The following is a 72,089-nucleotide window of genomic DNA, read 5'->3' on the forward strand; positions in this document are numbered from 1 at the left end:
ACGAAGTTGCCGAAGACGACAAGGGGGTTCGATGCTATATGGGTCATCGTGGATCAATTGACCAAGAATGCCCATTTCCTAGCCATACGGGAGAGTTCGTCGGTAGAGAAGTTGGCCGACCTATACGTTAGGGAGATTGTATCTTGCCATGGGGTTCCAGTTTCTATCGTTTCCGATCGAGATGTCAGGTTTACTTCCCGTTTTTGGCAGAAGTTCCATGAGGAACTGGGTACACGACTGCATTTTAGTACGGCGTTCCATCCGCAAAATGATGGGCAGAGTGAGCAGACCATTCAGACCCTCGAGGATATGTTGTGGGCATGCGTTATTGATTTTGGTGGGAGTTGGGATTCCCACCTACCGCTTGCAGAGTTCGCCTACAACAACATATATCATTCCAGTATTAGTGCCCCGCCTTTCGAGCTGTTGTATGGGCGGAAGTGTAGGACCCCACTCTGTTGGGGCGAGGTTGGGCACAGAGTGATGGGTCGGACAAAGGTAGTTCTACAAACTACCGAAATGATACAGCAGATTAGACAGTGACTGCAGACCGCTCAGAGCCGGTAGAAAAGTTATGCCGACCGACGGCGATCTGAGCTGGAATTTCAGGTGGGTGTCATGGTTCTTCTGAAGTTCTCACCCTAGAAGGGTGTGATCCGCTTCAGGAAGAGGGGAAAATTGGGTCCCCGTTACATTAGGTCGTTCAGGATTATCACTAGGGTTGGTAGGGTGGCTTATAGGCTAGAGCTTCCGGCGAAAATGCATTATGGACCAGAAGGCAGTGGTATCGTTAGATAACATTCAGGTCGATGAGCGCCTAAACTATGTGGAAAGGCCTATGGCAATTTTGGAAAGGAAGAAGAAGATTCTGCGGAACAAGGAAATACCTGTGGTAAAGGTACAATGGGAACATTGAAAGGGATCCGAGTAGACATAGGAGCCGGAGGCGGAGATGCGTGAGCATTACCCGACATTGTTTATTCCAGCAGACTTCGAGGGTGAAGTCTAGTTCAAGTGGGGGAGAGTTGTAATGCCCCGATTCTCAAGTATTAATTACATAAGAATTATTGGATGAAGCCCTACTCGATGAGTCGGTCGACCTACTCGACGAGTCCACTTTGGGACTCGGCGAGTAGGAGCTGGTAGATGAAACCCTAAATCCCGTGGTTTGTACCCCTATTTAAAGGAGCCTCAGCTCCTTTGGCATCCTTGCAGTCTTTAAGAGCCCTTAAAACCCAAATATGTGTGCATGTGTGTGTGCCATTGTGTGATTGAAGCTTGAAAAGAGGATTTTGGAGAGAGGAGGCTAAGAGGAGAAGGGTATTGGGGAAAGTGGAGTGTGGAAATTAGCCCTTATCTCAGTCATCATCTTTTGGAGGTAACCAAATCGCCTTTCTTCTTGTGAATCTCTTCCATTGTCGCGTTTTAGGGTTTTTGGTGAAGTATTGAGTTGAAAGGATGAGCTATGGGCTAGATCTGAGGTTGTAACTTCAGATCTGGACCCTCCTTGGATGCTAGAATCATAAAGTTGTTGTATTGGTTGTGATTGAGGTCCCTCTTAGACTTTAAGCTTCATTATGAACTTAAAACAGACATTTAGAGCCTTTATAGCCATGCATGCACGTAAATTTTGCAACTTTACGTGATAAGTATGCCTAGAAGCTTGGATCTGTGATTTGGGGCCGCTGCATGGCTCAAATCAAGTCTGTATGGAAAAAGAAATGAATGGACTCGGCATGTCGCAAGGTGACTAGGCGAGTCATATGAAGATGGTCGTGAACTCGACGAGTTGGATGAACAACTCAGCGAGTTCGATGAAGATCACCATAAGACTCGACGAGTTAAAGAACAACTCAGCGAGTCCGATGAGTTTTCCCTAGATTATGTATGCATGTGTATCGGTCGAGTTGCAAGGAGGGAACTCGACGTGTGACCTTAAGTTTGATCGAGGATCAAATGAATTCGACGAGTCACTACGATGACTCGGCGATTTGGAATGTACTTCAGGGAACTCGGCTAGTAGCCAAGGGTACTCGGCGAGTTAAGGTCAACATGGACTGTTGACCTTGATTGAGGACTTTGACTTTGACCAGGGGTTGACTAGTGGTTTATGGAGTACCTTGTAAGGTTAAGGACTTATGAGTATGATGTACTATGATGATAGGTGGTGGAACATGTGTCAAGTGATCCGAGAGTTGGAGTTTACCTTTCGTGTCGACATCTGCGAGGTGAGTTATCCTCACTATATCGATAGGGTCTACGGCACCAAGTCCTGCCCTTTAGTTGTTATTATTATGGTATGTTGCATGTGGTTATGATTTGTTAGTTCGGAATCGAGGTAGACAGTATGTTATGCTTTTATGATCCGTAGCGATTGGTGTGTTAGTGACTTGATAGGTCGGTACTCTAGTTACAGGAGAATTCTATGATTATGACCAGTGAGATAGACATGCTTGATGTTTGTATATGACCGTAAATGATAGCTATGCGCACATGGTTATTTGCTTGTTGGTTGGATTGAGGTGGTCCTGCTTTGTGCGGAAGGCCAACATACCCTGTGAGCGGTCCGGGGAGACTGTAGGCGCACGTGGCGGACCAGTCATGCCGAAGGCTCAGGATAGATTTAGACAGACTGTAGGCCCGTTAGGGCGGTCCAGTCCGGTCGGTGGCCTAGTATGCATGATGATTGATTGATTATTACTGATATGGTATTGTCATCGTGGTATTGGTATTTTGAGGGTAGCTCACTAAGCCCTTGGGTTTACAGTTTTCAGTTTATAGTTTTAGGTACTTCAGGAGTCCATGGAAAGGAGAAGGCGTGACCATACCGCTCCTCATCCTTATGTTATGATTTTGGGACACTCTGATGGAAAATGATTTGAAAACATTTTGTAAACGGTGCTTTACGGTTTTTATTTATGATTGAAAAAGTTTAAATTTGGCATAAAATTTATGGATGTTACAATTTTTAAATTTTAGAAAACTATTTTTTTTTGTAAAAATCCTTCAAACCCACGATTTGAGTCCAGACACCCCCGAAGGTGTGCCTGAATCCCTCAAACGAAGGCTCTGATACCAACTTGTAACATCCCAAAAATCCCAAAAAAACCGAGACCAAAATTTTTGTTTTATTTTATATTACTTGTAAGATTGTTTAAGGAAAAAACAGTACTGATATCACATCAAACCACAAAACCATAGTTACATGTCTCTTAACCAAAATATCAAATAGTATAATGTCAGAGTACAATCCTAGGGTTCTCAAATGCGGAAACATATGTGTGTGATGCGCTGCTACCCTGCCGGCTCCTTCCCCTTAGATGAAGAGGTACCTAAAACCAAAAATGAAAATAGTAAGCACAAAGCTTAGTGATTTCCCCCATCATACCGCATATCATACAACCATACATAGTGTCGGGCAGTTCTAGGGTGCCCGACCTACCTATGTCAAGCCATTCTGGGGTGTTGACCTACCCGTGTCAGGCCATTCTGGGGTGCCTGCCTACCCTCCGGTCTCTCTCACCCGGTCACGAGGACTATTTCACCCCTACAACTATCACATAATAATATATATCATAATCATGCTGTCAGACATATATGGGGTGTCCGACCTACCCTTCGGTCCACACAACCGAATCGGGGAGTATTCCCCTTCCTACTACCACTAGCACATAGAACATATCATACTGGCACATAGAACACATCTAATAATAGCAACCAGACAATTATCACATAGACAATCATCTCTACTGTAAATAACTACTAGTGAGCCGGCCTTGGTGCCTTAGACTCCCTTCTACTGGAAGGTAACTCACCTCAATGTCGTGTAGTGCCTACACTGTCCTTGGTACGGAAATCAACTCTTCTCGACTCCTCGATGTAACATCCGGTTTCGGATTATCCATGATTAAGGTTCATGTACTACTAGAAAACAGCCCTTTAATGACGCGCAAACAATGACACGCGGTGATTTACAATACACAAAAGCGTGTACCCTTAAAATAATGTCATCTCTTCTAAAATTTGAATGATAAACGACACGCTTTTGTGCGCGCCTTAAAATTAATGTCCAACAAAAAAAAATTAAAAACACGGAGCGCACTTACTTAAAAATGGGCGTCGTCTAGAAATGTCGCTTTATATTTTTTGAATGAAAGGCACTTTCTCTTCTTTTGCAGCTGGGGGGAAACGAAAATCCCAAAAGTTTGAAAGGCCACCATTGTTATCCTCTACCTTATTTCCATCGTTCTTTTTTCTCTCTCTCTCTCTCTCTCTCTCTCTCTTAGTCTCTCTCTCTCTCTCTCTCTCTCACTCTAATACACAAAAAAACCCTAATATCATCATCAATCCTCTTTTCTCCCACAACAAAATCGCAATATCACCAAATCTCTGATCCCGTCTTTTGAACACATCAGGAGCTTCAATCGCCAGCTTCTGATGTGGGTTTCAATACTTCCATCTCAACTTTCTCTTCCATCTACAATATTTCTTTCCGGCGATGAAGGTTTCTCATGATTTTTTGTTGTACTTACAAGCCCTAGGTCTTGATGCATGATGTGTGCGTATCTTGCACCTGATGCATCCCCTCTCCCAGTACTGATCAAGCTTTGGAATGATTGTTATCCCTCCACTTTCCCCTGCGAATATGCTCCCACCTCCCATAATGTCAAACTCCTGAAACTGCCTCCACGATTGATTGAAGTTTTTGTCTGTTAGTCTTGAACCGAAATCAGTTCCATGATTGATTGAAGTTTTTGGAGAAATCTCGGCAGTGAATTTCGTTGAATTCTAGTTCTGAAATATGAAGATTTTAGCTTCGAATCTTATTGAAATGAGCTGAATCATTAATTGAAAATTTCCAGCGAAGTATCACTACTAGAAAATCGCAAATACGATACACAAGATAGAGTACGGTTGTGTATTTTGACCGTACTCTAATACAATTTTATATTTTTGTTTTTTGTCCGCCTATTTTTTTAAATGATCGTCAAATATGTTCTATTTTTTACCTCCAGAGCACTCATATTTTCATTTGCACGACTTCACCACTTCTCTTAGCGTTCACTCATCATCTCGTCACCATGACCATGAGACTATCATCATCTTCGAGCCAATGACTCCTCCTATTCCCTTGCTAGTTTTTTCAAGAAGGTATGAATGTTCCTAGATATTTCATCTCCTTTTTAATATGTACCTCTATCGATACTTTTCTAGTGTTTCAATTGGCCTTCTTCTTGTAATTTTAGTCCGTTTTGAAATCTTTATTGTGAATCATTATCTGATATGGCTATATCCTTTCATTCTCTCCTATTTTGTATAATTTTCTTGTGTTTTGCAATTGCACATAATGTGTTCGATGTAATGTCCGATTCAGATTATTCATATTTTTTTTTACCTAGATTCAGAATCTAATACTTACCTTTTCAATAATGATCAACTGAATGGATATAGGAAGTCTTTAAATTTCAAATTAGGCGATGGAGTATATAAATTCTAAAAGAACGATATCTTTTGAGGAGGTAATTTTTCTGATGATTGCTCATGTTCTTATTATTTTCCTCTTGTTTTCTTATTCAATTAGGATGAGGTGACAATTTCAAGTGCAATCAGCAGAGATTGATTCTAGAATGCCGAAATATTGGTTAATTGACAATGACTCACCTATGTTGAAGCTACCTGGTATGAAACATTGTGTTTTGATGATTTTTCAAGGTAATTTTGCAAATATACGACTGTTTAGTAGTTTACTATTCCCAAATCCTTGCATTGTTGTGCAACTTTACATTTAAAGGTGATTCTGTTTTAGCATCCATGTATCTTGAAAATGAATGCTTTATGTTGTTTATCATACGAAAAAAGTAGTATGATACTTACACATCCATAATCTTTTCATTTTGTATATGAATTTAGCCTTTAGCATATATCATTTTGAGATCACTGCTAGCATGCTTATATTTGGTGTTATATCATGTATGACATCTTCAGGGGAAGTTTGTCAACATTAGTTTTGCCTATATATGCAACTATTATGAATATAAAGTATTGTTTTGAGATGTATGTGTTCAATATTCACATTTTATTTATATCCACATGATTATTATTATTATTATTATTATTATTATTATTATTATTATTATTATTATTATTTAATATCGTGGACTCACATGCTTAACGGAATCAAAGTCATAGTTAACACAATATAGGCCATTCCCCAACATCAGCAACAAGTTAGTGTCATTATTCCACCATGTATGACATCTTTTGTTATTGTTGCTTGTTTGTTCCTTACCTAAAACCTTGCACAACAGGCTACTATTACCAGTTATACCCTCCATGTAAATTTGATCTTTGAGCATGACTATTCATATGGTTTTTTCCCACTTCTTTGTATATATGTATAAACTTAGTATCTTACTAAATGTGTTTGGTTTAATGTTACTCTAATAGCCTTTCCTGAAAATTACTATTACTTTTTAGAAGGTTGGAGGTAACCATGCTCAGAGTGTTGGGTTTTCTACTGATGGATTTACCACCACAGCCACTATGAGGAAATTGCATCTCATATGGGTTTTCTGCAAATGCATATTGAAGTATACATATACCCTGCTTGGTAAATCTGTCACCAAACTCTTTTATCAGAACTTTCACCTTATTACTATTATTGTTTTTCTTTTTTAGTTTTATTTATGTTGTATGGCATGATATTTAACAGGAGTAATGTGATTGGCATGATATGAACAAACATGCTAGCAATGTTACCTACATTGATTAGATGGGCTCTTGAGGTTAGTAATTCTGTATCAACTTGAAACAACATTTGCAATTTGTTCATATTTTGGTGAATCTTGATGCATTCTTTTTCTTTTTCTTTTTCTTTCAAAAGAGCATTCCACCGGAAATCATTGACACCCATGAACTGGAATGACATAGCTGATTCACTTTATATTTTTATTTCCTCATTAATGCAATAGATGTGTCATTAACAATGTAATTTTGTTGGTTTGTTTAATGTTGATGGGGTGCGGTTAATATTGTGGAAAAGAGGATTGGAATATAGTACGGTTAATAATGTGTATTATATGTGGAATAAAGTGTGTATTATATGTGGAAGTATTGTAGAGATAGAGTACGGTGTTTAACCGTACTCTATTATGGCCCTAATCTAATACACCCCCATATAATACGGGATGCTATCCTGTACTCTATTTTGGTAAACAACCGTATTCTATTTATGTTTTTCTAGTATGGATCTAAATAAGAAGCGAATCAAAACCTTGAAGGGGAAACCGAGGTTTTCAGATTTCAATTTAGTACCGAATGATTGGGGAGCTGATGTTCATCCATGGTTGAGTGTTCTCGCCAAAGCGTATCCATTCCTGGAGGAGCTGCGACTGAAGAGAATGATAGTTTGGTACTCATTGCAGGTAAAATTTCTACTTTTATTCTCAATGTTAGAGCTAAATATGTTCTCCAAGGTGCATCAATCACTTTATCTGTTCAACAATTCATATGAATTTGTCAAATTAGGTTGATATTTTAGCTAAATATGTTCTTGATTTATCTTTTGGCCAAAATTTCTAAAATCTTGATGAAACTTTTTGTAGATATTTGAGTTGAGTTCAACAGAAGGGCCAGAAGTTGGTCTTTATCTATTCAGAAGAGTACCTCATTCCAGAATTCTTGTATGTGGAGGAGATGGGACAGCAGGGTGGGTATTGGATGCAATTGAGAAGCAAAGTTACGTTTCACCCCCTCCTATAGCCTTTCTACCTGCTGGAACTGGGAATGATGTGGCTAGGGCTTTGAATTGGGGTGGTGGTTTGGGGTCTGTAGAGAAACAAGGAGGACTTTGCATGATGCTGCAACACATGGAGCATGCTTCAGTTACTGTTCTTGATAGGTGGAAGATTTCTATTGCTAATCATAGGGGTCGACCTCTTCGTGCCCCAAAATTCATGAATAATTATCTTGGTACGCATAATTGCTTTCATTTGTACGCTTAATTGCTTTCATTTATTGTCTTGTTGCATTTATTCATCAGGTTATTGTGAAAACTGTTCCTGTAAAACGTGGTCACAAGCTGAGAATTACATGGCCAATGACACCTGGCATTGATCATTACATGGAAGGGCCAAGTAGGTATCTTGGACACTTAATTGGTCATGGAGGAGAAGGATCCCTCTTCTATGTCTTGAAGAAATTGGGTTGGGCAACAAGCTTGTCTGCTCGTGAATCAGACTGGATTGTGGAGTTCTCTTTCTTTAAAGTGGTTATTGAATTAACTGATGTTGGACATGGTCAGTGTTTCCAGTCTTCTGTTTCTCTCTATGTGTGTTCATTTCTTTCATGTTTATTTAGATAATGACATCATTTGTAATATATGTTTCATGAAAACACCAGCAAATTGATTATCAGGACAAGATTCTTCTAATTGATTATGTTGTGAAATTTTCATCAAATATGCAGGTATTTGCACTTTTTATCATATTTTTGCTTTACTTATTTGAATAATCATTTTGATTTTGAACAACATTGCAGTTATACCCTTCAAAAGATTGGCTAGTTGGATCATCTTTACCTTCCACTTTTTTCCCCTGAAGTTATTCAGTCTGCACTAAGTGAGATCACACCAAACAATGTAAGGTAGCGTATCATCTATCAATGCGTTTGTTAGTGTTGGCTAAATTTATATGATTTCTCAGTATGCCCTTCTGGTTCCAGAAACATTTGGGAGTCAACAAACTTTGATGGACATACTGAGCTAACAGAGCCATGGTATGGAACTGCATTTTCTATTGAAAAAATCACTGGCTCCAACATTTAGGTATTACTTTTGACTTTTCTTTACATGTGTTTGACTTTGTAATCAGAATTATTTATAATATCACATGTGTAAATCACTGGCTCCACCATTCTAGTCTATTTCTGTATTTTTGATTCGATTTTTGAAAAATTTCAAATCATTTTTCAGGTATAAAGTTGTGAAAGCAAGAAGTGGGGTAGGCCATACTGTTGTTCTAATTGAAGATGGCCTTTCTTTCTCTGTTGGTTGGAACAAGCATGGGCAACTTGGAATAGAGTCAACCAAAAATGGTGATTTTCTCTGTAGAATTTGAATTATCTCCATGCTTATATTCTGGCTTCTAGAAGATTCTTTCATGCTAACACGTGGTTTTGATTATGTAGAGTGTGAATTATCTCCAGTACGTTGTCTTATAACGGATGAAAAAGATGTTTCATGTGGGGCTACAAAAGGTGTTAGTGTTAGTGATGAAAGCTTGGTTCAGATTCAAAAAGTGTTGTAGAGCTAACAAATGGTTCTTCAGGTATGCAATACTCTAGGCATAATTATAATATAAAACGATAAAAAATTTAATTTTTTGATATATATTTTTTATTTTGTTTTGCAGAGGATACTAAAGAGCAAATCTTGCAAAGGATATTTTTTGTTTTGTTTTGCAAAGGATACCCCTCACATTTTCCCAAATTACCCCTTCCTCTACAATGTTTTTTTGTTTCTGTGTATTTTGTGCATCAGGTAAAGTTGGTGGAAGAAAGGAATATGAATCCACTTGATTCAAATCTTGCAGCATTATCAGCAAGATGCAGTAAAGACTTGGAGTTAAATTTGGCTAAGTCATTCTTGAATGAGATGGGCCAATGTACAACTTTTTATCCATATAACGGCTGTTTGGAGCATTAGTCTTAAAGAATTATGAAAGGCAAGATGCAACTTTACTTAGTTGGAATTTGATGTAGAGAGTGGATTAGATGCAAATTTCGATATTGTAAAAAATAGAATTGTATGACATTAAATTTTATGCAATGGATTGTATTTTTTGTATATGATATTTTATTTCTATTATGAGACATTAAATGCAAATTTAATTTAAAAATTAATAAATATATAAATATTTTTTGAGAACATTTAAAATTATGATACGCAAAAATGTGTGTCATCTTCGTTTATGACATGGCCTTTCTTGACAGGGGCTTCCTTGATACGCATTGCATGTCATAAACATGCGCGTCATAAGGTTACGACACGCAAATGCATGTCGTCTTCCTTTATGACAGGTCCTTCCTTGATACGCATTGCGTGTCATAACCGCGCGTCATAAATGCGCGTCATAAATGTGCGTCGTAAATGCGCGTCGTCTCTCTTTATGATAGGGCCTTCCTTGACACGCATTTGCGCGTCGTCTGAGCATTTTACGACGCGCAATGAGCGTCGTAAAAGGCCTTTTTTCTAGTAGTGATGGGCCGCGAGTCGGGGGCTAGGAGGTCTCAGGTTGAGGCGAGTTGCTAAAAGCGTAGGGCATCTCATTACCTTTCCGTAGGTATGAGGATTTTTGGAATTCGAGTCATTTCATAGATGCTATGGAAGTTTGGGAGAGTTGGCAAGATAAGTCCCTAAGTGAGGATTTTGGCAGCGAAGTACGATGGGCGTACGTATGCGTATGCTTAGTGTATAGATACACGTGTTTCTTAAGCAAGATCCATCTAGTACGCTGGGCGTACCAGGGGAGGTACGCTAGGTGTACTAGGCATATAAGGAAACCTTAATTAAGTGAAGTGCCCCTATATAAAGAAAGAGATAGTCTCATTTCTGGCCACCTTCCTCAGTTATTAAACTCTCTCAAACCCTAATATCCGTTCTTGAGTTTGTGAGTGGCCATGATGAGCTTGTTTGTGATCTTGTGGGCTTTTGGGAGTTAAGAAGAAGCATGGAAGGGAGTGAAGTTGAAGATCAGGCTGTGGATCTGAGCTTTCTTGGGGCTAGAGCACCATTTGAAGGTATAAAGCTCCAAGCTTTCCCTCTCTTTTTGTTTTGTGCATTTTAGGGTCCATTTTAGGGTTTTTGGTCCCAAGCTTGAGGCTTTATGAGTTGATGCAATCCAGAGCTTAATAACCTGTCCTTTTAAGTGTTTCTAGTGGTGGAGAACAATAAAAATAAGGCCTTGGTCGTGTGAATCTACCCATTCATGAGTTATGAGCATTTTGGGTTAAGAAAGTAAGAGTTTTTATGTGTTGTGACCTTATAAGCCATGCAAAGGCTTAAAGTTGTTAACTTTATGGAGTAAGAGATGTTAGGAAGTCCAGATCCAAGAGTTGAGATAAGGTCTTAACGGGTTAAGGCCTACAAAATGGATTAAGCAAGTCTAAAGGTACGCGCCGCGTAATTCCAGTATGCCCCGCGTACTGGGTTGAGTCCCCGATCAATTTCTTGAGTGTTTGGGTACGCTAAGCATACCAGGGGGTACGCCCCGCGTAACTCCTTCTGGGGGTTTTTGGTCTAAGCATTGTGTTGGGCCTTGAGTGCTGGGCCGGGAGTTGGACCTCATGTAATAGAGTCTTGGACTAGAGAAATGTATGTGTGTGCTTTGGGCCTTTGGTTTGGACTTGCCTTTGTTGTTGGGAATTGGGCCGTGGGAGAGCCCATTTATTATTAGGTGTTGGTGGGCCCAATGGGCTTAGGGCATTAATGGGCTGTTAGGCGGTCTGTCTTTAGACCCAATAAGTGAGAGGTTGGACTTAGCTCCTAATTGAGATTATTGTGGGTTTGGCACAGAGTTAGAGTCTGGTGCGTAGCAGCAGTGATTATAGGAGCTGTTCTTCTTCCGGGGTGAGGCTTCTCACTATACTTTACCTAGAGTGGTAATTAGAGTTATGTGACAGAGTATTTTGTATGCTATTTATATGATGTGATACACTGTATTATTTCTATGTGATTTATGCTATGTATGTTTCAGAGTTTACAGAGTTAGGACCGGAAGGTCCACAAAGTTAGGATCAGAGGGTCCACAAAGTTATGGGACTGGAGGGTTCCACTGAGACACATTGACCAGAGGTTCAAACAGAGTTATAGCCTTGAGTGGCTAATATGTGTTGTATGTGGTATTTTGGGGAACTCACTAAGCTTCGTGCTTACCGTGTTATGTGTTATGTGTTTCAGGTTTTCTTATCTGGATCGCGGGACGACACCGGTTTGATTGTACACACCAAAGAAAGAGTTAAGAGGATCTTGGATTAATAATGGAGTTGTGCTTTGTAACTAAATAAAAGAGATTTTTATAAGATATGTTAAGAAGAGTATGCATTTTAAAAATGAAAAATTGTTTTAGATTTTCACGTCGTTACAACTTGGTATCAGAGCCTAGGTTTGAGGGATTCGGATGTACCTTCGGGTATATCTGGACTCAAACTGAGGAAATGAGGAAATATTTCAAAATAAATGATTTTTCTAAAACGAGTAAGAGTTTCTAAGAGAAAGCGGAAGGAGCAGTGTGTACAATCAGCCAGAGCCCGAACGGTGATTTCCCAAAATACCATTACTTTTGTGTTATGAAATATGTTATGAGATATTATGCATGCTAGAGATAGGCTAGGTATTTCATATTTTAGGACTAGAGTGGCCTGATTTGTGATGCCTTAGCCTAGTAGTTGTTGTTATCTGTGATGCACTTTCGAGTATGTGTTGAGTAAGAGTATCCAGCAAGAATCCTATATGGAGGGGGATTTGAGTAGAGTTGCAGAGTTCGGTGATATCGTTTGAGTACGAGTAGAGCTAGTGGAGTTATCACCTAGAGCGAGCTATATGTGTTTATTTGACGCCCGAATGTTGCTTGCTTTGTGCTTTGTGGAACTCCCGATGATGGGGGTCAATTACCAAGCGAATGTGACGATATTCAGGAGGTAGATGACTGGCATCATAAGGAGTTTCTCAGCAGCTGATGGCGGAGAAGTGTGAGAACCTGGGAAGAGTCTAGGAAGTGACCTTAGTCAGATAAGTACGCTGACAGAGTAGAGCATTGGTGATGAGAAGGTTGAGCAGCTACTTAGGGAATCTGGGATGGTCCGTGTAGAGACTATGGGTAGATATGGTAGGTAGTATGGGCCCGTACTACTGAAAGCAGAGGACCCACACTCGATGCAGGGAGTATCCCAGGGGTTCTAAGTAGCAAATCGAGAGATGATGTCATGGTTCGAGTACCATGATTAGTAGCAGATCGAGAAGTGATGTCATGGTTCGAGTACCATGATTAGTAGCAGATCGAGTGGTGATGTCATGGTTCGAGTACCATGATTAGTAGCAGATCGAGAGGTGATGTCATGGTTTGAGTACGATGATTGGTAGCAGATCGAGAGGTGATGTCATGGTTCCAGTACCATGATTGGTAGCATATCGAGGGGTGATGTCATGGTTCGAGTACCATGATTGGTGGCAGATCGAGGGGTGATGTCATGGTTCGAGTACCATGATTTGAGGCAGGTTGAGAAGAGAGGACATGGTTCGAGTACCATGAAATGTGGCGGTTAGTGCTTTTGGTTTTGCCGGTTATTCCGTAGTGATTATCGAGACCAAGGTCGGATGTGAAGGAGTATGGGCCCAAAAGGCCAGGGTAACCGAGTTTTAGTGGAGCATCCCTTGATAGGGAAACCGAGTTAGTTCCGAGGGATTGTTGGTGATATACCAGTAGAGTCGCAAGACTCAGAGATGAGTAAAGACGGTGTGTTATAGAGCAGTACGGTCTGAGCTGGGGGACCGGTCGATAGTAGATATGTCACCTTCCATGACCCGAGTGGTGTTATTTCCGTTTCTTCTGGGAGACGTAAGGGATATTGAGATTTCGGTTTCTGAGTTGGGGGTGAGCCTTGTGGGATTGCACTGATGGTGATTTTTTTTCAAACAGAGTATCTGGCAGTAGGTCTGTCGCGAGGGAATGATATAGTTTGATCATGTTGACAGTGGGGACTGAAATGGTCCAGGACCAGGATACACCCTATTTGAGTATAATATGGCATGTGTTAGCTGCAGCGTTGGGTGATCAAGATGAGTATATCAGGGCAGTGACTCTTATTGTTCTTGAGATGTATAGAGAGTGGAAATGTGGTTTCTGCTCTTATAATAAGGGACATGTTGGAGCGTTGGGCAAGGATTCAGGGATGAGGAGTATGATGGTTCATTATTTCCAGATCAAGAGTCAGTGTTAATACTGGACAGTTGGGAGGTCCGGTGAGGGTATAGTGTGAGATCCTGAATGACTGGAGGCAGTCACGATGGTAAGTTCTGAAGGTTGCATACGAGATTCTGGTATTTGGAGTTGTTTGATCTTTGTTAGAGAGATCATCGAGCGTTGCGTAGCACCTTGCGAAATTAGGTGCGTTGTTACTAGTGGAGACAGTCTATGGGATAGAGTGTTGGTGCACCAATTGGTGATGGTTCGAACCCTAAGTGGGGGAGGACCGGGTACTTGGTTGAGAGAATCAGAGAGCTGTTCGAGATCGGTTAGAGATCTGGATATAGAGACCTATGGTGTGGTTTCATGTGATCAGGGTTATTGGTACTTGAATCAAGGTACAGAGCGAGATAATGTATATGGTATATGTTTGGTAAAGGTTGAATGTCTCCACGACAAGTGGCCATCAGTCGGAGACCTTGTGATGGATAGGAATTCTTTGAGATGGTTGGCTCATAGGGTTGGTTCGGCGATGGGAGAATCCTGGTTCAAATGTTTAGGCTGTTATGTAGTTTGGGATGGAGTTTCGGATTGCCATCAACATGTTCTGGGTCGTTGGCGATCCCTCCATATTTCAAGGTGATAATTTGAAATATTCTGAATGTCGGGTTGTATATCAGGAAGATCAGTGGCTGAGGCGAGACATCGTGAGGTTCTAGGCTGGTGTATCAAGGTATCTGAATTTAATGTCTTGAATTTTGGATAATTTTGGGGTCGCGAGTTGAGACGACAAGTAGATTATTTAAGACAATGGATTGCAGCAAGGGAAGGTGTTTTGTTATGACGATTTTCGTCAGTTATCGTGGTGCATAATTCGGGTAGGTGCGTGCACCTATCTATAGATGGTCCACAGAGCATGAGTAATGATCGCTGTATGGCGTCGATCTGAGGATGAGATTGTGAAGTGGTAAGAGTTAGTGGGGGTGAAATTGCGAAGAGCTACAGTTCAATGAGTTAGTGAAAAAGGGGGTTGTGATGCTACGGGGAGCCGTATTACTCACTAGTCAGAGAGAGGGTGTTGTGATGCTACGGGGAGCTGTAGTACTCACTAGTCAGAGAGGAGGGTGCCGTGATGCTATGGGGAGCCGTAGTACTCACTAGTCAGAGAGAGGGTGTTGTGATGCTACGGGGAGCTGTAGTACTCACTAGTCAGAGAGGAGGGTGTCATGATGCTATGGGGAGCCGTAGTACTCACTAGTCAGAGAAAGGGTGTTGTGATGCTACGGGGAGCCATAGTACTCACTAGTCAGAGAGGAGGGTGTCGTGATGCTACGGGGAGTCGTAGTACTCACTAGTCAGAGAGGAGGGTGTCGTGATGCTATGGGGAGCTGTAGTACTTACTAGTCAGAGAGAGGGTGTTATGATGCTAAGGGGAGCCGTAGTACTCACTAGTCAGAGATGAGGGTGTCGTGATTCTATGAGGAGTCGTAGTACTCACTAGTCAGAGAGGAGGGTGTCGTGATGCTAGGGGGAGCCGTAGTACGCACTAGCTAGCGAGAGGTAATGACGAAGCACTTTTGTTTAGAGCATCACGCAGAAGAGATTTAGGCTTGAATAACCCAAATTTATGAGTTCTTGGGAGCCTGGTGGTCGGACCAGGGGCGATACCAGGGTCTCCTCAATGATCGGGAATCATTATATTCTGAGTAAGGTGTGGACATCACAATCCGGAGGAATTGGACAAGTGAAGTAAGCATGGGTTGCGGGTCATGAGCCATGAGTTGAATGGGTCATTGGGATGAGTGGTTCCAACTGCGGGTTGGACCAAAGTCTCGAGTTGAGTTGAGTCCTAGTGGTGTGTTGGATAGACGAGATGAGATTCCGGAATCGGAAGTGGGTTCCATGTGAGGGGTATTATTTGTTATCTAATGTCTTATACCTGGTAGGTCAGGACCTTGCTTCGGGAGGTGCAACGGCATGCACAAAAGTATTGAGCAGTCATCGACAGAGTTCAAGGGTGATCCGATCTTCAAGAGAGTTGTGGTGTTCGCTTGAGGGAAAGCGAACTGCGTGACTTATGCGTCACTAAGAGTTGTGATAGTTATTATAAGATGGGAATCGGTGAAACCTTTTTGGGTTATAGGGTGGGTGAGCTTGAGGTTCATCTACTAGGTTTATAAAGGTCAGAGAATATTCCCAGGCGAGCATGATATTTTCTTTGTGTCCGAGATTCGCGTTTTAGGTTCATCCTCTCTAATGTATCCGGATGATTGCACTTGCAGTGGGTCCTGGAGGGAGAGGGAGATTATGAACCTTCCGTCCTTTTGAGTTGTGTTTGGGATTGATCAGGGAATCAGGGTTGGTAGGGTGTTCTTAGAGTCTGTTAGTCGGTGGGCGATTAACAGGATCATGTTTTGAGGAAAGGAATTAGACCGCAAGAGTTTTCAAGTTATAAAGATTCAGATTGAGTACCGTAGTGGCAGTTGGGTCTGCCCCTTTCGGGTCAGGAGTTCTTGGTGGGATCGAGTATCCTTCGAAATGATTGTTGTTTGGTTTGAGGACCTTCGGTGGTGCTTCCTAGCTAGTAGGGTTTGATTTATGTGTGGTTACGGAGTGATTTCGAGGGAGAAATCTAATTCAAGTGGGGGAGAATTGTAGCATCCGGTTTCAAATTATCCATGATTAAGGTTCATGGGTCGCGAGTCGGGGGCTAGGAGGTCTCGGGTTGAGGCGAGTTTTTAGAAGTGTAGGGCATCTCATTACCTTTCCGTAGGTATGAGGATTTTTGGTATTCGAGTCATTTCGAAGATGCTATGGAAGTTTGGGAGAGTTGGCAAGATATGTCCCTAAGTGAGGATTTTGGCAGCGAAGTACGCTGGGCGTACGTATGCGTACGCTTAGCGTACAGATACGCATGTTTCTTAAGCAAGAGCGACCTAGTATGCTGGGCGTACCAAGGGAGGTACGATGGGCGTACTAGGCACAGTACCCTAATTAAATGAAGTGCCCCTATATAAAGAAAGAGATGGTCTCATTTCCGGCCACCTTCCTCAGTTATTAAACTCTCTCAAACCCTAATATCCGTTCTTGAGCTTGTGAGTGCCATGATGAGCTTGTTGTGATCTTCTGGGCTTTTGGGAGTTAAGAAGGAGCATGGAAGGGAGTGAAGTTGAAGATCAGGTTGTGGATCTGAGCTTTCTTGGGGCTAGAGCACCATTTGAAGGTATAAAGCTCCAAGCTTTCCCTCTCTTTTTGTTTTGTGTATTTTAGTGTTTTTGGTCCCAAGCTTGAGGCTTTATGAGTTGATGCACTCCAAAGCTTAATAACCTGTCCTTTTAAGTGTTTCTAGTGGTGGAGAACCATAAAAATAAGGCCTTGGTCGTGTGAATCTACCCATGCATGAGTTATGAGCATTTTGGGTTAAGAAATTAAGAGTTTTTATGTGTTGTGACCTTATCAGCCATGCAAAGGCTTAAAGTTGTTAACTTTATGGAGTAAGAGATGTTACGAAGTCCATATCCAAGAGTTTAGCTAAGGTCTTAACGGGTTAAGGCCTAGAAAATGGATTAAGCAAGTTTGAAGGTACGCGCCGCATAATTCCAGTACGCCCCACTCCCCGATCAATTTCTTGAGTGTTTGGGTACGCTAAGCGTACCAGGGGGTACGCCCCGCGTAACTCCTTTTGGGGGTTTTTGGGCTAAGCATTGTGTTGGGCCTTGAGTGCTGGGCCGGGAGTTGGACCTCATGTAATAGAGTCTTGGACTAGAGAAATGTATGTGTGTGCTTTGGGCCTTTGGTTTGCACTTGCCTTTTTTGGTTGGTAATTGGGCCGTGGGAAGGCCCATTTATTATTGGGCTTTGGTGGTCCCAATGGGCTTAGGGCATTAATGGGCTGTTAGGTGGTCTGTCTTTAGACCCAATAAGTGAGAGGTTGGACTTAGCTCCTAATTGAGATTATTGTGGGTTTGGCACAGAGTTAGAGTCCAGTGCGTAGCAGCAGTGATTATAGGAGCTATTCTTCATCCGAGGTGAGTCTTCTTACTATACTTTACCTAGAGTGGTAATTAGGGTTATGTGACAGAGTATTTTGTATGCTATTTATATGATGTGATACACTGTATTGTTTCTATGTGATTTATGCTATGTATGTTTCAGAGTTTTATAGAGTTAGGACCGGAAGGTCCACAGAGTTAGGACCAGAGGGTCCACAAAGTTATGGGACTGGAGGGTCCCACTGAGACACATTGACCAGAGGGTCAAACAGAGTTATAGCCTCGAGTGGCTAATATGTGTTGTGTGTGGTATTTTGGGAAACTCACTAAGCTTGTGCTTACCGTGTTATGTGTTATCTGTTTCAGGTTTTCTTATCTGGATCGCAGGACGGCACCGGTTTGATTGTACACACCAGAAAATGAGTTAAGAGGATCCTGGATTAATAATGGAGTTGTGCTTTGTAACTAAATAAAATAGATTTTTATAAGATATGTTAAGAAGAGTATGCATTTTAAAAATGAAAAATTGTTTTAGATTTTCACGTCGTTACAAGTTGGTATCACATTTGGAATTTTTGCAACCGTTTTGATAACACCCAAGATAAAGTTTTTGTTTTTAGGTCACTCTACCAACTTAATTAAATTTTGAATAAATTACAAAAATGGACATTGTGTTTGTATGAAAGTTTAAACTCTCATTCCATATTTTTTTTTACTCACACCATATTTGCCATGTGGTTTTATTTTGATGCGGAGACAATTCATATGGTTAAATTAACTAGCGGGTCGTTTCAATTACCATTTCTATTTTTTTTATTAATTTGTAATAAAAAATAAAAGTAAAAATAAAATAAAATGGAGCCCCACCCTATCTCTCTCTCTCTCTCTCTATATATATATATACATATATATATATATATATATATATATATATATATATATATATATATATATATATATATATATATATATATATATATATATATATATATATATATATATATATATATATATATATATATATATATATATATATCAACACATTGTCACCAGGCTGTCATCGAAAAAAGAAATCACAACTCCAAAGGATTGAAACTCCCCCAACAGTTTGAGTCTCCTAGTGATTCATGCTCCTACATTCGACATGCTATAAGAAAAAAACGCATACTATACTCTCATTGTTGTTTCATTCTAACCATATTGTTGAACTCGTTGGAGTTGAACATAGTCGGTTGGAATTTGAAAAATAAATTGGGTTAATAATCTAGATTTGTCCAAGATTCACCAAACACTCTATTAATCTAGACTTTGTATTTTTTGTATCTTGAGATAAATTTGTTTTTAATTTTTTAATAGTTAACATATTTAAGTAAATACATAAAATATTAATGAATGTATTTTATAAAGTTATATCACTAGCACGTTATTGTCAAAATATTCATAATAATAATGAATATATTTTCTTAAAATTAACTAATTTTCTTTAATTAACTTAAATATTATAATAATATTTTTAAATATTTGATATTTTTGTATTTGAGAGTTTAAAAATATTTTTTTATTGATAAAAAAATTCAATACAATATATTTAATTAAATAGATTAAATTATCATAAAATAAAAGAATAATAAAATTTAGATATAAGTAGAGTGTAAATTATTACTAAATGTAAGATCTAAAATAGAAAACAACTTTTAAATGATTAAAATGTTGAAGTTTAGTAAATGGTTGGAGTGACTTTTCAAAAGAACTCTTATCTTCACTTAAATAAAGTTTTTTTTTTTTTTTTTAAGTTGAGATAATAACAAAATATTTATAAAAAAATACCATTAAAAATGCTCCAAAAAGTAATTGTCCAAACATTCAAAATAATAGTGTATATATATATATATATATATATATATATATATATATATATATATATATATATATATATATATATATATATATATATATATATATATATATATATATATATATATTAGTAAGGGTTGTAGTATTTTATTCGGAATGATATCCAAGATTTTGAGATGCAAGACACAAGAGTTACAAAGAAAACCCTTGATCTCTGATAAGATCACTGACACCAAACCTCTAGAAATATCCGGGTTGCCTTAAAATCTATGTTTTAGAGGTAAATTCATATTTTAAAATAAAATTCAAAATTCAAAAATATGGTCGATGAAATGTTGATAAGACACGACTCTCATCTTGAAGCTCAAAATGTCACCATTTTAAAGATATATTTTATAAAACTTGTAGGAATAATCACATGTCATGTCTTTCTCCGCACGACTCCATTTTTTCTTGGAAATACGCACCACACCATCACACCGCTTAAAAAAGAATATATATATATATATATATATATATATATATATATATATATATATATATATATATATATATATATATATATATATATATATATATATATATATATAAGTTGATTGTTTTTTTCTTAGCCGGCGTTGGAAAATATTGAGACGGAAAAATGGCTTAAAACCACGTGAAAGCAGAACGATGTTCACATGTTATATTATAACTTATTAAAACCATACCATATAGCCTAAATGATATTTGATGCATTTGCCACTCGTTTGTAACAAAAGGGACCAAATATTTGGTTTTTAGTTTAGAGTTTGTTGTTTGCCTCACAAACGATTTTCGTAATTTACTCGATGCATATCTTAAATGAAAACAAAAGTTTTTCATAATTTACTCAATGCGTATCCTAAATGAAACAACGTTTTCCGTAATTACTCAATGCATATCCAAAATGAAACAAACGACTTTCATAATTTACTTAATGCATATCCTATAGACAAAACTGCAAAAATGGTCCATATGATTTGTCGAAAATTGCCGGGTTGATCCAAAAAATTTTAGACTAGCATCATTGGTCCAAAACTTTCATTTTGTTGTAAGTTTTATAAAGAAAATTATGAAAATACTTAAAATTGCGTAATTTCTGTTTTTATTTTGATTATTCCTTTTTTTTCATATCCTAAAGTTTGATCCCTACCCTTTATGGAATAAAGACATACAATAGTCACAATGCACCCCGATGTAAGTTGGAAACCTTTTATAAAAAAACAATTTTCACATTTGGAATTTTTGCAACCACAACCAAGATTAAGTTATTTATTTATTTATTTATTTTTTATTTTTTAGATCACTCTACCAACTTAATTAAATTCTGAATAAATTACAGAAATGGACATTTTGTTTGTTTGAACGTTGAACTCTCATTCCATCTTTTTTTTTTCTCATAACATATTAGCCACGTGGTATTATTTTGATGCCGAGATGATTCATATGGTTAAATTACCTATCGAGTCGTCTAAATTACCATTTCTATTTTTTTTTCTTTTTTTATTAATTTGTAATAAAAAAAATAAAATGGAGCTCCACCATCTCTCTCTGTTTGTATGTATCTCTCTCTCTTTATTTCTCTCTCTCTCTCTCTCTCTCTCTCTCTATATATATATATATATATATATATATATATATATATATATATATATATATATATATATATATATTTAAGTTATTCTATTCTGATTAATTATTATGTGGATATCGTATACTATGAGAATTACTAAGAGAATAAGTTGTTTAGCAATGTGAATACGTTCAATCTTACAAAAATATTGTCATTTTCATGCATTATCGCTAATTATTATTTATTTTTGTTCTCACACAACATTTTTCACTCATTTTTATTCTGACAGAATACGACCCAAATAAACATTCTGACATAAATGAGAATAATAATAATAAGTGTATAATAACCTTATAGACGATTTAATTAGTGCGAATGTGTGTTAATGACAATAGTTATGTAAGATTGAACATATTTATATTATCAAAAAACATATTTTCTTTATCATTCTCATAACATACAATATTGACACAATAATTAGTTAGAATACTTGAACGTAGCTCTCTCTCTCACTCTCTCTCTCTCTCTCTCTCTCTCTCTATATATATATATATATATATATATATATATATATATATATATATATATATATATATATATATATATAACCAATGTCTTTAATATTACAATCTAATAATCTATTATGCATAAAATACAATGAAATGAAGCTTGATGTCTTAAAATTCAGAGGTACAAATGTTGATGCACAAAATACAATATGTTGACTTTTTAAGCTTCGAACATATTTTTCTGGAATATTTGAAAAGTTCGGCTGGAAATAAATTGAGATTTCCACTCAAAAATTTGTGCATATTTGACGCGGATCTTAATCGGACGACGGGCAATACACTTCACTTATTTGTGATTTCACACCGATTGCAATCAACGGTTGATAATCAACTCCAAGAAACACATGGAAGCTTATCAAATGGATCTAACTTTTTGGACCAGAGGGAGTGGGTGCAGTGTAGGCCGCACTCCACCTGACACATCATCATGCACACTGCCACTGGTCTAGGTGCGGCCTAGGCCGCACTGCGGCCTTCCAGGGGTGCACTCCCTTTTTTTCTCTCCTCTTTTACTTGCTCTCTCCCTCTCTCTCCCTCCTCTCTCAACCAATCATCTTTCTTTCTTTTTCTTTTTCTTTTCTTTTCTCTCTCTTAACCATTTTCTCACTCCAACCTTATGGTTTCAAATTGATAAAAGACAAAATTACAAAATGGTCCCTATGGTTTACTAAAAGTCACAAAGTTAGTCCCTGCTATTTTTTTTGATGCAAATGGTCCTTGTGGTTTGCAAAACTTGCAAAGTTTGCCCTTTTTACTAACACCGTTGCTATATACCCGTTAGGGACTGAATCTGTACGTGCATTTTCGTCTTTTTAAGTATAAAGAGACTAAATTCGTGACATTTGATAAACCACAGGGACCATTTTTGAAGTTTGTTTGGAAAAAAAATTAATTTACCGAAGAAAAGGGGGAAGGCTCGAACTTGAGACCTTCACCCCTTAAAATGACAACATGCCTTAACCATTTGAGTTGGAGGCTCACTTGATCATAACTTCCTAGAACTAACTTATATAATATCAAAATCGTTAATACATAAATAATAACTAAATTATTAAAAACATTTTTTTACATAATTTTTTTTAAATAAAACAAAATTTATTTTAGTCGTATTATAAAAAAATAGTTTTTTACAAACAATTTGTATGTATTTTTATATATTTATTTAACGTAAAATATTTTTTTATATCTTTAAAAAATACGCTTTCGTATAAAAAATATGTTTTCGTAAAATATTTTTTTTTTATGTCTTTGAAATAATAATAATTAACACTAATCATGACATAAAAAAAATATATAAATTATTTTGGGTCGCTAGTTCTAAAACTGTTTTTTCGGTTATATGTATTAAAAAGAACTTAACAACGATTTTGTTATGTATTTAAATAATTTATAGGGTATTTTTTAATGTCAGGTATACTATTAATTATTGTTATTTCAAAAAGCTATATAACTATTTATTTTCATCTTCATTTTAACCATACGATTTAGAACTTACGATTAAGATGAAATACGTATTTTAAATAAGATATATAAACGAATAAGTTTTTTTAAATACATATAACCGAAAAACGGTTTTCAAAAAACCGATTGGTCCAGTCAGTTTTTTGAAAACTGTTTTTCGGTTATATGTATTTAAAAATGATGAAATACGTATTTTAAATAAGATGAAATATGTATTTTAAATAAGATGAAATACATATTTTAGAACTAGCGACAAAAAAGAATTTATATATTTTTTATGTCGTGATTAGTGTTAATTATTATTATTTCAAAGACATAAAAAAATATTTTACAAAAACATATTTTTTATACGAAACATATTTTTTAAAGATATATAAAAAATATATTTTATGTTAAATAACACATAAAAAATACATACAAATTGTTTGTAAAAAACTATTTTTTTATAGTATGACTAAAATAAATTTTATTTTATTTAAAAAAAATTATGTAAAAAAAAGTTTTTAATAATTTATTTATTATTTATGTATTAATGAATTTGTTATTATATAAGTTAGTTTTAAAAAAAGTTATAACCAAGTGAGCCTCTTGCTCAAATGGTTAAGGCATGTTGTCATTTTAGGGTGTGAGGGTCTCAAGTTCGAGCCTTCCCCCATTCCTTCATGCAATAAATTTTTTTTCCAAACAAACTTTATGACTTTTGGTAAACCATAGGGACCATTTTTGTAATTTTGTCTTGATAAAATGAATAAAAATATTATGGCATCTACCTGACATAGGAGGAAGAACGGTTTCAGTGGCACCACTCCCTCCAACCGAACACCCATCATTGCACCATCCTTACCACCATTAACTATTTCTCTAATTCTCTGTATAATCCTCATATAAGTCATATTTTTCCACCAATATTCGGCTACCTTTGACACCAGCCACCGACATCCTAACCATTCTAATTCCTTCTCCACCCGTCACTTTCGCCACTACCACCACTATTTACAGCCTACACCACCTAAAGTTTACTTTTCACAAAACTCACGAGATCTATTTCTATCACCACCACCTGTTTCCATCTACTACTGCCATGATCACCACTTGTGTGTTTTCGTCTGTTTAGTTGTATGTTGCATTTTTTTATTATCTTTTTAATTGTACAAATTGTCTATCTATATTGTATATGTTACAAATCTGTGTGTGTATTCAAATATTAATGATGTGGGTTTTTGTCGAGAGAACAAGTTGATTCTCCCGATTAGATTCGTGTAGGTCTTGTAGTGTGTTTAATCCTTTTGAGATATGTGGAAAATGCATCTTGGGAGAAACGTTCCTTATTATTGTAAAAAGCAGTACATAAACAACAATCTGGCACACAATCTGATATAAAATAGGTGTTTAAAAATATGATCAAAATATCTAAGGATTTATTGGGCTAAATAACATTTGGTGACTTGCAAGTAACTCGACAGTGGAGTTACCCTAACGTCACATTTTTTATAATCTCCATATTTAATAAATTAGTTTCAAAATATATGATCAAATAGATGAGTTGTAAAGCAATTATTATCAATGTGAAGAGATATTTTAATCGTTAAATTATGTATTATTTAGATAAAAAACTATAAATAAAAGATATTTTTAATTTTATTTTTTATATGGTTAATGACCTAGAAAGGTAATGAACTTTGGTCTTTGTCTACATTTATGTAATTATGTTTTTTTCGTTCAAATTCGATCATTAAACTTGTTTGACCTGTTTAAAATAGGGTAATATGACTGATAATTACGGTAATATTACTATATTATGAACATGATACAACATCTTTATTGGTTTCAATCCGATTTTATATTTTATATTTTATTATTATTACTAGGTGTGAACCCCGTGTATTACACGTGTTTTTTTAAAAATAAAAATTTAACATGGATATATAAACATTAAATATTTTATAAGTGATGTTTTTCCATAACAAAATGTAATCTTTTGGAGCATTTATGAAAAAAAATCAAAATGTTTGGAGCATTTATGAGAATTTATTATTAAATTAATAGAATGATAACTATATATATATATATATATATATATATATATATATATATATATATATATATATATATATATAACCCATTATAATTTTTTGGAAATTTATTTTAAGAAAATTGAAATTCCAAAAAAATGACAAGTGGAAAATAATAATTTTAAAAATCCTAGAAAATGACATGTGTCAAAATAAAGGAGAAGATGACAAGTGGCAAAACTATTTTCATTTATTAGGGAGGACTATGTGTAAGACCCGTGTAATACACGAGTTTTTTAAAAAAAAATTAATATATTTTGTTAAACATTACATGTTTTTTAGTATTAATTTAACATAAAGACTAAAATATATAAAGAATAAATTAACTATTTCGAAATATAAATATATAAAATAAAAACGTATGCATTTATAAAGTGATGATGACAATAATGTTATAAACCTTAAACATTAATTAAATAAAAATTGCTAAATATATAAAAACAAAATGATGAATAAGTAGCTAAGATAATGTATAATAATAAAAACAAACATTGAAATATTGAGACTTATTTTTATGAATTACAAATTTCCAAAGACTTCTTTGAATACAACATTAGATGTCTAATTGGTAAGTTTACCATCTTTATCTAAAATTAATATTTTTAATCCATCTTTACTCTTCGCTCTCGACAATGCAACATACAACTGCCCATGAGTAAATACCGGTTGTCTCAAAAACAACCCCACCTTCGATAGTGACTGTCCTTGAATTTTATTTATTGTCATCGCAAAACATACAGCCAGCAGGAATTGTCATCTTTTAAATATGAAAGGAATCCTTTTATTCGAATGCGTCAAAGACATTCTTGGAATAAACGTATGGTTTCCGATATTACTTCCAGATATTATCTCAGCTTCTATAACACGTTTGCCCAATGCAATAACCCGTAGCCTTGTTCCATTGCACAATCTGGATTTTTGATCAATATTTCTTAGTAACATAACTGAAACACCAACTTTTAATACCAACTTATGAATTGGCATACCTGAAGGTCTAAGACCATTTAGAACATCAGGAGAGTATAAAGTTTCATCAATGTTATCATGAACAAAATCTGCATGTGAAAGAATATCTAAACTTAAATACTCATGTTGGGCTCCTGAAAATAATTTTAACAAACGCTCGTTAATCTCTTGAACGACTTCATTCTTAGGTGTAAGGATTGCTCTTTCTTGAAAATAAATCGGATTCTTGACATTTTCAACGATATAAGGATAGACAAATTCAATTAATGAACCAATAGGATTAGTAGAATCAACAATGAGAAGATCATCAGGAATATCAATAATTGCCTCTCCATCATTTAAACCACCAACCTTTCCTTTTCCTATATCCAAAATCCATTTTGCAAAAGTTGTCGTTTCTTGAATATTGGATGCGAGAACACTTAACCTCATGTTTTTTTTGTCAATGTTAACACTTTGCAATTTGACCAAATGTAAGAGGAACATAAAGAAGCATTAACAATCTCTTGCCTGCTTGCGTTAGGAATAAAAGGTAGAATTTGTCTAAAATCTCCTTCAAAAACTATTGTTTTTCCTCCAAACAACAACTTTGAGTTGGTACGAAGATCACAAGTGAATATATCTTTCATAGAACGATCCAAGGCTTCAAATGCATGCTTATGAATCATAGGTGCCTCGTCCCATATAATCAATGATGTTTTTTTTTAACAATTCGGCTACATCACTGTCTTTCCCAAAAGAACAAAAAGAATCATCTGTAAGATTTAGAGAAATTATAAAGCATGAGTGTATGTGGACCATCAACAAACTTTATAGCACCATTATTTAACCCTATTGTGGGTTTTTGAATGTAGTAATCACCATATTCTTCCAAAGTTTTTCCTTGTAGGGATGCAAATGGTTTATCCACATCACATTCAATTTTGGCGCCCTATAAATAGATGAAAAAATATAATAATAAGTTATACTACACATAAAAATAATTATAACTTAACATGTATAAATAAAAAATATTAAAAATAATAAACTAAAAAAAATCCAAAATACCCTTGCGTCCATCAATATCATTCCAATCATACGAATCTGTTTCCACAGACGAATGATTCAAACCTAGATCATGTAGTCATCTTTTGCGAGTGCCAAGTCACTGATCATGGTAACGTTGGTGTTTTCCATTAAGCTGTAAACCAAATGTAGTAATGAAGATTAGTTGTTATATAACAGAAAAGTATTATAAATAAATGACAAAAATAATTTTCAAAAGCATGATGACAAAGCATAAATAGTACACATATAAGAAATTAAATATATGTATTTGCACTCTTTACAAATATATAAATAAGTAAAATGGAAACGATAAATTTAACAAATTTGTTTGGCTTGTAAGTTGTGCATTTGCTTCTGTAAATTGCATTATTGAACATCCTGTTGTAGAAATTGTTTCCAAATTTGTTTGGCTTGTAAGTTGTGCATTCTCGACCAAATGCATTAAAGATATTATGTTATTGAAATTCTAATTGTTTTGAATTTTAATTCCTTAAAACCAATCACCTGCTTACTCTATTTTGAAGAATTGCCTATACATTGGTTGTGTTATCCAACGAAATTTAATCCTTTATATGCATGTGATCAATTTTAATTCACAAGTATTTAAGATATTTAGATATGTAGGAGAAAAGACTCAAAGCAAAAGTGCAAAACATGGCAATCACAGTTGTTGCAGCAGGGTGTGTTACAGGGAAAAAAAATTTCTTTGAGGCATTTAATCGAACAACTTATATGCAGTAAAACATGTGTAAATAATTAGTATATAAATTTGTATACAATTCGACCATATCATGGAAAGGAGAAGAGGAAAACATGAAATGTTCAAATAAAAAAGAATCAAATCATTTTGGTGATTCTGTAAACTAATTGTATTGATCATTACATATGCTAACCTGATGTAGTAGATATTGTTGATAATGGAGTTTGATGATGAACGTGGTGATGTTGTAAATCTTCAATCTCTCAATAAAACGTGACATATGAATGAGATTGTAGCTGTATATATTTTTCAAAATTGAATTTGGAAGGATATGAAGAATAGATGTGAATGAAATGATTTGATAAGTTTATGCAAATAAGAGTCAATATGAGTGGTGATTTCCGAGAATTGTGTATGTACTTTAGGAAGATATATTTGGATTAAATGTATTCATAGATAAAAATCAGGAGGACATATTGTGTTTCCTGTATTTGTATAATGCAATAAATTTTTGACAATTTTTAATTTGAAAAAAAAAACAAAAAATCCATAATTTCCCAAGTGGAATAAAATTTAACTGAAAAAAGTATAAAAATGCTATGTGTCATATTGAATGAGGAGGTGACATGTGGCAGAAAAGCTTCATTTATTAAGGGATATTATTATTATTATTATTATTATTATTATTATTATTATTATTATTATTATTATTATTATTATTATAAATTTCGATAACCGTATAAAATTCGAACGATATTATAAAATTTGAACCACTATATAAAATGGAACAAAAGTAAAGTTTGGTATGAATCCGATTAACGCACCACACAAATGTAATACCAAACCAATTAATATATCCGTGATAAATAAAGACAAACTTTGTTTTTGTTCCTTTTTCTATAGTCGTTCGATTTTTATTATGTCGTCCGAATTTTAAAATTTCATACGAATTTTAAAATGTTGTTCGAATTTTATACGTTTATTGAAATTAATAATAATAATAATAATAATAGTAATAATAATAAGATTAAAATAGAAAATTTTAAAAACAACAAAAAAAACAAAAAAAACAAGAAAAGACAAAAAGTCACAAATGGTGGAACTGGAAAAGAAGTGGTAGCCGTAAAGTTGTAGTAAGACTCACTACAATATTAATTGGAAGTCAGAGATATCACAGACAGAAAGGGATATCCCTTTCTACTTTCTCTTATTCTCGACGCCGCAATCTGATCCACCAAGAGATTCAATCATTGACTGCATCTTCTCCCTCCTCGCTCACCCACTCCGCCATCGGTAAAGGGTTTCAGAGGTGGCGATGGCTCACTTTACTTGTCTTCCTCCATTCTTGTCACTATGGTGGGGTAGCTTCATGACATGGTAGTGGATCCAATGGTCATTGCTTCATGGTACTATGACTTTGGTGGATTCATGGCGATGATGGCAGCAGATCTAGAATCTTTTAGTTTTTAGTATCGGTTTTCAGGCAATGGATTAGTATCGGTTTTCAGGCAACGGAAGGACAGATGTTTTCGGGGGAGAGGGTGTTTTCGGAAAGATAAGAGACAACGATGGTGGTGGTGGTGATTGTTTATTATTTGTGTGAAAAAGTTCCGTTGGGAGGGCTTCAAAAGCGGTGGTGAATTAAAATGAGTGAGAAGTACATGAGATGTACGGGGTGTAGGGTTTTTGGTGGGTTCCATTTTGAGTTTATTTAATCATTTATATTCATTAATAATAAATAAATAATAAAAAAATTAAAAAAGATAAAGACAAAGAACAAGATGGTCTTTTCATCTCTACAAGGGATGAAAAATGCAATAAAACCAAAACCTAGGGATCGTTCCAGTGCAAACGAAAACATAGGACTAAATGTGAAATTTTTGCAAACCATACGGAGCATTTCAGTATTTTGTACTTTAGGATATGTATCGAGTAAATTACAAAAATCTTTTGTTTCATTTAAGGTATCCATTGAGTAAATTACGAAAATCGTTTGTTTAATTTAGGATATGCATAGAGTAAATTACGTTAATCGTTTGTTTAATTTAGGATATGCATAGAGTAAATTACAAAAACTGTCTGCGCCGCGCAGACATTAGGTTTCGCAGAACGTTTGTTTTTTTGAAGACTGCAGACCTAAAAAGGTATGCGCGTCCTTTTCTTTGCGCAGATGAGTCTTCAAACATCTTTAGACATCTTCTAGCCTAAAACACACACACACACACACACACACACACACACACATATATATATATATATATATATATATATATATATATATATATATATATAGGCTTAGGTTATTGTATTCTAACTAATTATAGTATGGACGTAGGGTCGATTGTGGACCAATCATTTAAGTTATTTTAAGAAAAATGATTAGTAAATATTATTGAATAAAAAGTAATTGAAAAATACAATTTAATTTCACTATAAGGATATTTTAGTCAATTGAGATATATTTAAAAAAGGAAAATTCCAGATTTTTTGGGAATAATTCATTCTCTTGGTTTAAGAATTTTGATTTTTTTTAATTCATTCAATTTTAATGATAATGTAATTTTTAATTATACTCGATTTCATTCTTTCATAATGACATTATGTTATAATGATATATATTCGATAAGAATGTCAGAATATATATTTTTGACAGAATACATATTTTGATTAAATGAGCATATTGAAGAAAGACAACATTGTTGAAACATTAGTTGAAAATTAACAAAACTTATATATATATATATATATATATATATATATATATATATATATATATATATATTGTAATACAATTATACATATTCTAACAGAATGCCATAAAAATGAAATAAATTCTTAAAAAACAGAGCATGCTTAAATATACAATTCTTGAACAAATGCAATTGATCTTCTTCACATGTTTTCTTAAAAAATAAAAGTTAAGCTTCCCTTCTCTTTTTGGTTATTTAGGTCTGATCAATTGGCAGGTCTACATGTGAAGAACATCGCCCTTCATAATTCTAAATGAATATTGGTCTTCCTCATTCTAAAGGCTTCCTCGTTCTGATAGAATCTTGGTCATCCTCGTGAACCTGTCAATCTTGCAACCAAAAAAGCTTTTAAGAATGGAGCAATCCATAAAAATTTATAAAAATTACAAAAAGAAAAAAAAAATGCTCTAGATTATCAAGTAAATTCTCAATTACAGAAGGAATGTTTGATAGAACTTAATCAACTTTGTAGAGGGTTGCAAATAGCAACATCCACATGGAGGGTGGGTGGTTGGAATGGTGTCAAATTCAGGCTTCAAATCAAAATAAATGATACGTAATTCAATACTATAACACTTCTAAACATTGCCTTGTTATCGCCCGAATTTGCATGTTCAATAAACAATAAACTTCTAAACATTCTACTAAGAATCTGATTTGTTGATAATCAAAAAATATAAATAAACACTCACGATGATCATTAGACCATTAATGATTCCTTTGGTAGGCCAAAACAAATTACTACCAAAAAAATATAGATAAACACTTACATTGTCCAAACTCTTGTGCCCTTTATCGCTACAACATATTCTCCCATGCACAATCTATATAAAAACATCCAATTCAATAAAAAAATTCCTAATTAATTAAATTCATTAAATTATTTGTAAAGAAAAAGAGTATATACATACACAAATATTGCAGTCCTTGGAGATGTTGAAATTGTCATACACGAGACCTTTCTAATGTATAGATCGTATTTGAAGTAATGTATGCGTTGGGCTCCGTAAATTATTGAATGTTATGCTAGCTTCAGATTGTGAAGGATCAACCTCAACATCACATCCTCAGAACAATTCTTGATCAACTGGTTCTGAAACACAATAATTTCCTTATTGAACATCATATATGTTCCTGCTACTCAAGCTCACATATGATTTTCGTCACATCTACAATAAAAGTTTTAACTGGTTTAAAATCATAACATGGAAATACATTTCAAATCACGTCAAGAAATCACGTGGCCAAATAGATTCATGGTGATTTCTCTGCTGCCACATCAAGTGTTGGGAGAGAGGCCAAGTCTTCAACGAAATTACCGATTTTGATGAGATAGGGGTGGCGTCGGGGGCGGTGATCAGTTTATGAAGTCCTTTGCTGCCCAGATCGGGCCAGAGGAGAGAGAGGAAAATAGAATGGTGGGCTAGGGTTACTGTGCCGATGAAATGGAAAAGGGAGCCAGGCGATGTATCTCGATTAGATACAGACAACTAGGGCTTTTTAGGTGGAAGAGTGAAGTTATTGAGGAAGAAGATGCAGACTTGAAGAATAGATTCGTACACCTCATCAGTAAAAGAGGTGGGTGACTTGGTCGCCGACTAGGAAGCCTCTACAATCTGCATCTTCAAGTTGACGATGGGTTTTAGAGAAAGAGTGGGAACAGGTGATGGTGTTATAAGAACGACTGTATATATACGAGGAAGAAATTAGGTTAAAATCAATAAAACTAGAATGACTATAGGAGTATTTTTTTGGAAGTTATTTATCAAATTACCATTATTTATTTATTTATTTAATTATTTAATTTTTTTTATTTAATTTTGATTGGTCCACAATCATCTTTACATCCACACAATAAATAGTTAGAATACTTGAATATATATATATATATATATATATATATATATATATATATATATATATATATATATATATATATATATATATATATATATATATATATATCTTAGTATTATTTTTTTTAACTTAGATTTATTCCAACTTTATCTATGATAAACAATTTGGAAAAAAGTTATAATACTTAAAGAAAAAGGTTCGATGATACAATCATGACTTTTGTGACAAATTTATAAATAAAATTTTAATTACAATAATGGTTAGTGGAGCTGTTTATATAGATATGAAAATAAATTGTAATATTGTCTTATATTTTTTGTGCCAAATTTTATAAAACATTATTTAATACAATATCATTTATTTATTGGAATAAATATTTATGGCCAATTTTTATTTTCATTTAACTGAAAAGGTAAAATGAAAATTTTGAAATTTTCATTTAAAATCAAAGTTTCTTTCCATCCATTTTACGTGTTAAATACTTTTATTCTTAATTACAAAGTTTATGTATATCTTTGCGACCAAAGTTTGTTAATTTTATCAAATATATACGTTAACTCGTACCATTTTATTTTCATTTTTTTATACAATAATATATAAAAGTCGATCTACATTTGTTAATTATCCATAATAAAGTCATAAAATTAATGAAAAACTCTTTTACGTTTAAAAAAACCATTTTAATTAGATTTTAGTTTATTCTAGCATCCTGTTAAAAAACAAACAATCTTCTTTTTTCTTTTTTCAGACTGTAGAAGTTTGATCCACTTCTTCTACTGCAGAGGTCTGCTGATGTGGTCCACAGACCGGATACATTTTGCCTAAAAAAAACGAACAACACCTTAATATAAGCATCGAGCAAGTTACGAAAACCGTTTGTTTCATATAGGATATGCATTATGGAAATTACGAAAATCCTTTGTTTCATTTAGGATATGCATTATGTAAATACTTAAAATCATTTGTTTAATTGAGTATATGCATCGAGTAAATTACGAAAATCGTTTACTTCATTTAGGATATGCAACGAGTAAATTACGAAAGCCGTTTGTTTCATTTAGTATATCCATTATGTAAATTACGAAAATTGTTTGTTTCATTTAGGATATGCATTGTGTAAATTAGGAAAATCGTTTGTTTCATTTAGGATATGCATCATGTAAATTATGAAAATTATTTGTTTCATTTAGGATACGCGTCGAGTTAATTACGAAACCCGTTTGTTTCATTTAGGATATGCATTATGCAAATTGTGAAAATGGTTTGTTTCATTTAGGATATGCATTATGTAAACTACAAAAATCATTTGGTTTATTTAAGATATGCATTATGTAAACGACAAAACTATAAAATTGGTCCTTGTGGTATTCAAAGAGTTATTGATAGGGTCCAAAAAAAATTCAACTTACATGGATGGTCCAAAATCAAGAATTTTCTATGATTTTTGTCATGAAAAATTTGAAAGGACTAGTTTTCCCTTATTATTTCTTTTTATTTCTTTTTATTTGTTTTAGTATTTAAATAATTATAGAAAAATAGAAAATAAAATAAACCTCTCTCTCTCTCTCTCTCTCTCTTGCAAATAAGATGAAAAGAAACCAGATTGTAGTTGAAATAATAGTTTGACAAAATGGGCTCCTCATTAACGTTTGATCACGTCTTTTTTTTATCAACCACATATCTTCATCTACAACCTATCTTCTTGTTGAAACATTGTATATCTTCATATGTTCATCGATGATCTTCACAAATCTAATCTACCGTTCTTCATATGTTTATCAGCTCAAATCCTAGATATTCATCATCATCTTCTTTAACTCCCAGAATAACCAGATTCAACAAAGATATGTCCTTCCATTTTCACTTATGTTCAAAACTAAATCATCACATTGATAAACAAAATTACTACCTAGATGTATTGTTTTCGACAACAAGTCCTATCAAAAGGAGAAAATGCGAACCTCGATCCATCAAGCACCATTTTCCTCCTGAGAATCGGATGTGAAAATTCTAAAATCCGACCTTTAAAACCCAGAAAATACACATTCAAAGATATACATGTTCATCATCTAAAATTGGACCTTGAAACCCATGAAATCAGACCTTGACACCCCTGAAATTGGAACATGAAATCCCTAAAACTAGAATATATGAAATCGAATCGTTTTACTTACCTTCATCAGATGGGAATGTATGTATAGAGGAAGACGCAGATGCTCAGGAGTTGGGTTATGTTGTCACACCCTCAAACCAAGGATGGCGGAAACATCACGTATAACATCACAACAATAAGTATAATAGTGCTCAAAGTAAATAAAACCTTCATAAATATAATTGAAAAAGTTAGATCATAGTAAGTTTACATGTTTCAAAATCAATTACATTATGATGACAAAATGAATTGCTTGACGATTTAACGTCCCATCCTCAAAATGCTGTTGTTTTCCTGATTCACTGATTTCCTGAGAATACAAGTAGTTTTGAAAAAGTGTCAAAAATTAAGTTGGTGAGTTCATAAGAGTTTTGTTTGAGAAAGAAAACGTTTTCCTTGTAAAAGCGACAAAGTATGTTTCCAGAAAACCTAATATTTTCTTTATTAAGTGTGGAATGAATGCTTCTATGTTATGCGATAATGAACCCTAGAAGGTCCCATAGATTCCTTCTATAATCGCCCAGTGTATAAATTATATAAAATTCAAGTTAAATAAACCATTGAATATAATGGGTCTGCCCTAGGTCCACAACCAAACAAGGAACAGGAGACGAGGTGGGCCCACAAATTCTAAGTCGATTGTGACTAGATTCTTATATAACCCTAGCATATACACTTAGCGATTATAGCTGAAGTCTAACAATTCTAGCTTTATGTAGTTTTAATAGGAATATGTTCCAAAGAAAATCCAATATTTTCCTTTTAAAAGTTTGGTAGTCCTAAATCCCAGGACCGAAAATAAACAAGTATTTTTCCATACTTAAAGATATAGAAGTGATTTTAAATCGGCACAAAACCCTTTTTGATATAAAAGTGTACAAGTATTTTTTCCATACTTAAAGTAATTCCTGTGAGTTAAATCGACATAACTCGCTAATTTAAAAGTAGAACCCGTAAATATTATGATTTGTTAATACCACATGTGAGCTATTATAACCATGCTAAGACTCAGACGGCCTCGTAATACGACATTCTTCAGGCGTCACAAGTTAAATGACACTTGTCACCTCAGACCTGCCGGTCTAGCTGTTGCAAGCAGCTCAGGTGCGGGCTTGTCAGACCCAATATAGATCTATACACAACTATCACGCTCTCCCTACAAGAGACTCTCGTTACAATTTACAAGACTTTTGACTTTGTTACCATGAAGGTAACACGAAGCGAATGTCTCACAAATTTATTCATTAACAGATTTACGTGAACTGAACTGAAAACCTTGGGTAAATAAGTTTGAAATGTAAATGATACATAAACTATACCTATTATAGTTTATCCAAAACGTTTGTAATGTAAAAGACCTTTTTTATGAAAATACATTAGTCCTATGAATCCATAAACAATGCTTATTATAGCTTATTATATGTGTTCGAAATGAATGAAGAATCTTATCATGAATGACTAAATTTTAGTTTATGATGATAAACTAACAAGAAAATACATTCAATATTTAGAACTTATTGTTATACACTTTGCTCAACATAATACCAAATGTTATGAAAGTTATAAGCTGTTAACTAGTTTTTAACCTTTCTGCACTGTTTTAGAAAAATCATACGAAGTCGAAAACTGAATCCGCAAATTCTGAGAGTTAATAAAATGTGTCTAGTTTATTCATAATTTTTATTGTGATTTTTGGAAGTCTTTAAATTGTGTTAAAATATTCATATTCACAGACTGGTCCGAACTCGTTTCTGAAATGATAGGCAGTTTTGTAAAAATCACCACAAATCGTTGAAAAATCGTATGGAGATGTGAAAGTAGTCATTTTAAAGGTATAGAACTGAACTATTTTCATATTAAACAGTTTTGAAAGATAGTAAGTTTAAGATACTCAAAACAGTCCGTGAATAAGAATCAACTTTTTTGATGAAAGCTGTTGTTTGAGTTTAGTTGTGTTCTTGGTGTTTTAACTTGTATTCCCCCCCCCCCCCCCCCTTTTAAAAACATAAGAAAAACATGAAAAGATAGGGGTATGAACTCACCTTGAATGATTTCAGTGGATGGATGTTAAAGAAGGGAAGTGTTCAACTCAAGAACACTTGGAAGGTTGCATGAAGATTCGAAGATCTAACACGAATATGAAGGAGTTTGTGTAAGAAATCTATTATTTGAGTAGAAAGGAGTGAAATAATCATATGGAGGATGATAATACTTACCAAAAGTAGAAGGAAAGCTTGAAAAATGCCTTGGAAATCTCGAAATTGTGAGAGAGAATTTGAGAGAAAAGATGTGTTTGATCTTTGGTGGAAATGAGGGAAAATGAGTGAAGTGAAGAGAGAGGGTGAGTTTTCCAGCTCTTAGGAGGTGGGAATGGCTGGAGATTGATGGAAAAGTACAAGGAAGTGACTAAGTATGGTGGAGAGGGGTGTGGGTTGGTCATAGAGTGGGTATGGGTGGTTGCTTATGTCATTAATCAAAGAAAAGTCAACACTCCACCCCCTTGTACTTCAACCACTAAATCTTGGATATGATTGGCACTAAAAACGTGGGGATTAATGAAATTTGAGGCTTTAATTGTTAAAATAAAGTTTTTGGTGAAAATCCCGCATTAAGATGATGAAAAATGGGCTTAAAATGAAGTCGTAGTCGAAAACCGGGTGGGAAAAGGCTTCCTGCGAAGCTTCTCAGGTAGGGGCCAAAGTTCGGTCCTCAGCAGCTTGGACCCGAAGGCGAAATGGGCCGAAGGCGAAGGTCAGGAGTGAAGGTGAGGTTCGGGTTCGGTTCAGAAGGGTTCGGGTTCGGGTCAGCAGGCTTTGGTTCGGTTGTTCGTGGTTTCAGTCCGAGAGGCTTCGCCCCATAGGAGAAGGTTTCGGTTCTTTAAGGCTATTTTTCAAGAAATCTTCCCGTTTCGAGCGGTTTTTGACCTAGTTAAGGGTCGGGATGACCCGAAAGACTATAAAAAGTTGAAGGAACTTCCGAGAGAGATTTGAAAGAGATTTGGGAAAGATTTCACATTTGGGAGAGATTTCACGTACTTGGAGAGATTTCTCATTCAGAGAGAGATTTGCGAGAGATTTCACATACTTGGAGAGATTTCTCATTCAGAGAGATATTTAGGAGAGATTTGGGAGAGATTTCACATACTTGGAGAGATTTCTCCTACCTAGAGAGTTTTGGGAGAGTTAGAGTGAAAGAGATTGGGAGAGACTTCTTTTGTGACCTTTTTAAGTGTTTGGCTTTGTAACGCAAGGTTTGTACATCTCGTTAAGTCTCTTTATGAACGTTATATGCCCCCGAGGGTTAAGGAATAATGTTTTATCGAGTAGTTTCGTCTCTTGCCCTGATTTGGGTTTAGAATTTCCGAACACGTGAAAACTCTAAGTGATACTTTGTATTAAGATTGTGAGTTGTACAATTATAAACATAATGGAAACCCTAGTGTACAAGGGTTAGATGAGTTGATCGGTTTGACTTGTTTATGTTAGTTGACTTTGACTTGGCCGAAAATTGACGGTTGTCACATATTTTCTTCGACAATAACTCATTGATTAGTTGTCACCGGAAAAAGAAAATGGCAGAGGGGCAGGTTTAGTGTGATGATGGTTAAATGCTGCATCAATATCTAAATCGATTTGGGGATGGGATGGAGAACAAGGGAGATGCTAAAGAGGGAGGAAAATGACAGGAGGTGATAATCGGTGGTGGTTGTGGTGTTGCCGGAAAAATGGAGGTGTATATGAATGGATATGATGAGGGATGCGGTTGGGACCAAATCATATTTGGAAGAGAGAGAGAGAGAGAGAGAGAGAGAGAGAGAGAGAGAGAAAGAGAGTGAGTGTGAGAGAGAGAGAGAGTGTGTGTGCGTGTGTGTATGTGTGTGTATGAGCATTTTTTATTTTCAATTAAAGTTTGAAAATAAATATGGAAAAATACAAAAAAAGAAATTAAAAGGGCAAAGCGATCCTTTCAAGTGCTTCATGGACCAAATTCACAAGAAATTCATGATTTTGGGACCAAATTCACCGGAAATTCTTGATTTTTGACCATCCATGAAAGTTGAAAACTTTTTGGACCCTATCTAATGTATTTTGAATACCACTCGAAACAATTTTTGAATTTTGTCTATGTAAATTACGAAAATCGTTTGCATCATTTAGGATATGCATCAAGTAAATTACGTAAATCGTTTGTTTCATTTAGGATATGCATCGCATAAATTACGAAAATTGTTTGTTTCATTTAGGATATGCATTATGTAAATAATGAAAATCATTTGTTTCCTTGAGGATATGCATCGAGTAAATTATAAAAATCGTTTATTTCATTTTGGATATGCAATGAGTAAATTACAAAAGCCGTTTGTTTCATTTAGTATATGCATTATGTAAATTACGAAAATTGTTTGTTTCATTTAGGATATGCATTGTGTAAATTAGGAAAATCATTTGTTTCATTTAGGATATGCATTATGTAAATTATGAAAATTATTTGTTTCATTTAGGATACGCATCGAGTAAATTATGAAACCCGTTTGTTTCATTTAGGATATGCATTTTGTAAATTGTGAAAATTGTTTGTTTCATTTAGGATATGCATTATGTAAACTACGAAAATCGTTTGGTTTATTTAAGATATGCATTATGTAAATGACAAAACTATAAAATCGGTCCTTGTGGTATTCAAAAAGTTATTGATAGGGTCCAAAAAGTATTCAACTTGCATGGATGGTCCAAAATCAATAATTTTCTATGGTTTTTGTCCTGAAAAAGTTGAAAGGACTAGTTTTCCCTTATTATTTCTTTTTACTTTTTTCATTTGTTTTAGTATTTAAATAATTATAGAAACACAGGAAATAAAATAAACCCACTCTCTCTCTCTCTCTCTCATACAAATAAGATGAAAAGAAACCAGATTGCAATGAAATAATTGTTTGAAAAAAATTGGCTCCTCTTTAACATTTGATCAGGTCTTTTTTTTATCAACCACATATCTTCATCTACAACCCATCTTCTTGTTGAAACACTGTATATCTTCATATGTGCATCGATGATCTTTACAAATCTAATCTACCGTTCTTCATATGTTCATCAGCTCAAATCCTAGATATTCATCATCAACTTCTTCGACTCCCAGAATAACCAGATTCAACAAAGATATGTCCTCCATTGTCACTTATGTTTAAAACTAAATCATCACATTCATAAACAAAATTACTACCTAGATGTAGTGTTTTCGAAAACAAGTCCTATCAGAAGGAGAAAATACGAATCTCCATCCATCGAGCACCATTTTCCTCCGGAGAATCGGACGTGAAAAATCCTAAAATCCGACCTTTAAAACCCAGAAAATACACATTCAAAGATATACATGTTCATCATCTAAAATTGGACCTTGAAAACCATGAAATCAGACCTTGACACCCCTGAAATTTGAACATGAAAAACCTAAATTTTGAATATATGAAATCGAACCGTTGGCCTTATCTTCATCAGATGGGAATGTATATACAGAGGAAGACGCAGATGCTTAGGAGTTGGGTTATGTTCTTCGACAATAAATCACTTATTAGTTGTCACCGAAAAAAGAAAATGACAGAGGGGGCAGGTTAGTGTGATGATGGTTGAAGGCGGCATCAATATCTAAATCGATTTGCGGATGAGATGGAGAACAGGGAAGATGCTAAAAAGGGAGGAAATGACAGGAGTTGATAATCAGTGGTGGTTGTGGTGTTGCCGGAAAAATGGAGGTGTAGATGATTGGGGATGATGAGGGATGGGGTTGGGACCAAATCATATTGGGAAGAGAGAGAGAGAGAGAGAGAGAGAGAGAGAGAGAGAGAGAGAGAGAGTGTATGTGTGTGTATGAGCATTTTTTATTTTCAATTAAAGTATGAAAATAAATATAGAAAAATACAAAAAAGAAATTAAAAGGGCAAAACGATCCTTTCAAGTGCTTCATTGACCAAATTCACAGGAAATTCGTGATTTTTGACCATCCATGAAAGTTGAAAACTTTTTGGACCCTATCTAATGTATTTTGAATACCACTCAGAACAATTTTTGAATTTTGTCTATGTAAATTACGAAAATCTTTTGCTTCATTTAGGATATGCATCAAGTAAATTACGTAAATCGTTTGTTTCATTTAGGATATGCATCGCATAAATTATGAAAATTGTTTGTTTCATTTAGGATATGCATTATGAAAATTATGAAAATCGTCTGTTTCATTTAGGATATGCATCGAATAAATTACGAAAATTATTTGTTTCATTTAGGATATTTTGTTTTGATGTGTGTTTTCTTTTGAAATTGTATTAAAGTTAATAGTTTTACTTTATTTTTCTTTTTTATCTTGTTATGGAAATTGAAAATGTAACTAAACCTGCATTTTATGATATTACACCTTTAGATCCTGATTTCTCAGGGGATGAAGGTGGGGCAATATATGTCAAATTGCATTAATGCTATCTTAATGTAAGTGCTTCACATTTTTCAGCCTTAATTTCAAGCATTAATGTTTATGATTATGCATGTCACTGTAATAAGAAAACAAACAACATAGGTTTTATCTTTTCAACTTCCATATACTAGTATGATTATGCTTTACTCATAAACCATATGCATTTGGCACCCATTCTTTATGTTTATGCTTTTGTAAATATACATAATCACATGAAATATTTTCTTCTTTGTCCTCCTAATTTGAATGCAACTGCTATCCGAATTTAAAGAAATCTATTTTCATACTGTTGCAAACTTAGCAGAGGGCATAAAAAACCTAGAGCAGTCATTAGATATAATGTGCTGCAATTTTCGTATTTTTTTTTCAGATACACGATGATTAGTAAAAGGACAAAATGAGTTACATGAAGATAGAATATATGGCTTTTATACACTTCAAGTTTCACATGTGATTTATAGTTGTAAATTTTGAATGCCTGACTATCAATCTTTTTGTAGATACTTAGATGAAGGTATAGATGTCAGATGAAGTTTTTTCTACATGCACACTTCTAGTTTAAACAACTTTTTGAAACTTAAATAGAGAAACTTATAATATTGAATATCTATTAGTTTGAGTTATGAAAAAAAAAATATTTTGTAACCAAGTGGCGGCCGAGCCGAATAAAGTTTGAATTGAAGAAGAAAAACTCATATACAAACTCCATGTATTAAAATGCTACACGTCACTGGAAAACACCAAACACTACCGGAAAACACCAAACACTCCCGAAAAATACTAGATGTCAACCAAAAACACTAGACGACGTCGGAAACCACGAAGCGTCAGGAAACTACAAGACTCCTCCACCGATCTGAAAAACCAGGGTTCCATTTTAAGTTTATTTAATCTTGTATATTCATTAATAATAAATAAATAATAAAAAATAAAAAAAGATAAAGACAAAGGAAAATATGGTCTTTTCATCTGTACGAGGGGATGAAAAATGCAATAAAACCAAAACCTAGGGACTGTCCGAGTGAAAATGAAAACATAGGGACCAAACGTTAAATTTTTGTAAACAATAGGACCATTTCAGTGATTTGTTCTTTAGGATATGCATTGAGTAATCATAAAAACATTTCTTTCATTTAGGATAGCATTATGTAAATTATAAAAACGGTTGTTTCATTTACTATATGCATCAAGTTAACAACATAAATCATTTGTGAGGCAAACAGTAAACTCTAAAGTCGAAACCAAATATTTGGTCCTTTCTTGTAAAATGAGTGGAAAAGGCACCAAATATCATTTAGGATTTGCGGTATGGTATTAACGTCAATTACTTTATGTTTACATGGCATCTCTTAACATATGTTATAATATGGGAAAACGGTTATGCTTTCATGTGGTGTTAAGCCATTTTCCCTCTCAACATTTTCCAACGTCGGTTAAGAAAAAAGATGTCACATCCGTAAAATTTTCCTTAAAATTTAAACTTTCCAAAAAAACTCATTAATTAAAGAAGTGTTTACAAACCGCTATTTCCAAAACCTTTATTTAAAACTGGAAACATTCACACTTAGTTTTCAAAACAATGACGTTATCAGAGTTTCCCAGAAACCATAAGTTCCAAAAACGCGAGGATGTGTACTGTAACACCAGTCAAATTTAGGACAAAATTAAACTTTTATAAAACCATAATTAGGATATACCAAATGGTAGATATCGTAACAAGGTTTTCAGAAATATAAAGAACACTAAAATCCGAGTTATAACGAAGAAGTTATTACCGATCGAAGATCCGCAACAATACCGGTAAAACACTGTTAAGCATAAAATGAGAGATTCCAATAAAATACTTTTTAGCCTTAAATATATAAATTAAAGTCGTAGATATCATTAAACCGTGAACATACATAAAAAGAACGCCCAAATCTGACTTCGTATGAGGAAGTTATGATTTTTCGAAGTTTCAGATATAGCGGTAGACAGCTAAAAACTCGAAATAAAGATCGAGCGATTTTTAGCCGACACAACCTAAAAGAGAATCAAAGGTCTCATCAATAGTAGTACAATGGTAAAAAAAACAGATGAAAACGGACACCGGATGAAGAAGTTATGGATTTTTAACGTAGTTTTCCAGTCCCGACCTGTTAAAAATATAATATGAAAAAGAAATTAAAAACTAGCTGACAGAGTCTAAACGAAAGTTATAGAGTATATTTCCACCTACGTGTGGATATAAAGAACGTTGAAAACAGAGGTCGTACACGAAAGTTACGGATTTCACAATTTCTGGGAACATTTATCGAGACTGGTCCGAAGTGAACTCCATGCGTTCCGAAGGAACGCCCTGTGTTCGGATTTGTTGGGTCTCGGTTCGTCCACGTCTCTTCGGGTAGCATCATGGTATACCGTCCGAGGCCGAGGTAAGCGATGACGTCAAGACACTGCTGAATGCGCTGCGTACGGGAGAGAACGCCCATCGCTCCTCGCAGGTATGCTCTGCGTACGAGGAGTCAACCAGCCCTATACAAAGGGTGCGAAGCTTTACAGAATTGTTTGCTTTTCTCTCAATTATTTCACCCCGAAACACTTCACAAGCCCCTCTATACCACCCCGAAGCTCCGGTATCACCGCTAGCACACGACGCAAGGCCCGACGCCTCGAAGTTCCCAAGAAATAAATCCTTTCCAGTCGAAGTACTGCCCACGTGAAGCCCGGTTTTCACCTGAAACCCGCGGTTACGTCAAGAACGATCATCCTTATCGAAACGCGACCCGATTAAGCACTTATCAAGTGAGTTCATACCCTTATTGTAACACCCAAGATTTTGAAAGCCAAGAAAGTAAAGGAAACCCTAAATTTGGGAGGAACTCGGCGAGTCCAAGGAAGGACTCGGCGAGTCGGAGCGGGGTCCGGGTCGATAAGAAAGTGACCAACTCGACGAGTCGGCCAAGTAGACTCGGCGAGTCTGGTCTGTGCGAGGAAAACCCTAAATCCGGGGCTTGGAGCCTATTTAAGCATCTCAATCTTCTTCCTAGGGCTCCTTTACAGCCTCTTGCACCCAGAACGCCGCACCTTAAGCCCCCATTGGGTTCATTCAAGCTTTTAGCCATTTTGAGTGGGTTTAAGGAAGAAGAAGGAGTGGGAATCCTTGAAGCATCAGGGAGTGGCTTTGGATCTGAAGTTTGGGAAGCATTTCAGAGCATTAGAAGGTATCAATTCGTTTCTCTCGTCCAGATTTTCCCTTGGTTGTGAGTTTTGGGGCTTTTAAGCCATGTTTAAGACCAATCTTGAGCTTGAGGTCCAGATCTGAGGTTGCTACCTCAGATCCATGTTTATTTTGGTTTGTAACCCCAGAAAGTATCAGCCATTGGGTGGAAGTTGGAGCCTCTTGGTCCTAAACCCTAGCTATGGGTGTATTTTGCCTAGATCTCCCTCTCTACACGTAAAGTTTGCAACTTTACGTGGGGAATAGGCTTGGGAAGGGTAGATCTACAGTTTGGAGTTCATGCATGACTCGGAAGTCCTCTGCATGTAAGTGGATCTTAGTGGACTAGACGAGTCCTTCGAGTGGACTCGACGAGTAGCTTGAAGTTGAGGAGGAACTCGACGAGTGTGATGAACAGCTCGTCGAGTCTGATGAAGATAGGCATGAACTCGGCGAGTTGGATGAACAACTCGGCGAGTTGGTTGAAGATTTGACGTGTACTCGACGAGTCTGTTCTTAGACTCGGCGAGTCAGGTCGCGTGGTCCCAGACCCTTCGAGTTAAGTCTCGAGTCAGCGAGTCGAGCCAGGACTCGGTGAGTTGGTCAGGACAGGAATCGGGAATCAGTAGACTCGGCGAGTCAGGGGCTGACTCGGCGAGTAGAGTCGCGAGTGGAAGGACTCTGGAATTATGAACTCGGCGAGTCAGTAGGGCGACTCGACGAGTAGGGTTGACCTGGAAGGTTGACTTTGACCAGGACGTTGACTTTGACCAGAGTTGACTTGGTTGACCTTAGAAGGTCAGTTAGACTAAGTGTTGGGTTGTTGTTGGTAGCCCGGGGAGCTAGCGGAGCAGCAGTTCGGAGTTAGCGGTCAAAGGGGTTAGCAGCGGCAGTTCGGCAATATCAGGTGAGTTTCCCTTGTATGAATGGGTCTACGACCACAATGTCGGCCCATGTAGTTATGAGTAGAAGACCCGGGGGTTAGCCCTAGGCACAGTATGCTAGTATGATATTTGGACGAGGTCCAATGATAGAGGGCGGGTGCCCAAGGAGTAGTTTATGTGATAGTTTATACTTGTCGTCTGTGTGATACTTGTATGTGCCTGGTAGGGAGGTGAGTGTGGGCAAGGTTCCGTATCTCACCAATAGCAGAGTGTGGATGGTGTTCCACATCTCAGTAGCAGCAGAGCAGGGGCGAGGCCCAAGTTAGGAAAGGAGTGAGGGTGGGCTGGGCCCGTACCTCACTATCAGCAGGAGTATGGACGAGGTTCCATGACTCATCAGTAGCAGGACACGGGCGGGGCCCAGAGATAGGCGAGGCCTTAGAGCAAGAATTGTTAGTATATGTTTAGTTTATGTAATGTTATGTGATATGTTTATGTGCTATTATATGTTAGAGGGCGAGGCCCTGTGACAGGCGAGGCCTAAGTGAAACAGATCTGTATCCGAGCGGGGCTCGAAGCCAGGCGGGGCCTGGAGCGGCGGGGCCGTTGTAGCGGGCGAGGCCCGAAGTAGAGGGCGAGGCCCAGGGTAGCGGGCGTCGCCCAGTATGTGCAGTATGTGGTTTTGCGTGGTATGTGGTAAGGTGGGGAACTCACTAAGCTTCGTGCTTACGGTTTTCAGTTTTGTTTTCAGGTACTTCCGGTAGCGGAGGGAGGAGCTCGGGGTGATCGCATGGCACACACCATAGATTAGTCAACCTGGGAATGTTTACTCTGATAATAAGCATGTGTTTTGAAAACCTATACTCAGATTATGTTTTGGAATGATGTCTTTGGTTAAAGTAATGTTCTATTAAAAAGAAATTTTTGGTCTTAAATTTTGGGATGTTACAAGTTGGTATCAGAGCCTTGGTTTGAGGGATTCGGGCATACTCTCGGGTGTGCCTGAACTCAAACTGAGGGGTCGGATGGAAAGTTTTCAAAATGTGAAAAGACAGTTTTGTAAAAAGAATTTTGAGAATGAAAAACAGTTTTAGAAAAGCAAAAAGAATCCAGAAAGAAAAGAACTTTGAAAAGAGAAAAGAGGTGTGGTGCATGCAATCAACCGAGCTCAAGTAAGTACCCCAAAATACCCATACAAATTTATGTTATGATTATCAGTTGATAGAACAGCATGCTAGAATAGGACTAAGGATCTAGGAATGATGCCTTATGTGCCTATTATTTGTGCTTTTGAGTTGCCTGATAGTGCTGAATAGACAGTAGTAGGATAGCCTGTTTAGGTTATGCCTGAGTTTATGAGTTTGTATTGCATGCTAGTTCAGATTCTTGCTATGTGGATATGATTGCTTGAGCATGTTGTGGTTAGACTTTCCCCTCGTTCGAATGCTGCTTGCTTTGTGCATTGTGGGAATTTGAGTGATGGGAGTTAGCCATTAGATGGATACGTTACGTCACATGTGATCAGGGTTGAATAATCTCAGAGTGCTGGATTTGGCCCTATTGCGCAGCTCTCGTTTGAGTCCAACCGTTGTAGGGACGAGTCTTTTACTTGAAGGACTATCTGAGCCTCGTCACATGTGATGGTATCTAAGTGATGGCTAATTGGCATCACAAGGAGACCTTCAGCAGCTGAGGACTGGTTTGAGTTGAGTCAGAGGTTTCCCCTAGGGTAAGCCTAGGATGAGATAGAGTTGGGAGCAATATTAGTGGATAAGGGACCTGGTGGAGTCAAAGCAATTCCTGAGGAAAGTACGGATAGATGTGGAAGGTAGTATGGGCCCGTACTACTGAAAGCAGAGGATCCGTACTTGATTCAGGAAGGGTTAAGACAAGATCGGGAACCTAGTAAGGGGTGTGTTTGGTCTCGCAGCAGTGATGAGTATTCTGATTGTGGTTGTGGTATATTTTTCAGCATGGTGACATTGCGAGAGAGACCAGCGGGCGGATCAGGCGCTGGAGAGGGATCAGGATCGGGTTCAGGGACCGAGCAGCTCGAGGAGCGGATGAGAGAGTTGATATCAGCTGAGGTTACGCACAGTATTCTAGCTCAGACTCCTGTGATCTTTGGCACGGTCAAGGAGGGCATACTGGAGATTTTGGAGGAGAGGCTGGGAGCCTTCCGTACTGAGATGATGGCATTGATGGGAGCGCGTACCCTGACATTTCGAGAGTTCAGAGCTTGCGGGGCACCAGATTATCATGGGGCTAGGGACCCCATTGCTAGTAGCAGATGGTTGGCTGATGTTGCCAATGCTTTTCGTACAAGCAAGTGTCCCGAGGGGGACAAGGTTAGACTCGCCTCCTGTCTTCTGAAGGACAGAGCGAGGGATTGGTGGGAGGAGATCGGTCATGCATTGGGGGATGATGCCGCGTTGGACGCGATGACTTGGAGCGATTTCTCAGCCAGGTTCAGGGCGGAGTTTTCGCCGATTATTGAGGTGCAGCAGCTAGCACGAGAGTTTCAAGATTTGACGCAGACTACTGAGACTGTGGCGGAGATCACCGCCAAGTTCAGGGAGAGGGCTCTTCTTGTACCGCAGTATGTAGCGGATGAGGAGATGAAGAAGGCTCGGTACCATGAGATGTTGAGGGACGACATCAGGGAGTTCATGAGCAGGTCCAGCTGTAAGACGTTGGAAGATATGATTTCTCGTGCTAGGGAAAGGGAAATTGATTTGGAGCAGATCCGGAAGAGGAAGCCGGATGAGGTTCAGGTATCAGCAGGTTCGGGCAAAAGGCCCAAGGGATCGGATTCGAGATCGAGGGATCATCAGGACCGCAGTCGGTGCGGAAAGTGTGGCAGGGCGCACGGGGGTGCGTGCAGGAGTGGTAGCGGTGGTGAGTCTGGCTGCTTCAAGTGCGGTCGGACTGGTCATTTTAGCAGAGATTGTACTGTTACCGCCGCGCAGGGATCAGACATGATATGTTTTCACTGCAACCAGCGGGGCCACAAGAAGGCCCAGTGCCCCAGTTTGTCTTCAGCAGGACGGGTGATAGCACCCGCCCCTGCGACCTTGAGGATCACGGATGGCCGCCAGGGCCGGGTAGAGGCACCTGCAGCAGGGAGCAGGGCTTTCCAGATGAAGACTTTGGAGACGCGAGCATCGCCGGACGTTGCAGTTAGGAGGATGTGCTCTCTTGAAGAAGGTTTTGAAGGATGCAGTAACTGTAGCATGCTTGGGAGGGATTTGGTACGTTTCGCTAGTTCAGAGTGGTGCAGTGATTGTGATGGATTGTCTAAATCCCTAGCTATGGCAGGCTTGGGTTCCTCAGTAGATGGGCTATGGAATGGTAGCGAAGATCGGGATCTCTTTGAGTATTGAGCAGCAAGGGGTAAGCAGGATCGAAGTGGGGGAGAATTCTCCGGGTGTGCCCAGGGAGGAGCACACAGACCCAGAATGAGTGCGTGACCTCCGAGAGGGAAGAGAGAGGTAGTTCAGCGTTTGTTGGATTGAGGATTTCAGGGTTGGGAGTTTGAGAAACTCCACATCAGCTAGTGCGTGAGATGGTAATGGTTAGTTATGGTTACGAATTCAGATTGTGGATCGCCTGAAGGACTCGCGGGAGTCGGAATAAGGATCTTGAGAAGCTGATGTCATGTGGGTGCCTTCGTATTAGCAGTCGGCAATGGTTGGTGATGTAAGACTACGGGTAAGCCGTAGCATTCCTTGGTAGCTCCGTTAGTGGAGTTGGGGCGAGGCCCTTATCTCCTAGTGATCAGGTAGGGATCCAGATTGGGTAGTGGATGAGAATGTTAAGGAGTTGCCTGTATAGCTCTAGAGAGGTGAGACCTTGGGAGAGGCCGTTCCAGGATACAGTTGGGTGAGACCCGTGGGCGAGGCCCGTATGAGAATAGCAGTGTAGATGAGACCTGGGAGCAGGGTGCTCAGTTGTATGGTCGGGTGGGACCCGTGGGCGAGGCCCGAGCGAGGGTGACTAGACTAGTGAGACTGGAAGGATAGAGGCGGGTGGGACCCGTGGGCGAGGCCCGTGAGTTTTAACAGCACAGGTGGGACCTGGTAAGGACCTTAGTGTCAAGTTAGGGGATCGAGGATCCCGAGTTGGTAGTGCCTGGATGGCAGGATTGATTGAGCAGTTATAGATGGTCGAGGTTTCCTCGGTAGTCGCTGAGAACGACCAGGGATGGTGTTGGGTTTAACTACCGGTGGGAGCCGGTAATCCAGTCATTGATAGGTTGGTAGGGACCAGGGCGGTCCCAATTTATCGGAAAGTCAGTCGAGGAATAGCTGAATTGCCAGTCGGTGGCAGTGCGAGTATGCAGCGTATGGTGGAGTTCAGTTGGCTGAGTCGAGGGGTGCTCGACACCAAGTGTTGGCAGGAAGGAGTGCCAGTGAGTGCTGACGGTGGTGACCCGTTCTGGGAATAGCAGGGAGGTAATGGAGTTAGTGAAGGATAGGACCTTCACAGTGTCAAAGGAAAAGTCAGTTATGAGGCTTTGCCTTGGGAATGCAAGGGATTTGCGCAAGGAAAGAAGTGGAGAACCTCTGCGGGTTCATTGCAGTATTCGGTGGAAGACCAGCGCAGGTTAGCGGCTGGTGTTGGGTATTGGAGGCAGATCGCAGGCGGTGGGCCATGGTAAACTTCGAGGACGAAGTTTAGTTTAAGTGGGGGAGAGTTGTAACACCCAAGATTTTGAAAGCCAAGAAAGTAAAGGAAACCCTAAATTTGGGAGGAACTCGGCGAGTCCAAGGAAGGACTCGGCGAGTCGGAGCGGGGTCCGGGTCGATAAGAAAGTGACCAACTCGACGAGTCGGCCAAGTAGACTCGGCGAGTCTGGTCTGTGCGAGGAAAACCCTAAATCCGGGGTTGGAGCCTATTTAAGCATCTCAATCTTCTTCCTAGGGCTCCTTTACAGCCTCTTGCACCCAGAACGCCGCACCTTAAGCCCCCATTGGGTTCATTCAAGCTTTTAGCCATTTTGAGTGGGTTTAAGGAAGAAGAAGGAGTGGGAATCCTTGAAGCATCAGGGAGTGGCTTTGGATCTGAAGTTTGGGAAGCATTTCAGAGCATTAGAAGGTATCAATTCGTTTCTCTCCTCCAGATTTTCCCTTGGTTGTGAGTTTTGGGGCTTTTAAGCCATGTTTAAGACCAATCTTGAGCTTGAGGTCCAGATCTGAGGTTGCTACCTCAGATCCATGTTTATTTTGGTTTGTAACCCCAGAAAGTATCAGCCATTGGGTGGAAGTTGGAGCCTCTTGGTCCTAAACCCTAGCTATGGGTGTATTTTGCCTAGATCTCCCTCTCTACACGTAAAGTTTGCAACTTTACGTGGGGAATAGGCTTGGGAAGGGTAGATCTACAGTTTGGAGTTCATGCATGACTCGGAAGTCCTCTGCATGTAAGTGGATCTTAGTGGACTCGACGAGTCCTTCGAGTGGACTCGACGAGTAGCTTGAAGTTGAGGAGGAACTCGACGAGTGTGATGAACAGCTCGTCGAGTCTGATGAAGATAGGCATGAACTCGGCGAGTTGGATGAACAACTCGGCGAGTTGGTTGAAGATTTGCCGTGTACTCGACGAGTCTGTTCTTAGACTCGGCGAGTCAGGTCGCGTGGTCCCAGACCCTTCGAGTTAAGTCTCGAGTCAGCGAGTCGAGCCAGGACTCGGTGAGTTGGTCAGGACAGGAATCGGGAATCAGTAGACTCGGCGAGTCAGGGGCTGACTCGGCGAGTAGAGTCGCGAGTGGAAGGACTCTGGAATTATGAACTCGGCGAGTCAGTAGGGCGACTCGACGAGTAGGGTTGACCTGGAAGGTTGACTTTGACCAGGACGTTGACTTTGACCAGAGTTGACTTGGTTGACCTTAGAAGGTCAGTTAGACTAAGTGTTGGGTTGTTGTTGGTAGCTCGGGGAGCTAGCGGAGCAGCAGTTCGGAGTTAGCGGTCAAAGGGGTTAGCAGCGGCAGTTCGGCAATATCAGGTGAGTTTCCCTTGTATGAATGGGTCTACGGCCACAATGCCGGCCCATGTAGTTATGAGTAGAAGACCCGGGGGTTAGCCCTAGGCACAGTATGCTAGTATGATATTTGGACGAGGTCCAATGATAGAGGGCGGGTGCCCAAGGAGTAGTTTATGTGATAGTTTATACTTGTCGTCTGTGTGATACTTGTATGTGCCTGGTAGGGAGGTGAGTGTGGGCAAGGTTCCGTATCTCACCAATAGCAGAGTGTGGATGGTGTTCCACATCTCAGTAGCAGCAGAGCAGGGGCGAGGCCCAAGTTAGGAAAGGAGTGAGGGTGGGCTGGGCCCGTACCTCACTATCAGCAGGAGTATGGACGAGGTTCCATGACTCATCAGTAGCAGGACACGGGCGGGGCCCAGAGATAGGCGAGGCCTTAGAGCAAGAATTGTTAGTATATGTTTAGTTTATGTAATGTTATGTGATATGTTTATGTGCTATTATATGTTAGAGGGCGAGGCCCTGTGACAGGCGAGGCCTAAGTGAAACAGATCTGTATCCGAGCGGGGCTCGAAGCCAGGCGGGGCCTGGAGCGGCGGGGCCGTTGTAGCGGGCGAGGCCCGAAGTAGAGGGCGAGGCCCAGGGTAGCGGGCGTCGCCCAGTATGTGCAGTATGTGGTTTTGCGTGGTATGTGGTAAGGTGGGGAACTCACTAAGCTTCGTGCTTACGGTTTTCAGTTTTGTTTTCAGGTACTTCCGGTAGCGGAGGGAGGAGCTCGGGGTGATCGCATGGCACACACCATAGATTAGTCAACCTGGGAATGTTTACTCTGATAATAAGCATGTGTTTTGAAAACCTATACTCAGATTATGTTTTGGAATGATGTCTTTGGTTAAATTAATGTTCTATTAAAAAGAAATTTTTGGTCTTAAATTTTGGGATGTTACACTTATCACTACGTTTTCAAATACATTTAAAATGTTTTTCAACACTTTTAAGGGGGGGGGGGATACAAGTAAACACACGACTAAAATCGTGTGAAACATCGATCTTTTGCTATACTTTTCATACAGTTGTTTTAACTATCGTATGAAGTTATTATCATGCAAAACACCTCACAACACAACTTACCCTCCGGGGATACAATATGTTTTATGAATGAAATACGTTTTATTTATACGTTTGCATACTACATCATATCAAGGGTAACCATTTCAACTATAACATTACGTGTATTCGACAAATCAAAATTTGTTATTATGCCTTTGTTAACACTGTAGAAAGGGTAATCATTTTCGACATAAACATACACACTTTTGCATATGTGACTTAATAGTTATCTCGAATTGTCAAAAGATTTTTCATCATATTACTCGTGAACATCGTTGTTAGAAATCATGTGATGTCATATGGCTTTGTTTGTACCAAATGAAAGTCCCCACCTATAACCAAAGTCTCTTGGAGGGAGAGCGTGACAAGTGTCTATAGATCTATACAGGGCTGATGACTCTGCACCCTGACTGTTAGCTACAGTCCCTGAGGTGACAAATGTCAACATTAGGTACTGCGTCTAGTATGGTTATGAGGAACTCACAACACGCGGAAACAATGACTTATGCACGTAGTAATACATAACTCAATCATGCTCGGGGGTAATAACTATATTATAGGGTATTATCAGCATGTTCAAAATTCAGGATAAACACTTCCACAACTAGTTTTACTTAATAATAAAACTATACATCTTCATTTCTAAGCATGGCATATTTTCTTACAGGTTACAGTCTTGGTCATTTAAGACTGCATCTCATTTTAGGAAAAAGATAGGATTTTACTGGTTTAAATATTCACTTTATACAACAATGATTCACAACCCACTTTATTAAGAAAATATCGGATTTTCTGGAAAACATACACGAACTTTCGAATGGCATACATTTTATCAAAACACGACTTATGAACTCACCAACTTAATTGTTGACACTTTTTCTTTGAAATAACTTGTATTCTCAGGGAACCGCTAAATCAGGTTAGCAACTGCTTTTGAAGACTTACGCTCAGGCGTTAGTTTAATCTTTTGGACATCATATTGCAATTGACTTTTGCAAACATGTAATACTACAATCATGTAAAATTTTCAATTATATATATGATGGTTGTGTGTACTTTCTTTACTATTTAATTGTTGTTATAATGTACATGACGTCCTCCGCCCCTGAACGTTTCCGCCGTTCAGGTTTGGGGGTGTGACAGATTGGTATCAGAGCATTGTTTATAGTGAACTATGTATATAAAAACCATTTTTGATATACAACTATCAACACAACTGTGCAAAAGCACTCTGAGTGAGAGTTATACTTTTAAAACGAAATTTTATAAGGTATACATGCATAAATTAAAAAAGGGGGTTAGTATCATGATGAAACCAACATAGAAGTATTATAGATGAGTTGTGCACTACAGGTATGCCTTGGGACATGTAATCAGGACTGGGATGAATATAGCCTGATCAACTATATTTATCCTAGAGCCGACCAGTATATGCCAGGGAATAGCTACAATGGACAATGAGTCTAAAAACTTACCAAACTTATAAACATTAGAATCAAGCATAACATTTATAATACTATAGGAGTATTTTATACATGCAATAGTTTAACATGGATGTTCAACCTTACGTGCCTTAGTTCTAGAAAATTCTCATATCCCTATTCTCAAACAGACATAATGGTAGGAGCCCATCTACCAGGAGACCTCTACTACCCGAACCAAGAAAATGGGGGATGGATAGAGAATGATCCAGAAGAAGAAATGCAAGAAGTCTCAGACCCAAATACCGACGAAAATAACCTACCCTTAGTGGATCCGATCCAAAATCCTAACCCTCGACCGAAATTTCTTGGCTAGACACCTCTATGGGCAACCAACCTAAATAGGTGGAGTCGCGAACAGGGTCAACCCCTTCCATACAATGGAGACCGAAGCTTCTACAATCTGAGAGAGGGAGGCTCAGCAGACAAAGTCATTCCTATATTGGTTCGCCGAATTGCCCACAATGAAGAGAAAAAAAGGGCAACTATCCAAGGAACCGAGTAGAATGATGCGAACACCGGAGTCAATACAGTTCGCATACGACAATTAGGATTAGCTCATGGTAGAGCCGTAAATCAAAGCGAAGCTTGGTAGAGAGAGCTAACTGCAACTCAAACTGAAGTAAGGGAGATCTGTGTTAACTCTAGGGTCAACACAGTCCGTCTTCGTCATCTGACCGAGGATCAGGACTTTGAAAGGTCTCATACTGACGCCTTACAGGTGGAGTTGAATGCCTATTAATCGGATACCAAGGATCTTCGTCAGAACCAGGTGGCACTTCAAAGACCCGTATGGGAAGCGGAACAGCAGCTGGCTAAAGCCAAGGCTGAATCAAGTACCAATCACAACAATTCCCCTTGCAAGTAGATTCTACTCTACTCTGTCTTTTGGATATAATTTAGGTCTTTATATAGACTCTAGTATTAACTTTCTATAATGTAGACCTGTAGATAACGTCAAATTTTCTAACGTTCGATGTATCCATGATATATATATATATATATACATATATATATACATATATATATATATATATATATACATATATATATGTATATATATATATATATATATACATACTAACGCATTTGCGTTGCGATTAAAATTTCTTGGTTATCACTCAAATTCATAAGTTTATCTATTAATATATAAACTCTCAATATGAATCAAACTCAAAACCTTGTTTAGGTCAAATCCAATTCATGAAATGTTTAAAATAGCTAACTCATTAACATGCGGCTTTCAATCATTGAAGACTTATTGTCTTCATTGCTATTTCTTTGGCAGCTCGATGCCGCCTCGCAGATCTGCATGTCGCGTAAACAACGCAACACCTACGCCACCACCACCACCTCCACAATATGATCCTGTCATGGTACAGGCTGCTATCACTGTAGCAGTAGTAGCTGGTCTTACGCAAATAAACTCTAACGGTGCTGGCGGAACTGGAAGTAGTACTAACCACTTGAATCACGATACTGGCCATGGTCATATCAGGGAATGCACATACAAGGAATTTTCGAATACGAAGCCAAAGACTTTCAACAGGGTAGGAGGAGTCATTGCACTTATGTAATGGTTCGAGAAGACCGAAATGGTCTTCGAGACCTGTGCATGCTCGGAGACCAGCAAAGTCAAGTTCGCAGCTTGCACTTTCTCTGATCGAGCCCTCACCTGGTGGAAGGGCCATGTAAAATCCCTATCCCTCCCAGTTGCTAATGCCACGAGTTGGGAAGATCTCAAAATCTTGAGGCTGGAAGACTACTGCTCAAGGGGTGAAATCCAAAAGTTAGAGCATGAGCTATGGAACCTAAGGATGACCGGATCGGACCTAGTCGCTTATACGGCCAGGTTCAGTGATTTGTCAGCCTTGTGCCCAGGTATGGTAAACCCGGAATCAAAGAAGATGGAGAGATACATTTGGGGATTATCAGCCCAGATCCAGGGGCATGTCGTAGCCTCTAACCCAATCATGTTTGACAATGCAAAGCGCTTGGCTCAATGATTGATTGATCATGGTGTTAAACAGGGTACTATTACCGCTATTTCGGAGCCACCGAAGGATATAGAGGACCAAAGGAAACACTGGAATAAGAGAAAGGGGGAAACCCTGTAAGAGAACCCCAAGAAACAACAAATAGTGATGGCTCATGTTGTTACTGTCCCTACCACTCCTGCCCCAACAAATGCATACAACGGCTAACTACCAAAGTGCAACAGGTACAACTTTCATCATCACGTGCCTTGCCGTGACTTGCAGTGCAATAAGTGCAACAAGAAGGGACACACCGTCCGCTTCTGCAAAGAACCAGCCAATCCAGTTGCGAATGTCGGAGTAGGCCGTACCTGCTACGAGTGCGGAGCAACAGGGCACTTCGAAAAGGACTGCCCGAAGGCAAACAACAGGAATGCTGGGGGAAGTGGCCGAGTATTTGCAATGGGCCAGGAGGAAGCCATTGCAGACCCCACTGTTGTTACGGGTACGTTTTTCCTCGATAGCACATTAGCATGCATTTTATTTTATAGTGGAGCGGAGAGAAGTTTCGTGAGTCACAAATTTAAAAAAAAAATTATTCAAACAAGCACCCCAATCATTAAGCAAAACCTTCATAGTAGTCATCACAAAGATAGATTCAAAACACTGAAAACACATATGTAGAACACATTATCACACTAATGAACACTCTTCCCATCGACTTCACACCTGTTCTGATAAGAAGTTCCCAAATAGCTACTAGAAATAGATTGGCTTGGCCTTCACCATGCCAATTGCATGTGCTATGAAAAGACCCTTCACTTTCATCGTTGGCTAACGAAACTCTATCGAGTTATAATGACAAAACCGACGTAACTCCCAAATCGTTTCGAGTTTCAAAATCCCGTAGCACTCATATGGGCAATACTATATATTTTGCAACCTTCCCGAAGTATTCCCAACAGATCATTTAGAAATAGCACGCGTACAACGAGTCAACTTCAAGCACAACAGCTAGGAGTGAATTGAACCATGAACTTCAAGACAAAGCTTCCCTAAGCTATGAGTGAATATACTAGCATTTAGATAGACATAGGAAAATAAACCTAAACCCACACGACCTCTATCGGTCGAAGCAAAAGATGAAGTAATGAAGATTCGCTGGAACACCCACGCTGGGATTTGGATTCACTCGAGAACAAGAGGATCAAATGGAACAGAAGTACACACATCTTTCCTCAACTATTGAAGTCATAGTCAAAATACGAATTTTGGGACGAAATTCTCTTTAATAGGGGATAATGTAACACCAGTCAAATTTAGGTCAAAATTAAACTTTTATAAAACCATAATTGGGATATACCAAGTGGTAGATATAGTAACAAGGGTTTCAGAAATACAAAGAACGCTAAAATCCAAGTTATAACGAAGAAGTTATTACCGATCGAAGATCCGCAACAATACCAGTAAAACACTTTTTACTGTAAAGCATAAAATGCGAGATTCCAATAAAATACTTTTTAGCCTTAAATATCTAAATGAAAGTCGTAGATATCATTAAACCGCGAACATAAATAAAAAGAACACCCAATCTGACTTCATATGAGGAAGTTATGATTTTTCGAAGTTTCGGATATAGCGGTAGACAACTAAAAACTCGAAATAGAGATCGAACGATTTTTAGCCGACACAACCTAAACGAGAATCGAAGGTCTCATCAATAGTAGTACAACAGTAAAAAGACAGACGAAAACGGACACCGGATGAAAAAGTTATGAATTTTTAACGGACTTTTCCAGTCCCGGCCAGTTAATAATATAATATTAAAAAGAAATTAAAAACTAGCCGACAGAGTCTAAACAAAAGTTGTAGAGTATATTTCCACCTACGCATGGATATAAAGAACGTCGAAAACAGAGGTCGTACGCGAAAGTTACGGATTTCACAAGTTCTGGGAACATTTATCGAGACTGGTCTGAAATGAACACCATGTGTTCCAAAGGAACACCCTGTGTTCGGATTCGTTGGGTCTCAGTTCGTCCACGTCTCTCCGGGTAGCATCATGGTATACCGTCCGAGGCCGAGGTAAGCGATGACGTCAAGACGCTGTTGAACGCGCTGCGTACGCGAGGGAACGCCCTACGCTCCGGAACGACGTGCACTCCGGAACGCCCTGCGCTCCGGAACGCCCAACGCTCCTCGCAAGTACGCCCTGCGTACGAGGAGTCAGCCAGCACTATATAAAGGGTGCGACGCTTTCTGGAATTGTTTTCTTTTCTCTCAATTCTTTCACCCCGAAACACCTCGCAAGCCCCTGTAAACCACCCCGAAGCTCCGGTATCACTGCTAGCACACGAAGTAAGGCCCGACGCCCCGAAGTTCTCGAGAAATAAATCTTTTCCAGTCGAAGTACTGCCTGCGTGAAGCCCGGTTTTTACCAGAAACCCGCGGTTACGTCAAGAACGATCATCCTTATCGAAGCGCGACCCGATTCACCACTTATCAAGTGAGTTCATACCCCTATCACTACGTTTTCAAATACTTTTAAAATGTTTTTCAACACTTTAAAAGGGGTGGGGGGTATACAAGTAAACACAAGGCTAAAATCGTGTGAAACATCGATCTTTTTCTATACTTTTCATACTGTTGTTTTAACTATCTTATGAAGTTATTACCATGCAAAAGACCTCACAACACAACTTACCCTCCGGGGATACAATATGTTTTATGAATGAAATATGTTTTATTTATACGTTTGCATACTACATCATATCAAGGGTAACCATTTCAACTATAACATTACGTGTATTCGACAAACCAAAATTTGTTATTATGCCTTTGTTAACACTGTAGAAAGGGTAATCATTTTCGACATAAACATACACACTTTTGCATATGTGACTTAATAGTTATCTCGAATTTTCAAAAGATTTTTCATCATATTACTCGTGAACATCGTTGTTAGAAATCATGTGATGTCATATGGCTTTGTTTGTACCAAACGAAAGTCCCCACCTATAACCAAAGTCTCTTGGAGGGAGAGCATGACAAGTGTGTATAGATCTATACGGGGCTGATGACTCTGCACCCTGACTGTTAGCTACAGTCCCTGAGGTGACAAATGTCAACATTAGGTACTGCGTCTAGTATGGTTATGAGGAACTCACAACACGCAGAAACAATGACTTATGCACGTAGTAATACATAACTCAATCATGCTTAGGGGTAATAACTATATTATAGGGTATTATCAGCATGTTCAGAATACAAGATAAACACTTCCACAACTAGTTTTACTTAATAATAAAACTATACATCTTCATTTCAAAGCATGGCATATTTTCTTACAGGTTACAGTCTTGGTCATTTAAGACTGCATCTCATTTTAGGAAAATATAGGATTTTCCTTGTTCAAACATTCACTTTATACAACAATGATTCACAACCCACTTTATTAAAAAAATATCAGATTTTCTGGAAAACATACACGAACTTTCGAATGGCATACATTTTATCAAAACACGACTTATGAACTCACCAACTTAATTGTTGACACTTTTTCTTTGAAATAACTTGTATTCTCAGGGAACCGCTAAATCATGTTAGTAACTGCTTTTGACGACGTACGCTCAGGCGTTATTTTAATCTTCTGGACATCATATTGTAATTGACTTTTGCAAGAATGTAATACTACAATCATGTAAACTTTTCAATTATGTATATGATGGTTGTGTGTACTTTCTTTAGTATTCATTTTTTGTGATACTGTACATGACGTCCTCCGCCCCCGAACGTTTCCGCCGTTCAGGTTTGGGGGTGTGACATGTACGGTCACACCTTCAACTTGCCACAATCCACGGAAGTGCCTAATACCCTAAACCAAAACAGTAATCACGATGCTTAGTGAGTTCCCCCAAAGTACCCCCACAGAAACATATAACATATACCAACAAACAACATACTATGGTCCAATCAACCATCGGGTTGGAATACCCCAGGCCCTCAACCATCTGGTTGGAATGCCAACATACTATGGGTCCAATCATCCATCGGGATGGAATACCCCAGGCCTGTTGACAGATGTACGAAGCAGTCCAGTCTCACTCTATACAATGACAAATATGTCGGGTCCAATCAACCATCAGGTTGGAATACCCTAGACCCAATCAACCTCCATGTCCAGTCATCCATCAGGATGGAATACCCCATGTTAGAATGCCAATATCTATACTATCTTATAATGTGTTTATAATTTGGGGTCTACTCAAAATTAAAACCAAGTCTTAAAAACAAAAAGATACTGATTTTGAATCACTAGATATAATATGCACAGTATTAGATTAAATGATGTTTGATTCATGTGAAACGAAATTAGCCAATAAAAAATAAGTATTTGAAATGTATAAATTTTGAAAGCCCCATTTACCACCAACTATGCATAAAGAAACACATCACATATACATTCATGGATTACTTGCACATAACTTATTTGACATGCCTAATTTCTCTATAAAACCATGGCCTCTCTCCATTAAATATTTAAAAACCCTAGCCTGCTACTACTTTCTTCGATGCCTCACCACTTCACCTTCCATTGTACATTACTACCTTTACAATCCCATTTATCTCTTCCATACGCCACCACGACAATTACTTACCTTAACGAAAGCATTGATATTCGATCGTTAACTATGCCGCCTCTGCTAGCCTCGCTACTATTGTTACCAATGCCTCCCTCCATGTTAATCTTTTCGTACATACGACGACGACCCAACTAATTATGTTGTTAATCTTCTAAACTCCTATTCTGATCAACTGCAACTTGTAAACAACTCTAGATCTTGGGATGTTGTACTTTTTAGTTTAGATGTTCATACTTTAGATCTTTAAATTTTAGATATTATACCTTTTGATTTTTGTATTTTAGAATTGGAATTGTAGTATTGTTTTAGGTTTCATTTAGTATCCTAAGTCATGCATTGTGAAATCCTTTATCTTTATTTCTTTTTTCATATCTGGAAATGTCAGATCATGAATTGTAGTATTTTGATATGGAAATATAAGATCATCTAACTTCTGTTGTTTGCATTTCAGGTTTGACATTATTTTAAAGGTGAATTGTAACAATACTCATTACCCATCATGTAACGATCCTAGATCTTGGACTATGTGTTTGTTTTTGAATTTTGTATTTCAGATCTTGAACTTCGTAGTTTTGGATTTAGAAATATGAAATACAAAATTCAAAAACAAACACATTTTAGTAATATTGGACAAGAACCGTCTCAGAGATCCGCTAAATCAGGTTAGCAACTGCTTTTGAAGACTTACGCTCAGGCGTTAGTTTAATCTTTTGGACATCATATTGTAATTGACTTTTGCAAGCATGTAATACTACAATCATGTAAACTTTTCAATTATGTATATGATGGTTGTGTGTACTTTCTTTAGTATTCATTTTTTGTGATATTGTACATGACGTCCTCCGCCCCCGAACGTTTCCGCCGTTCAGGTTTGGGGGTGTGACATGTACGGTCACACCTTCACCTTGCCACAATCCACGGAAGTGCCTAAAACCCTAAACCAAAACTGTAATCACGAAGCTTAGTGAGTTCCCCCAAAGTACCCCCACAGAAACATATAACATATACCAACAAACAACATACTATGGTCCAATCAACCATCGGGTTGGAATACCCCAGGCCCTCAACCATCCGGTTGGAATGCCAACATACTATGGGTCCAATCATCCATCGGGATGGAATACCCCAGGCCTGTTGACAGATGTACGAAGCAGTCCAGTCTCACTCTATACAATGACAAATATGTCGGGTCCAATCAACCATCAGGTTGGAATACCCTAGACCCAATCAACCTGCATGTCCAGTCATCCATCGGGATGGAATACCCCATGTTAGAATGCCAATATCTATACTATCTTATAATGTGTTTATAATTTGGGGTCTACTCAAAATTAAAACCAAGTCTTAAAAACAAAAAGATAGTGGTTTTGAATCACTAGATATAATATGCACGGTATTAGATTAAATGATGTTTGATTCATGTGAAACGAAATTATCCAATAAAAAATAAGTATTTGAAATGTATAAATTTTGAAAGCCCCATTTACCACCAACTATGCATAAAGAAACACATCACATATACATTCATGGATTACTTGCACATAACTTATTTGACATGCCTAATTTCTCTATAAAACCATGGCCTCTCTCCATTAAATATTTAAAAACCCTAGCCTGCTACTACTTTCTTCGATGCCTCACCACTTCACCTTCCATTGTACATTACTGCCTTTACAATCCCATTTATCTCCTCCATACGCCACCACGACAATTACTTACCTTAACGAAAGCATTGATATTCGATCGTTAACTACGCCGCCTCTGCTAGCCTCGCTACTATTGTCACCAATGCCTCCCTCCATGTTAATCTTTTCGTACATACGACGTCGACCCAACTAACTATGTTGTTAATATTCTAAACTCCTATTCTGATCAACTGCAACTTGTAAACAACTCTAGATCTTGGGATGTTATACTTTTTAGTTTAGATGTTCATACTTTAGATCTTTAAATTTTAGATATTATACCTTTTGATTTTTGTATTTTAGAATTGGAATTGTAGTATTGTTTTAGGTTTCATTTAGTATCCTAAGTCATGCATTGTGAAATCCTTTATCTTTATTTCTTTTTTCATATCTGGAAATGTCAGATCATGAATTGTAGTATTTTGATATGGAAATATAAGATCATCTAACTTCTGTTGTTTGCATTTCAGGTTTGACATTATTTTGAAGGTGAATTGTAACAATACTCATTACCCATCATGTAACGATCCTAGATCTTGGACTATGTGTTTGTTTTTGAATTTTGTATTTCAGATCTTGAACTTCGTAGTTTTGGATTTAGAAATATGAAATACAAAATTCAAAAACAAACACATTTTGGTAATATTGGACAAGAACCGTCTCAGAGATCCGCTAAATCAGGTTAGCAACTGCTTTTGAAGACTTACGCTCAGGCGTTAGTTTAATCTTTTGGACATCATATTGTAATTGACTTTTGCAAGCATGTAATACTACAATCATGTAAACTTTTCAATTATGTATATGATGGCTGTGTGTACTTTCTTTAGTATTCATTTTTTGTGATACTGTACATGACGTCCTCCGCCCCCGAACGTTTCCGCCGTTCAGGTTTGGGGGTGTGACATGTACGGTCACACCTTCACCTTGCCACAATCCACGGAAGTGCCTAAAACCCTAAACCAAAACTGTAATCACGAAGCTTAGTGAGTTCCCCCAAAGTACCCCCACAGAAACATATAACATATACCAACAAACAACATACTATGGTCCAATCAACCATCGGGTTGGAATACCCCAGGCCCTCAACCATCCGGTTGGAATGCCAACATACTATGGGTCCAATCATCCATCGGGATGGAATACCCCAGGCCTGTTGACAGATGTACGAAGCAGTCCAGTCTCACTCTATACAATGACAAATATGTCGGGTCCAATCAACCATCAGGTTGGAATACCCTAGACCCAATCAACCTGCATGTCCAGTCATCCATCGGGATGGAATACCCCATGTTAGAATGCCAATATCTATACTATCTTATAATGTGTTTATAATTTGGGGTCTACTCAAAATTAAAACCAAGTCTTAAAAACAAAAAGATAGTGGTTTTGAATCACTAGATATAATATGCACGGTATTAGATTAAATGATGTTTGATTCATGTGAAACGAAATTATCCAATAAAAAATAAGTATTTGAAATGTATAAATTTTGAAAGCCCCATTTACCACCAACTATGCATAAAGAAACACATCACATATACATTCATGGATTACTTGCACATAACTTATTTGACATGCCTAATTTCTCTATAAAACCATGGCCTCTCTCCATTAAATATTTAAAAACCCTAGCCTGCTACTACTTTCTTCGATGCCTCACCACTTCACCTTCCATTGTACATTACTGCCTTTACAATCCCATTTATCTCCTCCATACGCCACCACGACAATTACTTACCTTAACGAAAGCATTGATATTCGATCGTTAACTATGCCGCCTCTGCTAGCCTCGCTACTATTGTCACCAATGCCTCCCTCCATGTTAATCTTTTCGTACATACGACGTCGACCCAACTAACTATGTTGTTAATCTTCTAAACTCCTATTCTGATCAACTACAACTTGTAAACAACTCTAGATCTTGGGATGTTGTACTTTTTAGTTTAGATGTTCATACTTTAGATCTTTAAATTTTAGATATTATACCTTTTGATTTTTGTAATTTAGAATTGGAATTGTAGTATTGTTTTAGGTGTCATTTAGTATCCTAAGTCATGAATTGTGAAATCCTTTATCTTTATTTCTTTTTTCATATCTGGAAATGTCAGATCATGAATTGTAGTATTTTGATATGGAAATATAAGATCATCTAACTTCTGTTGTTTGCATTTCAGGTTTGACATTATTTTGAAGGTGAATTGTAACAATACTCATTACCCATCATGTAACGATCCTAGATCTTGGACTATGTGTTTGTTTTTGAATTTTGTATTTCAGATCTTGGACTATGTGTTTGTTTTGGTAATATTAGACAAGAACCGTCTCAGAGACTATTCCCTAGGATCAATCGGAAGTCTCTGACAGTCAATGAACAATTCAATTTGTCTTGGCTTAACACAGTTCAGTGACTAGTCATGGGTTAGGCTGTGTTGCTAGGTCTTTAAAGCACATACAACCTAGTCCCTTAAGCATATACAACGTAATGCCTGACTAGTTGGGCCTAAACTGGTTTGCCCAAGACTTCGACTGTTTCCTAATACATAAAGACCGGCCAACCCAATTTCATGTCACATTAATGGATCTGACTACTTTCACTTAGCATAAATAACCCAATATTACCAAAATGGGTAATAAATTTTGGTTTTTGTCTATATTTGGGTAATCATGTTTTTTTCGTACACATTTGACCATTAAACTTGTTTGACTTGTTTATAATGGGGTAATATTACCGCTAATTACCGGTCATATTACCTTATTTTGAACAGATCAAACAAGTTCAATGGTCAAATGTGTATGAAAAAAACATGGTTACCTTAATGTGAACAAAAACCAAAGTTCGTTACTTTTCTAGTTCATTAACCCGTAAAACAACTTTTTTTTAATTAAAATAAAAGCTAAAGTAATTCGTTAAGTATTAGATATAAACTATATTTAGGTTTGTTATTTTCTTTATAAATTATTAAATTTCTAACTGTATGTTTTTTAAACTTAAAATTAAAAAAAATGAACCTAATAGGACATAATTAATACTTATACATAATCAAGTGGTAGATACATGATGAAAACATTTAAGTCATATTTTGAAAAAGAAAAATACATATCATAATATTTAAAATCTATATTAAAACCAAGTTTAATTATTATAGTACAATATTAAAAATAATTAAGCTATGAATAAAAGTAATAAAAAAAAATTTAAAAAAAAGTTGATATTTATATGGATGATTTTGAGTTTCGACAAATGAAAGGGATATCACAAACGGCGGAAAATCTGACTTGAAAGGGATAATCCCAAATGACTGAAAATCAATATTAATTGGAGAAGACGAGGAAATCAAAGGTCATACAAAGGGATATCACAGACGACGGAAAATCAATCGAGGAATGTATTACTTGAAAGAACAACGAAACACAGAAAGAAGACGACAAGAGAAGAGAAGAGGGAAATTCAAAGAAGCGACAGAAACAAATTGTTCACCCAAACACAAATTGATCATCCAACATAGCAAGACAGCAAGAACAAAGCAAGAACCCAACACTTTATTGATTTCGTGTTTAGAAACAAATTTATGAGAGGTATGCTTAAATAAACGAACCGTTGAACAAAGTTAAAAAAAAGTACCTGCAAAAGTGAAGCGGCGAGGAGGGAGGTGACGAAGGTGGAGGTGGACCGGTGCTATAAGAGGTCCGACGTGATATCTGTTTTTTAGGGTAAGGGCATCAAAGAAAAAACTTTCATCCAGACTTTTTATTTTGTGCGACTAAATAAGACCCTTAGGTTTAATGTCTTGCCGATTAAGAGGTTAAAATAGCTTCAACAAAATGCTCTGAATCTCAATGGAGTCATTCTCTTTATAGGATCATTACGAGGCCAAAAAAACAACCCCTAAGTATACTAGCTGTTTAACCGCTTTAAGTAGCGGGTGCGAATAGTTTTTCATAAATTAGTTTCTAGAGATGATTAGTTCATTTGCAGAAATAGTTACTACATCTAAACAATTATCAATAAGCTTTAGTCTAACATAAACGAAATCAATAAGAATTATAAACGAAAAGTTTGGATTCTTTACAAATATACATACATGATTTGATTGTGCATTATTAATTATGAGTTGAGACCTATTGAACTTGTAAATTAATATTTATGATATTTTATATTTTCATTGTTTTTGTCCTACCATGTCATATTAATAATTTGTAAGCCTTATAGAAATTTCTTGTAATCCCATAAAATGGTTTTAGCATGATCCTATTTTTTAAATTTAGTTTTTAAAAATTTATTATTATTAACGAGTTGTGTTGCTCTTATAAGTTTTAATAGCATTGGCTTTAACCCAATTTTAGGTTTATTTGTATTTATAGGCTATGCATTAAATAATCTTGTTTAAATAACTTAATTTTATTTCTAAAACCATTTACGTGGTAAATTGCTTTATAAACTACCTTTCATTTTTTATACTTACATTTAAATCATCATATGAACTTAAGTTGCCTCATAACTTTTAGCGTGTCTTTTATGGATGATTGCTATTAAGATTGTATAAAGGACGGAGAAGCCTAACTTGACCCTATTTTAATCTAAGCAAGATACATTAAAATTGGTATAGTAGCATCACTTCATATATTTATGTGAAATGGAATTTAAAGAAATATTTTAATTGTAAAATACATTTTTCTAAAATAAAATCAAGAATTGCTTCAACTTTTTAAAGTGAATGATCAAAAGATTTAAGAAAAAGAAATGAGAAATGCAAGAGCAAATCAATCAAAGAAATGGGTTTAACTTCCATAAGATATCTATATTATAAGAAAAAAATGAAACATAAACTCAATACAGCATGTAGTTAGATTTTTAACTAAATAAATATTTACAATTTCACATTTTTATGCAATTAAAACACAAACTCAAACTCTATTTGATACTAGGCGTAAGACCCATGTATTAGATGGGTTCATTTCAAAGAAAATTAAATATGAAATTTAAACATTTGAGAAGTTTGAATTTATAAGAAAATTATTGAATTATTAAAATTAAAGTGTTTTTTCTCTTTTAAATTTAAACAAATAATTAAGATAAATAAACAAAGAAACTAATGAGACTTTAATTTTGAAATTCAGAAATTAGTCAATTAATGAAAGTGATATGTATTTAATATTATATTTATTGCAATTATTACATTTAAATATTATGTGGAATTTAATAAAATGGAAAAAAACATAAAATAACATGTGACAAAAAAAATTAAAATAACTACAAAATGACCTTTGACAAAATGAATGTGATTATGACATGTAACAAAAAAATATCGTTATTTATTAGAAAATATAAGGCCATGTATTAACCCTAAAATGTAAGAAAATAAAGCATATATGTTCTTTTTTTTTCACCCAAATTTGCCACAGAGGGTATGTGCGAAACACCTTCCTGAAATATCACAAAAACAATACACATAAGTAGATTTGCTAAACGTGATAATAATTGTATACAAACAATTATTGATCTCATAAGTTCCCTTGCCCTTTTAGCTTTATTTAAAGTTTCAATGACAATGTAAAATTGAAGCAAACACATAATAAAAAGTTTCAAATAAATGCAACAAGTAGCTTTAATGGCCTAGCGGTATGGAGTGACTATCTCATATGAGAGGTCTGGTGTTCAAGTCTCGGTGGAGACATAGGTGGTTATTTAGAAGTAGATTAGTTAGTTTGCCGTTTCCAAAAAAAATTAGGACCATGTCTAAAATCATGAACATTACCGTATCTTTAACCCACAAGTCCAGGCACCATGAAGAGCATTAGTCATTCACATCCATACACACACTCACACACTTATTCAGTCACATACACGCAGTCACAAAAACAAAATCATATGTCAAACTTAAACAAAAATAACCACAAACATATAATAAAAAAAAAAAGATAATTGCAACATTTGCAGGGAATTTTTTTTTTAAAAAAAAAAATTAGAAAATTATGATTTGGAAAAGTATGTAGAAAAAATAAAATCCTAATATCTTAATTCATCGAGTCCAACCTCCTTAGGTTGTTTATCATCTCCGGATTTTGAGGTTATGTGATCGACAACTGATCGTATGAAGAATTGCATATGCAAACCTTTCTGTAAAGATGAATCACAATTCCATAATTAGATTGAATAATACTTATAGATCATTATGTTTGATATGTAAATTGAATAGAAGAAAAATATGACTTAAGGTATTACACAAAAGAGAAAAAGCATGAGAAATCTCTTGTTTTACAATGTCTGATGCTGACTTTTATTCTAATCTATGTGATCCATGGGTTTAAATTCTAAATGGCTTGTAAAAAGAGAAGGAGAAGAGGATTGTGAAGATGATTTCATTTATGAAATAATTGAAGGCACAATTTTGAAAGTAGAATTGTAATTTAATTGTAAATGTGAAATATTTAGAAAAAAGTTTTGAGCCCTACTTTAAAGAATATATAGATAAAAGTGTCTTGCGTTGCAACTTTTCATCCCATTCCATTCCCATGGCTGAAATGAAAAAAAATCAATTTCCTTCTACAAATTATATTTCGTTATTACAATGAAATTAACCATTCCATATCTACCTTGATCCCATCATACTGAAGATTACCTTTTAGTCTTTTCTAACGGTTATCCATGGCATTACAACATCAAATTGATCTAGCTAGAGAAGAATCGTAAGCTCGATGCGATAGGTTTCAATCAAGCTGTCATATTTGTCAAGAGTGTAAGCAAAGCAGTCGAGCTCAACAAGTTGCTTGTGGAATATAACTTTCCGTCAATCTGTACTTTGAAAAAATAAACTAAACTAAAGCAATCAAGGGTAAATTTGTGAAAAAACCAAGGGCTTTATACGGAAAGCCTTTTGTAAAAAAACTTGACTTACCAAAGTTCTGTCTACATTAAGTACATCATTATCATTGTCATATGTATTTTGTTAAACATTAATTATACAAACAACATTTTTCCCAACACGTATGTACCAACTTTTTGTATTAATTCCCAACTGAAGAATATGATTTCATTTATGATAATGTAGTATTATAAATTTATAGTTTGTGTGGTCAACATTTTAAAGGTTGACTCGCTACAAGCGTTTCAAGGAATGTGTAACACTCCAAAAATCACAACAAAATTAAAATTTTCAAAACCAACCATGAATCAATATTGTTTACAAAATAGTCGTTGCTTCAAAAACATTATTTCAAATCAAAGTTTTCCTAAAACTCGGTGATATAAAACAAGAAGTTGTGTACGATCACACATTTTCCTTCCCACGATCCTCAAAAGCACCTGAAACATCAACTAAAATTGTAAGCCAAAAGCTTAGTCAGTTCCTCCAAAGTACCAACACACCACATAACAAACAAGCATACGAATATGAGCAACCAACCTGACTAGACCGCTTCACAGGGCCTACATCATATATGGACCGCTCTACGAGCCATTGGCATGATTGCACCGCCTCGCAGGGCCTACAACCTATCCGGATCGCTCCACAGGCCACCAGCCGGACTAGACCGCCTCGCAGGGCCTACAGCCTATCTGCTCATCCCCGAGTGTTTTGGCCTACATCACAAAGCAGGACCGCCTCAACCTAACACAACATGTTGACATTTGTAACAAATAAACATAAACATAGAGCCAACAAATACAGATAATCATACGGATCTACTTAACTGCTAAAACAATCATATCATTATCCTGACCAAGATAAATAATCTAGTGGGTCTGCATTGGTTCCCTCGACCCATGGGTACAATGAGGAAAACTCACCTCTCAGTCTTAATGCAAGCTAAATAAATCTCGGTCCCGAAAATCCGCTCAACGATCACCTAACCAAAACCAAGGACCTAATCTTAATTAATCAACTCAAAATACCAAAAATACCCCTAGGTCAACACGGTCAAAAATCTGGTCAAAGTTCAAGGTCAACGAGTCAACTCGGTCCATTCATGTGAGTATGCGGGGCGCACTCAATTCCTACGCTGGGCGCACTCAGTCTTAGATCGGAGTCGGGCGGTTGACCCCGTACGTGCAGAGTACTCTAGGTTATGCACGACACACACACAAAATCCTTTATCCTCGTTAAGATCATAATGCACTAAGCTCTCACGTCCCAATTTCAGATCAGAGACCAAAATACCACTAAGAGTAATAAAGTTTCCAAATTTATGACTTTGCATGCCCATTAAGTGCTTAATACACAAAATCCCAACTTCTTAACACCTTAAGACCTTCTAGAGAATGCATGGGGAATAACTAGGCATCAAGACCACATTTTTATGGCTCAAGACCCCTCATTGGGTCTAAAAGGACGACTTATTTGATTCAGAGCATGCCATGCTCAAGAATCATCATAGTTGGGACCAAAAATGCCCTAAATGAAGAAACCCTCGTTAGGGAAGTTCCCTTTCCAAAAAAAAATGCCCTAAATGAAGAAATGGCTAGATATATAAGATAAGATGATCAAGCTAGGAGATTTTTACCTCCTGGAGGTTACTAACAATGAGAGAATCCCATATCCAAGTTGCTTCCAAGCTTCAAAGTCTTACCACTACCTTCTTCCTCTTCTTCAAAAATACCACCAAAACACAAACATGAGCTCAAGATGCACTTTTCTCACTTAGGGTTAGCTAGATAGACGTTTTCTCAGGTGGTGGCTGATGAGGGTGAAGTCCATGGGCCATAAAGGGGATTATATAAGGTGTAAAACCCTTAAACTAGGGTTTTGGTCTGAACAACATACGTGCAACGTACCTGTTGAGTATGACCGACGTACGCGTCTAAGACCCACCTCCTCATATATGAGTATGCCATGCGTCCAACTCGTTAAGGGTCATATCAAAATACCTACTAAAATACTGGGCTACAAAGTACTGACTCGCGCCCCAGTCGAATAACACAAGAGCAGACAAATAATTCACTAAGAATATACCTATAAGAAACACAAACATATGCATACCATAAAATAATAAACAAAATGATAAATAGAAACATACCAGTAATGAAATTTGGCACTGCCGTGGCGTCATTTGTCGTGAGATGAAAAGCACGGCCTAGAGCGCTCGAGGGCTCTGCTTTACCCTGGCACCCATTGGTGATCCTCAAAGTAGCTAGCACTAGAGCCTGCGCTGGTCCTGCAGTGAGTAAAGGTGAAACATCCAAAAAATACAAGCCAAAAATTTTGTTTGAAAATATTACTAAAACCATAATATTCAACATCATATAGAAAAACCATAAGTTGTGCATCTCAAGATATTATAAAATATGACTCATATCACATCAAATGTCAAATCATGTCAAATATTAGAGTCTAGCACTCAGGCTAAAACTGTGGTGGGTGCTATGCCATCATCCCGAGCCCTTTCCCTTGCTAGCTGAAGTACCTGAAACCAAAACTGAAACTGTAAGCACGAAGCTTAGTTAGCTCCCCCAAACTACCACATACCATACAATAACATATAAAGCACATATCAGGCCTTGCTCACTACATCATACCAAACCCCGGAACTGACTAGGGCCACACCCTCAGCATCAGACCGAAGTCCGGAATTGACTAGGGCCTCGCCCTCTACATCGGACTAAAGTCTGGAATTGACTAGGTCCTTGCCCTCAACATCATACCGAATTCCGGAACTGACTAGGGCCTTACCCTCTTCATCAGACCGAAGTCTGGAACTGACTA

General features: G+C 37.1%; 1 protein-coding gene and 3 long non-coding RNA genes across 8 annotated transcripts; 1 reads left to right on the top strand and 3 right to left on the bottom strand.

The window, feature by feature from the left end:
• Window positions 1-4,234: 4,234 nt before the first annotated feature.
• LOC111902730 (uncharacterized) lies at window positions 4,235-9,846 on the top strand. 5 transcript variants are annotated; one of them, XR_008225955.1, is made up of 13 exons: window positions 4,246-5,151; window positions 5,582-5,712; window positions 6,478-6,610; window positions 6,713-6,785; window positions 7,244-7,424; window positions 7,605-7,971; window positions 8,042-8,297; window positions 8,401-8,466; window positions 8,539-8,643; window positions 8,722-8,824; window positions 8,972-9,093; window positions 9,187-9,326; window positions 9,411-9,846. It is a non-coding gene; the product is annotated as an uncharacterized LOC111902730 (long non-coding RNA). The 5 variants fall into 5 exon arrangements; XR_008225956.1 differs by having other exon boundaries at window positions 5,582-5,679; XR_008225957.1 differs by having other exon boundaries at window positions 4,235-5,151; window positions 5,582-6,610; window positions 8,703-8,824.
• Window positions 9,847-26,253: 16,407 nt separating this feature from the next.
• Window positions 26,254-26,898, bottom strand: LOC111902734 (uncharacterized). The gene has a single exon (XM_023898540.2). It carries the CDS (start codon window positions 26,896-26,898, stop codon window positions 26,254-26,256), a length of 645 nt encoding a protein of 214 aa, XP_023754308.2.
• A 4,132-nt stretch (window positions 26,899-31,030) lies between these two features.
• LOC111902729 (uncharacterized) lies at window positions 31,031-32,614 on the bottom strand. Its single transcript, XR_002853937.3, has 3 exons — window positions 31,875-32,614; window positions 31,734-31,787; window positions 31,031-31,292 (listed from the first exon to the last, which is right to left on the bottom strand). It is a non-coding gene; the product is annotated as an uncharacterized LOC111902729 (long non-coding RNA).
• A 34,989-nt stretch (window positions 32,615-67,603) lies between these two features.
• On the bottom strand, window positions 67,604-69,134 carry LOC122195718 (uncharacterized). Its single transcript, XR_006186284.2, has 3 exons — window positions 69,012-69,134; window positions 68,426-68,509; window positions 67,604-67,816 (listed from the first exon to the last, which is right to left on the bottom strand). It is a non-coding gene; the product is annotated as an uncharacterized LOC122195718 (long non-coding RNA).
• Between the last annotated feature and the right edge of the window lie 2,955 nt (window positions 69,135-72,089).

Source organism: Lactuca sativa, chromosome 8, assembly GCF_002870075.4.
Source record: "Lactuca sativa cultivar Salinas chromosome 8, Lsat_Salinas_v11, whole genome shotgun sequence".
Lineage (NCBI taxonomy): Eukaryota > Viridiplantae > Streptophyta > Magnoliopsida > Asterales > Asteraceae > Lactuca > Lactuca sativa.

Excerpts from the sequence above, each read along its gene's own strand:
- LOC111902734 (XM_023898540.2), bottom strand. The coding sequence starts at position 26,898 with ATGAGGTTAAGTGTTCTCGCATCCAATATTCAAGAAACGACAACTTTT.